This window comes from Ovis canadensis, chromosome 11 (genome assembly GCF_042477335.2).
Source record: "Ovis canadensis isolate MfBH-ARS-UI-01 breed Bighorn chromosome 11, ARS-UI_OviCan_v2, whole genome shotgun sequence".
In the NCBI taxonomy this organism is placed as follows: Eukaryota; Metazoa; Chordata; class Mammalia; order Artiodactyla; family Bovidae; genus Ovis; species Ovis canadensis.
In genome coordinates this window covers 11,419,481-11,491,569 of record NC_091255.1, presented here as the reverse complement: position 1 = coordinate 11,491,569, position 72,089 = coordinate 11,419,481, and positions in this window count along the sequence as shown.

Below are 72,089 nucleotides of genomic sequence, written 5' to 3'. Positions count from 1 at the left end.
AACATTCTTTGGCATCACCTGTCTTTGGGATTGGAATGAAAACTGACCCTTTCCAGTCCTGTGGCCACTGCTGGGTTTTCCAAATTTGCCGGCCTATTGAGTGCAAAATGTACAGAGCATCATCTTTTAGTATTTTAAATAGCTCAACTGGAATTCCATCACCTCCACTACCTTTGTCCATGAGTGATGCTTTTTCTAAGGCCTTCTTGACTTCACATTCCAGGATGTCTGGCTCTAGGTGGATGCTCACACTATAGTGGTCATCTGGGTCATGAAGATCTTTTTTGTATAGTTCTGTGTTTTCTTGCCACCTCTTCTCAATACTTTCTGCTTCTGTCAGGTCCATACTGTTTCTGTCCTTCATTGTGCCCATCTTTGCATGAAATATTCTCTTGGTATCTCTAATTTCCTTGAAGAGATCTCTAGTCATTCCCATTCTATTGTTGTATGCCATTTCTTTGCACTGATCCCTGAGAAAGGCTTACTTATCTCTCCCTGCTTTTCTTGGGAACTCTACATTTAAATTGGTGTATTTTTCCTTTTCTCTTTAGTGGTTGTTGCAAATTCTTAAAGATATGGGATTATCAGATTGCCTTAATTGTTTCAGATAAACCGATTTGCTAGTCAATAAGCAATAGTTCAGACTAAACGACAAAGTAGAACAAGTCTGTATGTTTTCACTCTGCTTATTTAACATATGCAGAGTAAATCATGCAAACTACTGTGCTGGATGAGTTACAAGCTGGAATAAAGATTGCTGAGAGAGATATCAACAACTTTAGATATGCAGATGATACCACTCTAAGCAAAGAGCCTCTTGATGAGGGTGAAAAACAAAAGTGAAAAAGCTGGCTTAAAATTCACCATTAAAAAAGTTAATATTATGATATCCAATTACCTCACCACATTGCAAATAGAAGGCAAAAATGTGGAAACAATTTAAGATTTTATTTTCTTGCACTCCAAAACTACTGTGGATGATGACTGTAGCCATTAATTTAAAAGACAGTTGCTCCTTGGAAGGAAAACTCTGACAAATCTAGACAGCATATTTAAAAACAGAGAGACACAGATGTATAGAACAGTTTTTTGGACTCTGTGGGAGAGTTTGAATAAGTGAAGGAACCAATGAAGTATATTAATTCATGCATTTTGACATTCTTGTAATTCTCTATGATTTTTCTCTTCTCTTGCCTCCCTTCAATTATATGAAAACTTGTGTTCTAGTTAGGTGATGTTTTCTAATTAGTTTTCCATATTGACTGATGCATAATGGATGTTTGTTAAATATTTGTTATTGGCGGTTTTGGTGACAAAGGGAATAGTAACATTCTTGCAAAAGATTCCTACCAGATGACTTGAAACTAACATAAAGTTGAGCTTATTTTCAGACTTAGAGCATGGATACGAATGAAGCAGTAGCACAGGAAGGTGGAAATGGCATAGCAGTTAGAGGCCAAAAAATAAAAAGAATTCCTGGTTGTGACTGTGACATTTACTCTCTGGTTATCATTAAGTGAGTAATTCATTAACACAGATATATTTAGTGGCTTCCTTTACAAAAATATTATGAATCTATGTTTGTACTATTTGTATACCAATAGTTATAAAAAATTAGGTCAATTTCCCATATACTAGTTTTCCTGTATGCATGCTTATTTGCTGCTGTTGTGTCCAACTCTTTGCAACACTATGGACTGTAACTCCTCAGTCCATGGGATACTCCAGGCAAGAATACTGGAATGAATTGTCATGTCCTTTTCCTGGGAATTTTCCTGACCCAAGGATTGAACCCACATCTCCTGCATTTCTTTAATTGCCGGTGGATTTTTTTTCTACCACTGAATTACCAATTATCTCTATTGCTTTATGATAATCACATCTTATCTCAATGTATTAATTATTTTTCTAAAGATAATTGATTCCCTTAATAAGCATTGTATATAATTAATGGAAATTTCTATAAATAAGCCTGAAATTGACTTCATTATATTTTAGGTAATGTAAGATTTTCTTATATCTATATGTATAAATAACTCATGTAAAAAAAAAACTTGCAATAATTTCTCATTTTTAAAGACTATACATGCTGGAAGATAAGTAGGATAAAAATCTAGTTTAACTACTTATTTTACATGTTGACTATATAGGTGAATTCACTTCTTATCAAAGTAGGAAGCCAGATAATTTTTAAAACATATCAAGGTTTTGTGAACACAAACATATTGTCAATTGTTTTGTGTGACCCATACACTGCATATTTAGGAAAATAAAGAGATTATGTCCGTGTATGTCTTCTCAACTGAAGTTATACTGTTTATCTTTACATCCTCAGAACATTTTGTTTTAACTCTTTGATACATAACATGGCTGCCTTATTAGAGCTTAATTTATATATATAAAATCAGTCACAAGTCTAAGGCTATTGATTGGGTAAATAAGCTAATATTTCCAATAATCACTAGCAAGGAGCTAGGAGGTAGCAGTATTTCTCATGGTAGAAAGTGGGTGAGAGATGCTTTTCTTTTATGGTGGAAGGTAGTAATTATAGTTCTTGCTCATAAAATTATCACTGTTTTCAAATATATTGAAAATTTTGGGGAGAACAGACTTTATTTTCTTGGGCTCCAAAATCACTGAAGATGGTGACTGAAGCCATGAAATTAAAATACCATTGCTCCTTGAAAGAAAAGCTATGACCAACCTAGATAGCATAGTAAAAAGCAGAGACATTACTTTGCCAACAAAAGTCCATCTAGTCAAAGCTATGGTTTTTCCAGTAGTCATGTACGGATGTGAGATTAGGACTATAAAGAAACCTGAGCACTGAAGAACTGATGCTTTTCAACTGCAGATTGGAGAAGACTCTTGAGAGTTCTTTGGACTGCAAGGAGATCAAAGCAGTCAATCCCAAAGAAAATCAGCCCTGGGTTTTCATTGGAAGGACTGAAGCTAAGCTTAAATGCCAATTCTTTGGCCACCTGATGCAAAGAGGCAAATCATTGGAAAGATCACGCTGCTGGGAAAATGAAGGCAGGAGGAGTAGGAAGCAACAGAGGACGAGATGGTTGGATGGCATCACCAACTGAATCTACACCAGTTTGTGCAAACCCCAGGAGACGGTGAAGGACAGGGAAGCCTGGAGTGCTGGAATCTATGGGATCGCAAAAAGTCGGACATGACTGAACAACTGGACAATTGGGGGGAATGTAAATTAACGTGTAGAGACCTGGTAAGTTTGATGAACCAATGAATATAGTAAGTTTGTTTCTTTGTACTTTTGTATGGTCATTATTTGTTCTGGTGTGAGTTAAAACAGTCACTGTTGAGTAGAAACTATATAATTATTAACAATCAATTGGATGTATGCAATAAAATACTTGGGAGCACAATACTTAAAATAAAAATAGGCAGCCCTACTAGTGTTACAGTAGTAATAGTTAAACCTAGGCTGTCCAGGGTAAGAAATACTGGAGGAGAGAAACTATCTTGCATATATTTTTTCCTCATTAAGTCCGGCACATTTTCTTACAGATAGAAGGGGCTCTACATAAACTTCATTTATCATCTAATGTTTCTCTAAGAAACAACATGACTTTCATAGAATAGAGTATTTAATATGTAAAAATATTTAATTATCAGATAAATGCAATCAATAATTTTACATTTGTTAGGTTAATGTTCTCAGTTTATTAACTCTGGGTCATCATTTAAATAATGTTCACAAAATATACCTGCAGTATTTAATCTGTAAAGTCATTTGCCAAAAGTTCATACTTATATTTCACATTTTTTAAATAAATGAACTTATGTAGGAACAGTTTAATCCTTGATGTCAAGCAATGCTGCATTTTTTCCTTAAATAATTTTAAATATAATTTCCCCTTGGATCTTAAAAGCACTGAGATGTGTCATATGAATAAAATTAACTCTGCTTTCAAAAATAATGATACACTTCATGTAGCCTGAGAATAATTTGCCACAGATTAATGCAGTTACTCTTAGAACACTCTCTTAGAACACTCTTATTCAGACATTATTTTAATAAAAATTCAACCAGTACAAGAAAAGTTTCAATCAATTCAAGAAAAAAAAATTTTTTCAGAGGAAAATTCAACCAATTCAAGGAAAAGATTCTAATTCTGAAGTTGATTCAGAAGACACAATCTACTCAAGGTAAAATTATTGCAATGGTATTTAGAAAGTGTTAAAATATTTTTAAGGTGAAATACGTGATGAAGAAAATCAAGAAACATGATTATCAGGATTTTGTTTTTAAAAATACTGTTTAATTGCCATATTAATATAATGATTTCCTATAAACATTGGAAGTCTGTCTATAACAGGACTCCATTGTTAGGAACAGGACTGCACAGCAGTATGTGAGTAGCGGGTGGTCAAGCAAGCATAGTTTCGTCTGCTGCTCTCAATTGCTCGTGATAACATCTCTACCACCCTCTCCATTGCTTGCCTTACCGTTTGAACCATCCCCACACCCCTCATTCATGGAAAAACTGCCATCCCCAAAATTGGACCTTGTTGCCAAAAAGATTGGAGATTACTGGTCTATAGGTATAATCGAACAATGTTACAAGATTATTTCTTTCAGATGTATATATATCACGTGCGTGCGTGTGTGACAGTCGCTCAGTCATGTCTGACTCTTTGCCACCTCATGGACTATAGCCTGCCAGGCTCCTCTGTCTATGGGATTCTCCAGGCAAGAATACTGAAGCGGGTTGCTATGCTCTTCTCCAGGGTATCTTTCTGACCCAGGGATCGAACCCCCGCCTCCTGCATTGCAGGCAGATTCTTTACCATCCAAGCCCCCATGGAAGCCCTATATATGTTGGATATGTACATAAATCAAACACAATTTCCACAATAGGATAATTATTATCATGTTTATACTTTTAGTTTATATTTTTCTAGCCTTTTACATTTCACAATGCTAAAGCATATGCAACTTCATACTGAAACATGTATATTATCATATGTGAAACAGATCGCCAGTTTAGGTTGGATGGATGAGACAGGGTGCTCAGGGCTGGTGCACTGGGACGACCCTGAGGGATGGGATGGAAAGGGAAGTGGGAGGGGGGTGCAGGAAGGGGAACACATGTACACCCATGGCAGATTCATGCCAATATATGGCAAAAATCACTACAGTATCGTATAGTAATTAGACTCCAATTAAAATAAATAAATTAAAAGAAAAAAAAAGAATCCTATGAGGTGTTCATGGTAATTACCAGTTTTTCCTTTTTAAAGTTAAGAAATGAAATTCCACGAAATGTAACTTTCAGCAGATTTCAGTCAGTGCATGTGCAATCGCTCAGTTCTCAGTCATGTCCAACTCTTTGTGACCCCTGAACTATCAGCCACCAGCCTCCTCTGTCCATGGAATTTTCCAGGTAAGAACACTGTAGTGGGTTACCATTTCCTACTCCAGAGGATCTTCCAAACCCAGGGATCAAGCTTATGTCTCTTGCATCTATTACATTGGCAAGCAATTTCTTTACCACTGCACCATCTGGAAAGCCCTGAATACTCAACTACAAAGAAAAGAACTAAAGTTACAAATTGGATCTTCTAGATTGCAGCCAGGTGCTCGTTTATACATTTGTTTTCCTTGAGCTATAACTGATTTACAATATTGTGCTAGCTTCATGTGTCCAGCTTAGAGATTAAGGCTTTTTGTTTTGTTTTGTTTTTTAGATTATACCCCATTATAGGCTATTATAAGACATTGAATATAATTCCATGTTCTAGAGAATAAATCCATGTTCCATATCTACTTTTTGGATAGTCATTTCTGTTAATACCATGCACCTAATTCCATCTCCCCCTTGGTAATTTAATTGTTTGCTATGTTTGTTTGTCTCTTTCTGCTTTGTATATATATTTACTTGTACTATTTTTTTTTTTTTTTTTTTTTTTAGATTTCACATATAAGTCATATCCTGGAATGGCAACCCACTCCAATATTCTTACCTGAAAAATCACATGGGCGGAGGAGCCTGGTAGGCTGCAGTCCATGGGGTCAGAAAGAGTCGGACACGACTGAGCGACTTCACTTTCACTTTTCACTTTCATGCATTGGAGAAGGCAATGACAACCCACTCCAGTGTTCTCGCCTGGAGAATTCCAGGGACGAGGGAGCCTGGTAGGCTGCTCTTTATGGGGTCGCACAGAGTTGGACACGACTGAAGTGACTTAGCAGCAGTAGTAGCAAGGATAATATTCTTTACCTCCATCCACATTGCTGAAAATGGCAATAATTCATTCTTCCTTATGGATGGTTAATATTTCATTCTATATGTATATATTGTCGTTGCTGTTCAATCTATAAGATCTATAATCTTTTGACACCATGGACTGCAGCACACCAGGCTCTTCTGCCTGAAGTTTACTCAGATTCATGTCCATGAATTGGTGATGCTATCTAACAAACTCCTCTGCCACCCCATTCTTCTTTTGCCTTCAGTCTTTCCCAGTGAGGCAGTTCTTTGCAGCTAGTGGACAAATTATTAGAGCTTCAACTTCAGCAGCAGTACTTCCAATGAATATTCAGGGTTGATTTCCTTTAGAATTGAGTGGTTGGATGTCCTTGTAGTCTAAGGGACTTTCAAGAATCTTCTCCAATACCACAGTTCAAATGCATCAGTTCTGGAAAAGATCAGTTTTCATTACAACCTCAAAGGCACTCAGCCTTCTTTATGGTTCAACTCTCACATCTATACATGACTACTGGAAGAAAACAAAACAAAACAAAACAAAACATATCTTTGACTATAACAACTTTAGTTGGCAAGATGGAGTCTCTCTCTCTCTCTCTCTCTCTTTTTTTTTTTTTTTTTTTAATATGCTGTCTAGGCTTATCATAGTTTTCCTTCCAAGGAGCAAGTGTCTTTTAATTTTGTGGCTGCAGTCACCATACACAGTGACTTTGGAGCCCAAGGTGGGGTGGGGAATCTATCACTGCTTCCACTTTTTCCCTTTATATTAAGCATGAAGTGAGGGGACTGGATGGTGAGGTGTTTTTGTTTGTTTGTTTGTTTGTTTGTTTCAAGCCAGCTTTTTCACTTTCTTCTTTAACCCTCACCAAGAAGCTCTTTAGTTCTTCATTTCTTCCATTAGAGAGATATTATCTAAATGTTGGAGGTTGCTGATATTTCTACCCGCATCTTGATTACATCTTCTGATTCATCCAGCCTGGCATTTCACATGATGTACTCTGCCTATAACTTAAATAAGCGGAATGACATTACACAGTCTTGCCATACTTCTTTCAAGTATTGAATCAGGCAGCAGTCCCATGTTCAGTTCTAACTATTGCTTCTTGACACATATATAGACTTCTCAGGAGACAAGTAAGGTAATCTTCTACTCCCCTTGCTTTAAGAATTTCCCATTTTTTGATTTTTGATGGCTCAGTTCAGTTCAGTTCAGTCGTGTCCGACTCTTTGCGACCCCATGAATCCCAGCACGACAGGACTCCCTGTCCATCACCAACTCTTGGAGTTCACTCAGACTCACGTCCATCGAGTCAGTGATGCCATCCAGCCATCTCATCCTCTGTAGTCCCTTTCTTCTGCCCCCAATCCCTCCCAGCATCAGAGTCTTTTCCAATGAGTCAACTCTTCGCATGAGGTGGCCAAAGTACTGGAGTTTCAGCTTTAGCATCATTCCCTCCAAAGAAATCCCAGGGCTGATCTCCTTCAGAATGGACTAGTTGGATCTCCTTGCAATCCAAGGGACTCTTAAGAGTCTTCTCCAACACCACATTTCAAAAGCGTCAATTATTTGGCACGCAGCCTTCTTCACAGTCCAACTCTCACATCCATACATGACCACTGGAAAACCATAGCCTTGACTAGACGGACCTTAGTCGGCAAGGTAATTTCTCTTCATTTTAATATGCTATGTAGGCTGGTTATAAATTTTCTTCCAAGGAGTAAGCGCCTGTTAATTTCATGGAGGCAGTCATAATCTGCAGTGAATACAGAGCCCCCCGCCCCCCCCCCCCCCCGCCAAAAAAAGTCTCACACTGTTTCCACTGTTTCCCCATCTATTTCCCATGAACTGATGGGACTAGATGCCATGATCTTCATTTTCTGAATGTTGAGCTTTAAACCAACTTTTTCACTCTCCTCTTTCAATTTCATCAAGAGGCTTTTTAGTTCCTCTTCATGTTCTGCCATAAGTGTGATGTCATCTGCATATCTGAGATTATTGATATTTCTCCCAGCAATCTTGATTCCAGATTGTTTTTCTTCCAGTCCAGCGTTTCTCATGATGTACTTTGCATATAAGTTAAATAAGCAGGGTGACAATATACAGCCTTGACGTACTCCTTTTCCTATTGGGAACCAGTCTGTTGTTCCATGTCCAGTTCTAACTGTTGCTTCCTAACCTGCATACAGATTTCTCAAGAGACAAGTCTCATGGTCTGGTATTCCCATCTCTTTCAGAATTCTCCACAGTTTATGGTGATCCACGCAGTCAAAGACTTTGACATAGTCAATAAAGCAGAAATAGATGTTTTTCTGCAACTCTCTTGCTTTTGCCATGATCCAGTGATTGTTGGCAACCTGATCTCTGGCTTCACTGCCTTTTCTAAAACCAGCTTGAACATCAGGAAGTTCACGGTTCATATATTGCTGAAGCCTGGCTTGGAGAATTTTGAGCATTACATTACTAGCATATGAGATGAGTGCAATTGTGTGGTAGTTTGAGCATTCTTTGGCATTGACTTTCTTTGGGACTGGAATGAAAACTGACATTTTCCAGTCATGTGGCCACTGCTGAGTTTTCCAAATTTGCTGGCATATTGAGTGCAGCACTTTCACAGCATCATCTTTCAGGATTTGAAATAGCTCAACTGGAATTCCATCACCTCCACTAGCTTTGTTCGTAGTGATCCTTTCTAAGGCCCACTTGACTTCACATTCCAGGATGTCTGGCTCTAGATGAGTGATCACACCATCGTGATTATCCGGGTCATGAAGATCTTTTTTGTACAGTTCTTCTCTGTATTCTTGTCATCTCTTCTTAATATATTCTGCTTTTGTTAGGTCCAGACCATTTCTGTCCTTTATCAAGGCCATCTTTGCATGAAATGTTCCCTTGATATCTCTAATTTTCTTGAAGAGATCTCTAGTCTTTCCCATTCTGTTCTTTATTTCTTTGCATTGATTGCTGAAGAAGGCTTTCTTATCTCTCCCTGCTATTTGTTGGAATTCTGCATTCAGATATTTATATCTTTCCTTTTCTCCTTAGATTACCCTTCTCTTCTTTTCACAGCTATTTGTAAGGCTTCCCCATTTTGCTTTTTTGCATTTCTTTTCCATGGGGATGGTCTTGATCCCTGTCTCCTGTACATTGTCATGAACCTCATTCCATAATTCATCAGGCACTCTATCTATCAGATCTAGGCCCTTAAATCTATTTCTCATTTCTACTGTATAATCATAAGGAATTTGATTTAGGTCATATCAGAATGGTCCAGCGGTTTTCCCTACTTTCTCCAATTTAACTCTGAATTTGGTAATAAGGAGTTCATGATCTGAGCCAGAGTCAGCTCCTGGTCTTGTTTTTGTTGACTGTATACAGCTTCTCCATCTTTGGCTGGAAATAATATAATCAATCTGATTTCGGTGTTGACCATCTGGTGATGTCCATGTGTAGAGTCTTCCCTTGAGTTGTTGGAAGACGGTGTTTGCTATGACCAGTGCATTTTCTTAGCAAAACTCTATTAGTCTTTGCCCTGCTTCATTCCTCATTCCAAGGCCAAATTTGTGTGTTACTCCAGGTGTTTCTTGAATTCCTACTTTTGCGTTCCATTCCCCTATAATGAAAAGGACATCTTTTTGGGGGTGTTAGTTCTAAAAGGTCTTGTAGGTCTTCATAGAACCATTCAACTTCAGCTTCTTCAGCGTTATTGGTTGGGGCATAGACTTGGATAACTGCGATATTGAATGGTTTGCCTTGGAGATGAACAGAGATCATTCTTTCGTTTATGAGATTGCATCCAGGTACTGCATTTCGGACTCTTTTGTTGACCATGATGGCTACTCCATTTCTTCTAAGGGATTCCTGCCTGCAGTAGTAGATATGATGGTCATCTGAGTTAAATTCACCCATTCCAGTCCATTTTAGTTCACTGATTCCTAGAATGTTGACATTCACTCTTGCCATCTCTTGTTTGATCACTTCCAATTTGCCTTGATTCATGGACCTGACATTCCAGGTTCCTATGCAATATAGCTCTTTAGAGCATTGGGTCTTCATTCTATCACCAGTCACCTCCACAGCTGGGTATTGTTTTTGCTTTGGCTCCATCTTTCTGAAGTCATTTCTCCACTGATCTCCAGTAGCGTGTGTGGCACCTACTGACCTGGTGAGTTCCTCTTTCAGTATCCTATCATTTTGCTTTGTCATACTGTTCACGGGGTTCTCAAGGCAAGAATCCTGAATTGATTTGCCATTCCCTTCTCCAGTGAACCACATTCTGTCAGACCTCTCCGCCATGACCTGCCCGTCTTGGGTTGCCCCACAGGCATGGCTTGGTTTCATTGAGTTAGACAAGGCTGTGGTCCTAGTGTGATTAGATTGTCTGGTTTTCTGTGAGTATGGTTTCAGTGTATCTGCCCTTTGATGCCCTCTTGCAACACCTACCATCTTATTTGATTTCTCTTACTTTGGGTGTGGGGTATCTCTTCATGGCTGCTCGAGCAAAGCTCAACCACTGCTCCTTACCTTGGATGAGGGGTATCTCCTCACCTCCGCCCTTCTTGACCTTCATCGTGGGATGGCTCCTCTAGGCCCTCCTGCGCCCGCACAGCCACAGCTCCTTGGAGGTGGAGTTGGTCTTCCCAGCCGCCGCCCCTGGCCTTGGGTGTGGGGTTGCTCCTCCGGGTCACTGCCCTGGCCTCTGGTGTGGGGTTGCTCCTCCTGGCCGCTGCCCTGGCCTCGGGCACTGCCCCTACCCTCCGACGCGGGGTGGCTCCTCCCGGCCACCATCCCTGGCCTTGGACTCGGGGTAACTCCTCTCAGCCGCTCCCCCTGACCTCGGAAGTGGGGTAGCTCCTCTCCGTCACGCTTAGTGCACCAGCCGCAGCCACCTGCACTTTCCTGGAACTCTACATTCAGTTGGGTACAGTTTTGCCTTTCCCGTTGCCTTTCACTGCTCTTCTTTCTTCAGCTACTCGTGAACTCCACCCCCACCCCAGAAAACCATTTTGCTTTCTTGCATTTCTTTGGGATGTTTTCAATCACTGCCTCCTGTAAAATGTTGTGAAACTCCATCCATATTTCCTCAGACACTCTATCTAACGGATGTAATCCCTTGAATCTATTTGTCCTCTCAACTTTATAACTGTGAGGGATTTGACTTACAGTGTATCTGAATGACTTAGTGGTTTTCCATACTTTTTTCAATTCAAGTCTGAATTGTGCAGTAAAAAGCTGAAGATCTGAGCCACAGTCATCTCCAGGTCACTTTTGCTGGTGGTATAGATTGTCTCCATCTTTGGCTGCAAAGAATATAATCAATATGGTCTTGGTATTGACCATCTGTTCATGTCCATGGGAAGGGTCATCTGTTGGGCTGTTGGGAAAGGATATCTTCTGACCATCTTGTTCTTTTGACAAACCTCTGCTTGCTTCTGTCCTTCATCATTTTGTTCTCCAATGCCAAACTTGCCTGTTATCCTGGGTATCTCTTGACTTCCTAATTTTGCATTCCATTCCCCTATGAAGAAAGGGACATCATTTTTGGTGTTAGTTCTAGAAGGTGTTGTAGATCTTCATAAACAAGTCATCTTCAGATTTTTCAGCATCAGTGGTTGGGGCACAAATTTGAATTATTGTGATGTTGAATGATTTGTCTTTGAAATGAATCTAGAACATTCTGTCCCTTTTGAGACTGAACCCAAGTACTGCATTTTCAAATATTTTGTTGGCTATGAGGACTACTCCATTTCTTCTAAGGGATTATTGTCCACTGTAGTAGATAGACTGGTCATCTGAATTAAATTTGCACATTCTCATCCATTCCAGTATACTGATTCCTTAGATATAGAAGTTCAATATTGCCATCTGCTTCTTTGTCATGGCCAATTTATCTTGATTCATGAACCTAACATTCTATGTTCTTATGTGGTATTGTTCTATACAGCACTGGACTTTACTTTCACCACCAGACATATCTACAGATGGATGTCATTTCTTCTTTGGCCCAGCCTCTTCATTCTTTCTGGAACTATTAGTAATTTCCCCTTGCTCTTCTCTAGTAGAATACTAGGCAGTTTCCAACATTGGGGGTTAGTTTCTGTTGTCATATCTTTTTGCATTTTTACACTGTTCATGGGGTTCTCATGGCAAGAACACTGGAGTGAGTGGCTATTTCCTCTTAATACATTTTGTCTGAAGTCTTCACTATTGCTAGCCCATCTTGGGTGGCCCTGCATAGAACGGCTTATAGCTTCATTGAGTTACACAAGCCCTTTCACCACAACAAGACTGTGATCCATGAAAGAAATACATATACCACATCTTAACCCAGTGATCTATTGATAGGTACTTGAGTTGCTTCCTTGCCCTGGCTATTATATATAGTGTTACAATGAACCCTAGGGTACATATATGCCTTTTAATTCAAGCCCCCCCGCCTTTTTTTTTTCAAATATATATTCTCAGGAATTGAATTGTTGGAGGATAGGGTAGTTCTAGTTTTATATTTTTTAAAGTAAACTCCATACTCTTTTTCCATGTTTGCTGCACCAGTTTACATTCCCACCAAAAGTGTAAGAGGTTTCCCTATTCTGCGAGTCCTTTCTAACTTTCATTATTTATAGACTTTTGATGATGGCTGTTCTGACTATTGTGAGATAATAACTTACTGCAGTTTTGAAATGCAATTCTTTAAATATTAGTGATGCTGAGCATCTTCACATGTGCCTGTTAGCTATCTGTACTTTTTTGGAGAAACGTCTATTTTGAAATCCCCAGTATGGATTAATTGGCATATTTTATATTAGCTCACAAATTTTGTGTGCTGCTGTTTCTGTATTTGTTTCTCTATCTGCTGCTCTGATTGGGTGATTTCCATTTTTCTAACTTCCAGATAACTTATACTCTTCTCTGTCATTTAGTCAGCTATCCATTGCTTCTAGATTGCTTTTTGTCTCAGAAATCAAGTTATCTGATAATAGTCTGCATTTATATCACTAATTTTTCTTAATTCAGTTAGCATTTTGTCATCTTTTGAATTCAAGGTCTTGTAAACTGATGATCTCCGTTTAATTGTTTATTCTTCCAGAGGATTTCTCTTGATTTTTTAAACTGGGAGTATTCCTTGTGCATTTTCACTTTACTTAACTTCCCTGTGCATCTCTAAATTTAGGAGAATCAGTTATTTTTGTTTTGAAGGGGTGTTTTTTATGTAGAAGCATTCCTATGTAAGAGCATCCCTATGTAGAATGTTTGGATTCTTTAGTACAAAGGCTGATTTTGATATGGATACAAGACACACCTTTCCTCAGGATGTGCTGGTCACTATCACCTTCATAGGAGATGTGATTGGTATTGTAGGATCTAAAACCTGTGCAGAATGTGTTTCATGGCTGTTGCTGCCCTATCAGGGGCAAGGTCTGCTCCTCCCTTGTAGTAATAGAAGTCCTGAGGTTTGGGTTTGATTAGGCTCTATTTCCTTGAATGCATGCCCTGCCTCAAAGGAGGGAAATGTTGAAGCGGTTGAGGCCTATGAGCTCACATAGGGCTAAAGCATCACCTGTGTAAGCATTAATGGTTCTGCCTAGATGCAGCCCTAGCTTACTTCCCTTCCCTGTTGTAGCTGTACTAAATCTAGCAGAAAATTTTGGCATGGAGTGGCTCAGGCTGGAGCAGACACTAGGCTGGAGCAGACACTAGGCTGGAGCTCAGGTTTGGGGAATATGTTTGCAGGAATTAAAGTGGTATCACTGCTGCCAGTGGCCTGGGCTACCTCTGTGGAAGTCTTCCAAGACCTGTCACCCCATATCTAGCACCAGCCTTTGGGTAGAGTAGGTGGGACTGGTTTGCTCACTAGGTTGGGAGACAGACCACAGAGTGCTGGTCATGATGGCTCCTGTGTCAGCACCCAAGTAAGTGCTGAGAGCAATTTTCTTCATTCTACAAAGATAACACCCCAGATCCCAAGGCTGTCTCTGTTAGCTAGACGGAATCTTCTAAGACTCACAATCCCCAGACACTCACATTCATAAATGACTACTGGAAAAACCATAGCTTTGACCATATGGACTTTGTCAGCAAAGTAATATTTCTGCTTTTTAATATTCTGTCTAGGTTTATCATAGCTTTTTTCCCAAGGAGCAAATGTCTTTTAATTTCATGGATTCAGTCATCATCTGTGGTGATTTTTTAGTTCAAGAAAAATAAAGTCCATCACTGTTTCTGTTGTTTGGCCATCCATTTGCCATGAAGGGGTGGGACCAGAAGCCATGATCTTAAGTTTTGAATATTGAGTTAGAATAAATATTTATCTTTCTCTTTCTGAATTACTTCACTCTGTACAATAGGCTCTAGGTTCATTTACCTCATTAGAAATGATTCAAATGCATTCCTTTTTATGACTGAGTAATTACAATAAACTGTGGAAAATTCTGAAAGAGATGGGGATACCAGACCACCTGACCTGCCTCTTAAGAAACCTATATGCAGGTCAGGAAGCAACAATTAGAACTGAACATGGAACAACAGACTGGTTCCAAATAGGAAAAGGAGTACGTCAAGGCTGTATATTGTCACCTTGCTTATTTAACTTATATGCAGAGTACATCATGAGAAACGCTGGGCTGGAAGAAGCACAGGCTGGAAAAGCACAAGCTGGAATCAAGATTGCCAGGAGAAATATCAATTACCTCAGATATGCAGATGACACCACCCTTATGGCAGAAAGTGAAGAGGAACTTAAAAGCCTCTTGATGAAAGTGATAAAGGAGAGTGAAAACGTTGGCTTAAAGCTCAACATTCAGAAAATGAAGATCATGGCATCTGGTCCCATCATTTCATGGGAAATAGATGGGGAAACAGTGGAAACAGTGTCAGATTTTTTTTTTTTTGACTACAAAATCACCGCAGATGGTGACTGCACCCATAAAATTAAAAGACACTTGCTCCTTGGAAGAAAAGTTATGGCCAACCTTGATAGCATATTCAAAAGCAGAGACATTACTTTTCCAACAAAGGTCTGTCTAATTAAGGCTGTGGTTTTTCCAGTGGTCACGTATGGATGTGAGAGTTGGACTGTGAAGAAACCTGAGTGCTGAAGAATTGATGCTTTTGAACTGTGGTGTTGGAGAAGACTCTTGAGAATCCCTTGGACTGCAAAGAGATCCAACCAGTCCATGCTGAAGATCAGCCCTGGGTGTTCTTTGGAAAGAACTGATGCTAAAGGTGAAACTCCAGTACTTTGGCCACCTCATGTGAAGAGTTGACTCATTGGAAAAGACTTTGATGCTGGGAGAGATTGGGGGCAGGAGGAGAACGGGACGACAGAGGATGAGATGGCTGGATAGCATCACTGATTCGATTGACATGAGTCTGAGTGACATCTGGGAGTTGGTGATGGACAGGGAGGCCTGGCGTGCTGCGATTCATGGGGTCGCAAAGAGTCGGACACGACTGAGCGAATGAAGTCAACTGAGCTGAATATTCCATTCTATATATATACCACCTTGCTTATACATTCATCTGCTGATGGACATCTTTCCATGTTCTAGGTATTGTAAATTGTGCTGCAATGAACTTTGGGGTATATGTGTCTTTTTCAGTTTTGGTTTCCTCAGAGTATATGCCTAGGTGTATATTCCTGGGTCATTTGGTGGTTTTGTTCTTAGTTTTTTGTTTGTTTGTTTTTTAAGGAATCTCCATACCATCTCCTATAGTGGCTGTACCAATTTACATTCCCACCAACAGTGCAAAAGTTTTCCCTTTTCTCCACACCTTCTCCAAAATTTACTGTTTGTATACTTTTTGGTGATGGTCAGTCTGACTGATGTGAGGTAATATCTCATTATAATTTTGATTTGCACTTCTCTAATAATGAACGATGTTGAGCATTTTTCATATGTTTGATAGCCATCTGTATGCTTTCTTTGGAGGAATATCAGTTTAGATAGCTTTGCAACTTTTGATTTTTTTTTCCTAGTATTGAGTTACATGTGCTGCTTGTATATTTTGTAGATTGATCCTTTATCGGATGTTTCTTTTGCTATTATTTTCTCCCATTCTGTCTTTTCATCTTGTTTATAGTTTCCTTTGATGTGCAAAATTTGTTTAATTAGGTCCCACTTGTTTATATTTATTTCCATCACACTAGGAGGGGAGTCATAGAGGATCTAGCCTTGATTTAAGTATTTGAGTGTTCTGCCTATGTTTTCCTCTAAGAGTTTTATAGTTTCTTTTCTTACCATTAGGTCTTTAATCCATTTTTAGTTTATCTTGGTGTATGGTGTTAAGAAGTGTTCTATTTTAATTCCTTTACATGCAGTTGTCCAATTTTCACAGCACCACTGATTGAAGAGGCTATCTTTGCCCTGTTGTATATTCTTGCCTCTTTTGTTGAAAATAAGGTACACAGAGATTCTTGAGCTTATCTTTGGGCTCTCTATCTTGTTCTGTTAGTCTGTATTTTCATTTTTGTGCCAGTACCATACTGTCTTGATGACTGTAGCTTTGTAGTATAATCTGAAGTCAGAAAAGTTTATTCCACCAGCTCCATTCTTCTTTCTAAAGACTGCTTTGCTAATTGGGGTCTTTTGTGTTTCCATAAGAATTGTGATTTTTTTTTTTGTTTTTGTTCTAGTTCTGTGAAAAAATGCCATTGGTAATTTGACAGTGATCACATTGTATCTGTAGATTGCACTTAGTAGTATAATTATTTTCACAATATTGATGCTTCCAACCCAAGAACATGGCATATCTCTCCATCTGTTTATGTAATCTTCAATTTCTTTCATCAGTGTCTTATAAGTTTCTATATACAGCTCATTTGTCTCCTTAGGTAGGTTTATAGCAAGATACTTTGTTAGTTTCTTACAGTGGTGAATGGGATTGATTACTCAATTCTCTTTCTGATTTTTCATTGTAATGATAAAATGTGTATTGCTCTGTATTGATTTTGCCAAATTCACTGATTATAGTTGTTCAGCCTCTCAAACTTGTCTGAGCCTTTGTAACCCCATGGACTGCAGCACTCCAGGCTTCCCTGTCTTTCATCATCTCCCTGAGATTTCTCAAACTCATGTCTATTGAGTCATTGTTGCCATCCAACCATCTCATTCTCTTTCATCCTTTTCTTCTGCCTTCAGTCTTTCTCAGGGTCAGGATCTTTTTTAATGGGTCAGCTCTTCACACCATTGACCAAAGAATTGGAGCTTCAGCATTAGTACTTCCAATGAGTATTCAGGACTGATTTCCTTTAGGATTGACAGGTTTGATCTTTTTGCAGTCCAAGGGACTCTCAAGAGTATTTTCCAACACCATAATTCAAAAGCATCAATTCTTCAGCCCACAGACTTCTTTATGGTTCAACTTTCATATCCATAAGTGCCTTTGTTGGCAAAGTGATATCTCTACTTTTAAATATGCTGTCTAGGTTGCCTGGGTTTGTTGATCTTTCAAAGAATCAGCTTTCAGTTCCATTATTCTTTATTATACTCTTCTTTATCTCTATTTCTTCTATTTTTGCTCTGATTTTTTTTTGTTTTCTTTCCTTCTAGTAACTTTTTCTTTAGTTATTTTATGTGTAACGTTAAGTTGTTTATTGCAGACTTGTCTTGTTTCTTGGAGTAAGATTGTATTACGGAACTGAATAATCTATAGTAAGACATCTGAAAAAGAAATATGTGCTGTGTGTGTTTAGTTTCTCATTCATGTCTGACTCTTTGTGTCCTCATTTACTGTAGTCAATCAGGGTCCTCTGTCCATGGAGATTCTCTAGGCAAGAACCCTGGAGTAAGTTGCCATGTCCATATATATACACACACATATGAATCACTTTGTTGTTTACATGAAATTACCACAATATTTTATATAAACCATACTACACTATATTACAATTAAAATTAAAAAGAATGAAAATACCAAATGTTAGCAAGGGTGTAAGGCAACTAAAAGTTTCTTACGTTTTATCCATTTGCACTTATGTGACTGCACAATGGTTCAGTTACTTTGTAAACCTTTGTCAGTTCTTTATAAATTAGTTAGGCATGTACTTACCATATGACATGAGAATACCACTCCTAAGTATTTATGTAAAAAATGTGAAAGAACATATCTATAAAAATATTTATTCACAAATATTTTAGTACTTTATTCATAATAACCTCAGATAGGGAACAATATTCAATCAATTTATTGCTGAATCAATAAACAAATTGTAATATAAGCCTTGTTGTTGTGCAGTCCCCAAGTCATGTCCGACTCTTCACAAATACATGGACTGCAGAACTCCAGGCTTCCCTGTCCCTCACCTTCTCCCAGAGTTTGCCCAAGTCCATTGAATTGCTGATATCATCCAGCCATCTCATCCTCTGTCACCCAGTTCTCCTTCTGCTTTTAATCTTTCCCAACATCAGGGCCTTTGCCAATAAGTCACTTTTCATCAGGTGGCCAAAGTATTGGAGTTTTAGCTTCAGTATCAGACCTACCAAAGAGTATTCAGGGTTGATTTCCCTTAAGATAGACAGATTTTATTTTCTTGCTTTTCTAGTGGTGATCAAGAGTCTTCTCCAGCACCACAGTTCGAAAGCATCAATTTTTTGGCCCTCCAGCTTCTTTATTGTGCAGTTTAAACATCCATACATGACTACTGGAAAGACCATAGCCTCCCTTATATGAACCTTTGTTGGCAAAATGATGTCTTAATTTGTCAAGAAGCAAGTGTCTTCTAATTTCATGGCAGGGGTCACCATCCACTGTTATTCTAGAACCCAAGAAAAGGAAATCTGAATAGTGGCATACTCTTTAGTAATAAAAATAATCAACTACTGATACATGAAGCAACATAAGTTCAGTTCAGTCACTCAGTGGTGTCCGACTCTTTGCGACCCCGTGAAGTGCAGCACGCCAGGCCTCCCTGTCCATCACCAACTCCCGGAGTTTACCCAAACTCATGTCCATTGAGTTGGTGGTTCCATCCAATCATTTCATCGTCTGTCATCCCCTTCTCCTGCCCCTAATCCCTACCAGAATCAGAGTATTTTCAAATGAGTCAGCTCTTCACATCAGGTGGCCAAAGTATTGGAGTTTCAGCTTCAACATCAGTACTTCCAGTGAACACCCAGGATTGATCTCCTTTAGGATGCACTCGTTGGATCTTGTCGCAGCCCAAGAGTCTCTCAAAAGTCTTCTCCAACACCACAGTTCAAAAGCATCAATTCTTTGGCACTCAGCTTTCTTCACAGTCAAACTCTCACATCTAAACATGACTACTGGAAAAACCATAGCCTTGACTAGATGAAACTTTGTTGACAAAATAATGTCTCTGCTTTTCAATATGCTATATAGGTTGGTAATAACTTTTCTTGCAAGGAGTAACGGTCTTAATTTCATGACTGAAATCACCATCTGCAGCGATTTTGGAGTCTCAATAAAAAAGTCAGTCACTGTTTCCACTGTTCCCCCATCTATTTGCCATGAAGTGATGGGACCAGATGCCATGATCTTCGTTTTCTGAATGTTGAGCTTTAAGCCAACTTTTTCACTATCCTCTTTCAATTTCATCAAGAGGCTTTTTAGTTCCTCTTCACTTTCTGCCATAAGTGTGGTGTCATCTGCATATCTGAGATTATTGATATTTCTCCTGGCAGTATTGATTCCAGCTTGTGTTTCATCCAGCCCAGCTTTTCTTATGATGTATTCTGCATAGAAGTTAAATAAGCAGGGTGACAATATACAGCCTTGAAGTACTCCTTTTCCTATTTGGAACCAGCCTATTGTTCCATGTCCAGTTCTAACTGTTGCTTCCTGACCAGCATACAGGTTTCTCAAGAGGCAGGTCAGGTGGTCTGGTATTCCCACTGTCAAAGGCTTTGGCATGAAATAGATGTTTTTGTGGAACTCTCTTGCTTTTTCAGTGTTCCAGCAGATGTTGGCAATTTGATTTCTGGTTCCTCTGTCTTTTCTAAAATCATCTTGAACATCTGGAAGTTCACAGTTGACAGGAATATTATGTTAAGCAACATAAATTATTTGAAGAGCTTGTTGAGCAAAACAAGCCAGATATAAAATATATTTATTACATGATTCAAGCAACTTGCATGAATCTAGAAAAGGCAAAAGTAATAAACAATAACAAGAAGTCAGTCATGATTCTTTGCTCAGAGGTGAAGAAAGTTTGCCTGGGAAGTGACATCAGATAATTTTGTACATGTCAAAATTTATGCACTTTATTTTTAGGGGTGTTTACATAGGTATATAAATTTGTCAAAACTCAGTAAACTGGATATTTTAAATGAATGAAACATTATGTCTGAATAAAGACCTTCTTTATTTAGACCTCCTTCCTTCACACTTATATGGTATATTCTTCATAATGAAGTGATTCTCTTAGGAGATGAGAGTCATTTATGTACTATGTCTAATTAAGCTTTTCCTTAATTGAGTGTGATGCAGGGGAAAAAATAAGTGTAATTTGATCGGCTGTAATAAAGTAATTTAGTCCACATGAAACATGAAGGCGTTAATGCTAGCATGACTTGTAATTAAGCTTTTACCTTTAAACTCAAGCTAGTACAATATAGGCTGTTAGTGTTATGTGAAGTCTTAGTGTTCAGACTAGAAGGCAGTCTATATGTTATTTGAAAAATATAACAATATAGTTAAAGATGGTAAACTTTTATAGATAAGTTTTCAAATTAAACAATCCTTAATAGAATAGGAGAGACCCAAGCAATGTGCAATTACTTGGAACAATATGCTGGCCGTGGAAAGCTTTCTGATAAGACTGACTGCAAGTGATTTATGATCAGTTGCCTTTTTCCAATTTTGCCTCCTCAAGATGGTACTTGCTCATTTCTTTCCTTTTGAAGTGTACTATAAAATAGAAGAAACAAGATATTCCTTTTGGTTTGTTTTTTAATATGTGTATAAGGTAGAGGCGGTTAAAGTAGAAATAATGATGTAAGTATAATAAAATTTATAGTATAACTATAATAATAAAGGCAATCAATACATCAAAATGGTAATAAACAATCTTGCAAAAATATTATAATGAGCTTTCATTGTTTGCTAAATTTTAAAATTTGGAGGAGTATGGTATGTTTATTCTGTTAATTATACATTTGCCTATTAATGAATCCAAGTTCTCACTTCTTACCATATGACAACACAATAAATCAAGAGACAAATTGTTGGGGCAATGAATAGTGACTCTATTTAGAAAGCTGGTAGACTGAGAAGATGGTGGACTCGTGTCCTAAAGAATCATCAGGCTTGGAGTTTGATGTTAGTTTTATTTCTAGGAAAAATATGGAGATGAGGACATAGAGTAAAAAGGAAAGAAGTTGTTGCAAATATTTCCTGGTTTGGGGTAGACTCCATAGGGAACGTGTTCACCTCTTTTCAGTGGTTCTGGTCAGGATATTCCGTGTGAGCTAAACAAAGGTATTTTAGCTTAACACTCAGGCATGGGATCCTAGGTATGGACTTTATGTATCTTTTAAGCTATATGAAACATCTTTTTAGTGATTAACTTATAAATGATGGAATACAAAGATTAAAGTAAAAGAAAGAGATCCAATATAGAGTCAGGTTTTTTCTTCCTTATTATAGGCCTATAAAATGTAGATACAGGAGAGGGAGGGAAAGATGGCGGAGGAATAGGACGGGAAGATCACGTTCTCCCTCACAAATTCCTCAAAAGAACATTTCAACGCCGAGCAAACTCCACAAAACAACTTCTGTAGGCTGGCAGAGGACATCAGGCAACCAGAAAAGCAGACCATTCTCTTCAAAACAGCATCCCCCCTCCCCACAGCGTGACTGAACTAGTGAGCCTAAAAACCAGCAAACAGAGGAAGTTAAACAGAGGAAACCACCTTGGAAGTGAGCCCACACGGCCCATAACATCAGAGAAGAGCCAGATATATTTTTAATTTTTTAATATTTTTAAAATCATTCTTTTTTTTTTTTTGCCTTTTGCTTTTTTTTTCTTTTTTTCCAAGCTTTTTTTTAATTGTTAAGTCTTCTATTTCTCCTCTAATTTTCATTTCTATAACCTAGTATTACTATTTTTTTTTTAAAAAAAGACTTTTTTTTTTTTTTTTTTTTTTTTAAGGCAAACACCATATATACTCTTTGGATGGTTGTTGGTGTTTTGGTTTTTTTGTTTGTTTGTTTGTTTGTTTTTTAATAATTCGTTTTTTTTCTTTCTTCCTTTTTCCTTCTGCTTTTCTTTAATATTGTATCTTTGAAAATACAACCTCTACTCCAGATTTTTAATCTTTGTTGTCAATTTTGTACATTTAAAAACCCAAACTTCACTACCCAAGTTTACCTGAGAGCGAGATTACTGGCTTGTCCACTCTCTCCTCCTCTGGCCTCTCCTTTTTCTCCACCAGGTGGCCTCTGTCTCTTTTCTCCCCCATCTCTTCTCTATCCAACTCTGTGAATCTCTGTGTGTTCCAGACGGTAGAGAACACCTAAGGAACTGGTTACTGGCAGGATTTGTCTCTCTCCTACTCATTCCTCTCTCTTATCCTCCTGGTCACCTCTGTCTACTTCCTCCCTCTCCTCTTCCCCGTATAACTCTGTAAATACCTCTGAGCAGTCCAGACTATAGAGCGCACATAAGGAAGAGACTACTGGCTAGCTTGCTCTCTCCTCTCTTGATCTCACCGCATCTCATTCCAGTTACCTCTAACTACCCCCTCCATCTTCTCTTCTCCTTGTAACTCAGTGAACCTCTCTGAGTGTCCCTCAAGGTGGAGAAACTTTTCATCTTTAACCTAGATGTTTTATCATCGGTGCTGTATAGATGGAGAAGTCTAGAGGCTACTGTAAAAATAAAACTGAAAACCAGAAGCAGGAAGCTTAAACCCAAAGCCTGAAAACATTAGAGAACTCTTGAATTCAGGGAACATTAAGCAATAGGAGCTCATCAAATGCCTTCATACCTACACCGAAACCAAGCTCCACCCAAGGGCCAACAAGTTCCAAAACAAGACATACCACGCAAAATCTCCAGCAACACAGGAACACTCCCCTGAGCCTCAATATACAGGCAGCTCAAAATTATCCCAAAACCTTTGATGTCTCATAACCCATTACTGGTCACTCCACTGCACTCCAGAGAGAAGAAACCCAGCTCCACCCACCAAAACTCCAACACAAGCCTCCCTAACCAGGAAACCTTGACAAGCCACTGATAGAACCCCACCCAAAGTGAGGAAGCTCCATAATAAAGAGAACTCCACAAATTATCAGAATATAAAAAGGCCACCCCAAACGCAGCAATATAACCAAGATGAAGAGACAGAGGAATACTCAGCAGGTAAAGGAACAGGAGAGTTGCCCAGCAAACCAAACAAAAGAGGAAGAAGTAGGGAATCTACCGGAGAAGGAATTCCGAATATTGATAGTGAAAATGATCCAAAATCTTGAAATCAAAATGGAAACACAGATAAATAGCCTAGAGACAAGGATTGAGAAGATGCAAGAAAGGTTTAACAAGGACCTAGAAGAAATAAAAAAGAGTCAAAATATAATGAATAACACAATAAATGAGATCAGAAACACTCTGGAGGCAACAAATAGTAGAATAACGGAGGCAGAAGATAGGATTAGTGAAATAGAAGATAGAATGGTAGAAATAAATGAATCAGAGAGGAAACAAGAAAAACGAATTAAAAGAAACGAGGACAATCTCAGAGACCTCCAGGACAATATGAAACGCTCCAACATTCGAATTATAGGAGTCCCAGAAGAAGAAGACAGAAAGAAAGATCATGAGAAAATCCTTGAGGAGATAATAGTTGAAAACTTCCCTAAAATGGGGAAGGAAATAATCACCCAAGTCCAAGAAACACAGAGAGTCCCAAATAGGATAAACCCAAGGCGAAACACCCCAAGACACATATTAATCAAATTAACAAAGATCAAACACAAAGAACAAATATTAAAAGCAGCAAGGGAAAAACAACAAATAACACACAAGGGGATTCCCATAAGGATAACAGCTGATCTGTCAATAGAAACTCTTCAGGCCAGGAGGGAATGGCAAGACATACTTAAAGTGATGAAAGACAATAACCTACAGCCCAGATTACTGTACCCAGCAAGGATCTCATTCAAATACGAAGGAGAAATCAAAAGCTTTACAGACAAGCAAAAGCTGAGAGAATTCAGCACCACCAAACCAGCTCTCCAACAAATTCTAAAGGATATCCTCTAGACAGGAAACACGAAAAGGGTGTATAAACCCGAACCCAAAACAATAAAGTAAATGGCAACGGGATCATACTTATCAATAATTACCTTAAACGTAAATGGGTTGAACGCCCCAACCAAAAGACAAAGACTGGCCGAATGGATACAAAAACAAGACCCCTCTATATGCTGCTTACAAGAGACCCACCTCAAAACAAGGGACACATACAGACTGAAAGTGAAGGGCTGGAAAAAGATATACCACGCGAATAGAGACCAAAAGAAAGCAGGAGTGGCAATACTCATATCCGATAAAATAGACTTTAAAACAAAGGCTGTGAAAAGAGACAAAGAAGGCCACTACATAATGATCAAAGGAACAATCCAAGAAGAAGATATAACAATTATAAATATATATGCACCCAATATAGGAGCACCACAATATGTAAGACAAATGCTAACAAGTATGAAAGGGGAAATCAACAATAACACAATAATAGTGGGAGACTTTAATACCCCACTCACACCTATGGACAGATCAACTAAACAGAAAATTAACAAAGAAACGCAAACTTTAAATGATACATTAGATCAGTTAGACCTAATTGATATCTATAGGACATTTCACCCCAAAACAACGAATTTCACCTTTTTTTCAAGTGCTCATGGAACCTTCTCCAGGATAGACCACATCCTGGGCCATAAATCTAAACTTGATAAATTCAAAAAAATTGAAATCATTCCAAGCATCTTTTCTGACCATAATGCATTAAGATTAGATCTCAATTACAGGAGAAAAACTATTAAAAATTCCAACATATGGAGGTTGAACAACACACTTCTGAATAACCAACAAATCACAGAAGAAATCAAAAAAGAAATCAAAATATGCATAGAAACTAATGAAAATGAAAACACAACAACCCAAAACCTGTGGGACACTATAAAAGCAGTGCTAAGAGGAAAGTTCATAGCAATACAGGCATACCTCAAGAAGCAAGAAAAAAGTCAAATAAACAACCTAACTCTACAACTAAAGCAACTAGAAAAGGAAGAGTTGGAGAACCCCAGAGTTAGTAGAAGGAAAGAAATCTTAAAAATTAGGGCAGAAATAAATGCAAAAGAGACAAAAGAGACCATAGCAAAAATCAACAAAGCCAAAAGCTGGCTCTTTGAAAGGATAAATAAAATTGACAAACCATTAGCCAGACTCATCAAGAAGCAAAGAGAGAAAAATCAAATCAATAAAATTAGAAATGAAAATGGAGAGATCACAACAGACAACACAGAAATACAAAGGATCAGAAGAGACTACTATCAGCAGTTGTATGCCAATAAAATGGACAACATGGAAGAAATGGACAAATTCTTAGAAAAGTACAATTTTCCAAAACTGAACCAGGAAGAAATAGAAAATCTTAACAGACCCATCACAAGCACGGAAATTGATACTGTAATCAGAAATCTTCCAGCAAACAAAAGCCCAGGTCCAGATGGCTTCACAGCTGAATTCTACCAAAAATTTCGAGAAGAGCTAACACCTATCCTACTCAAACTCTTCCAGAAAATTGCAGAGGAAGGTAAACTTCCAAACTCATTCTATGAGGCCACCATCACCCTAATACCAAAACCTGACAAAGATCTCACAAAAAAAGAAAACTACAGGCCAATATCTCTGATGAACATAGATGCAAAAATCCTCAACAAAATTCTAGCAATCAGAATCTAACAACACATTAAAAAGATCATACACCATGACCAAGTGGGCTTTATCCCAGGGATGCAAGGATTCTTCAATATCCGCAAATCAATCAATGTAATTCACCACATTAACAAATTGAAAAATAAAAACCATATGATTATCTCAATAGATGCAGAGAAGGCCTTTGACAAAATTCAACATCCATTTATGATAAAAACTCTCCAGAAAGCAGGAATAGAAGGAACATACCTCAACATAATAAAAGCTATCTATGACAAACCCACAGCAAACATTATCCTCAATGGTGAAAAATTGAAAGCATTTCCCCTAAAGTCAGGAACAAGACAAGGGTGTCCACTTTCACCGCTACTATTCAACATAGTTCTGGAAGTTTTGGCCACAGCAATCAGAGCAGAAAAAGAAATAAAAGGAATCCAAATTGGAAAAGAAGAAATAAATCTCTCACTGTTTGCAGATGACATGATCCTCTACATGGAAAACCCTAAAGACTCCACCAGAAAATTACTAGAGCTCATCAATGAATATAGTAAAGTTGCAGGATATAAAATCAACACACAGAAATCCCTTGCATTCCTATACACGAATAATGAGAAAGTAGAAAAAGAAATTAAGGAAACAATTCCATTCACCATTGCAACGAAAAGAATAAAATACTTAGGAATATATCTACCTAAAGAAACTAAAGACCTATATATAGAAAACTATAAAACACAGATGAAAGAAATCAAAGAGGACACTAATAGATGGAGAAATATACCATGTTCATGGATTGGAAGAATCAATATAGTGAAAATGAGTATACTACCCAAAGCAATTTACAAATTCAATGCAATCCCTATCAAGCTACCAGCCACATTTTTCACAGAACTAGAACAAATAATTTCAAGATTTGTATGGAAATACAAAAAACCTCGAATAGCCAAAGCAATCTTGAGAAAGAAGAATGGAACTGGAGGAATCAACTTGCCTGACTTCAGGCTCTACTACAAAGCCACAGTCATCAAGACAGTATGGTACTGGCACAAAGACAGACATATAGATCAATGGAACAAAATAGAAAGCCAGAGATAAATCCACACACATATGGACACCTTATCTTTGACAAAGGAGGCAAGAATATACAATGGAGTAAAGACAATCTCTTTAACAAGTGGTGCTGGGAAAACTGGTCAACCACTTGTAAAAGAATGAAACTAGATCACTTTCTAACACCGCACACAAAAATAAACTCAAAATGGATTAAAGATCTAAATGTAAGATCAGAAACTATAAAACTCCTAGAGGAGAACATAGGCAAAACACTCTCCGACATAAATCACAGCAGGATCCTCTATGATCCACCTCCCAGAATGCTGGAAATAAAAGCAAAAATAAACAAATGGGATCTAATTAAAATTAAAAGCTTCTGCACAACAAAGGAAAATATAAGCAAGGTGAAAAGACAGCCTTCTGAATGGGAGAAAATAATAGCTAATGAAGCAACTGACAAACAACTAATCTCAAAAATATACAAGCAACTTCTGCAGCTCAACTGCAGAAAAATAAACGACCCTATCAAAAAATGGGCCAAAGAACTAAATAGACATTTCTCTAAAGAAGACACACGGATGGCTAACAAACACATGAAAAGATGCTCAACATCACTCATTATTAGAGAAATGCAAATCAAAACCACAATGAGGTACCACTTCACACCAGTCAGAATGGCTGCGATCCAAAAATCTGCAAGCAATAAATGCTGGAGAGGGTGTGGAGAAAAGGGAACCCTCCTACACTGTTGGTGGGAATGCAAACTAGTACAGCCACTATGGAGAACAGTGTGGAGATTCCTTAAAAAATTGCAAATAGAACTACCTTATGACCCAGCAATCCCACTTCTGGGCATACACACCGAGGAAACCAGAATTGAAAGAGACACATGTACCCCAATGTTCATCGCAGCACTGTTTATAATAGCCAGGACATGGAAACAACCTAGATGTCCATCAGCAGATGAATGGATAAGAAAGCAGTGGTACATATACACAATGGAGTATTACTCAGCGGTTAAAAAGAATTCATTTGAATCAGTTCTGATGAGATGGATGAAACTGGAGCCGATTATACAGAGTGAAGTAAGCCAGAAAGAAAAACACCAATACAGTATACTAACACATATATATGGAATTTAGGAAGATGGCAATGACGACCCTGTATGCAAGACAGGGAAAGAGACACAGATGTGTATAACGGACTTTTGGACTCAGAGGGAGAGGGAGAGGGTGGGATGATTTGGGAGAATGACATTCTAACATGTATACTATCATGTGAATTGAATTGCCAGTCTATGTCTGACGCAGGATACAGCATGCTTGGGGCTGGTGCATGGGGATGACCCAGAAAGATGTTATGGGGAGGGAGGTGGGAGGGGGGTTCATGTTTGGGAATGCATGTAAGAATTAAAGATTTTAAAATGTAAAAAATAAAAAACTAAAAAAAAATGTAGATACATATTTTATCATTATATAAGTGGTTCAAGGTATAAGTAGAGAATTGGGGAAAGTCATGCGGTTATTATTTTTACATGATAACCATACCAAGCAGAGGAAATAATGATCAGCAGTGGAGGGTAGTAACACAAAACATGCAGATAAAAACAGGGCCCAGTAAAATTTGGCAGATGGTTTGGAATAAAGGTCTCAGGAGGAGATCCAATTGTACATTTCTGGAGAGAAATAAAACCCCTTAAGTGATATTAATAATTAGCCACAACAATGGCAATACTAAACTAATTTGGAAGTTTAGTGAACAATCATGACTAAGAAAGGAGGCACTGAGGAGGACGCAAAGAGCAGGAAAGTTGCTGAGAAAAGGCTTTTATTTTTTCTGTTTTTGTTCTCAAACTTCAGCATGTATAAGAATTTACTACTGGGTCTATTAAAACGGATTCTTGGACTTTAACCTCAGAGTAAGTCGCTCTGGTACGAGTGTTAAGAATGTGCATTTATAACCAATACCTAGGTAATATCGATAATGCTGGTATAAATAAAACATCTGAGAACAACTTTCCTGAATAAAATAGCAACATTGTCTTATTCAGTTTTTCTAGGCTAAACCTGGTATACCACTGACTGGACAACCTTAAATTGTCTTTTCTGATCACTGTCACTCCAGATACCACAACAGGAGAATGAGAGTCACAAAGTACAAAAACACAGTCACAAAGACAAGTTAAAAAAAATCTGTGAAGAAAAGATGAAAATGACATTTTAGAGAGAAAGTATAAAGAAGTTTCTCTTCTGTTGCTGTCTTTATAGTAAAGAATAATTGTCTCATTTGTGATATGTTTTAAAGCTACATCTCCTGGTAAGATATCTTCCCCCAGCTTCATGAATCTCTTTGTGGTTTTGACTGTTTTTCAAAGCACTCTTGGAGAAAACGTAGTGTATTTAAAATGACCTCCAGTTTTCTTTGGAGGAAAAAAAAAAGTGAGTAGCAGTGAGTAAAAATGCATATCATGAAGGTTGATACTGAAGAGTTTGACAAGTTTTGCTGGAAGATGAGTGAGTTAGTGTACTGATGCACACTAGGGAGAAACTCCAGCCTAACCCTCCACTTACTCACCAGGATGAAGTATGTATGAGCATGTCTAGAGTTCTGGTGTTATGGGTCTAAAACCAGTCTATTTTGAAAGAGGCAACAAGACATCCTCTGTAAGGAAAACAATTCTGGGGAAATAGGTATTTAGACTTGATTCCTTTTATTGAAGACAGAAGGTAATTTTGCAGTTTGTCTCTTAGATTGTTTTCTTCCCATGTACATACTCTGAGTATTTGGGAAATCAAACTCAAAAAGAAAATCCTGAAAATCTTCTTTTCAAAAAAAAATAACAAATAAAGTCATTGGGCACATGGGCCACATAAGCTTAGTACCCATATAATGGACAGTGATTCTAATGTGGAAAAGAGGGTCTTTTCCACCCAGTAGGGAATACTCCATGATGAAGCCATGTGAAGAGTGCCAACAGATGAAGGGGATGGCATGAGAATAACTTACAGCAGTTTGGCATAGAGGAATAACACTGGCCTCAAATAAGAAAAATATTCCATAATTGATATTCCTGTCATAGACAGGAGGTCAAATATATTTGCTTGTATAGTATTCACAAGAGTAGTCTATCTTATGCTTTCTACCCAAGCACAGTAGAATATTTATGGGTTTGAAATACATATGGGTTTTAAAACCAAGACATACATTTGTTTTATGTATGGACTGCTAACATAACATAGATAACTGTGTACTCTAATTGTTGTTTTTCACCACTAGATAGTGAACTTCTCAAGGATAGGGGCCAGATTTTGCATGAATGTATCATTTAGCAACTTGACACAGAGAGAATGTTGAAATACTTATTTGCATTAATGGAGAGAAATTAAATCTTGACTAACTCTGCATTCTATAAAATGAATCAGATTGATGATGTCCCCTTGTTATTTTGTCACAGAAAAATAGAAATCCCATGAAGTGTTGCTAGATGTTTAGAATTATTGGTTTTAAGTTTGTACCTCTCTCTGGAATATAAGCTCCTCTAAATCAAGAGCTTATGTTTTATTGACTATTGCAGGGCTGATGGTTATAACACTGGGTTAGCAACATATTTTTATTGTGAAGTATACAGAATTGAAAAGAATAGACCCCTTGCTATTTTCCTGAAGTAAGTGAAATCATATAAAAACTGCCATTCACTCATGGTAAAAGATGCAATGGATAATACAGTCATATGCCCTACTTGAATTCCTCCTCTCAATTTCTGAGGAGAATATTTATTTACTTTTAAAATTACAAGATACAGTCTGGAACAACAATTTGAACACAGTGATGAAGATTATGAAGATTTTTTTTTCTTCATGTATGCATGTGTGTGTGTGTGTGTGTGTGTGTGTGTTTATACACGTGTGAAATCTATTACATTTGTCTTTACCCATAATTGTCTATAGGGAAACAATAGAGATGTTATTGTGTGAAATTTACAGACAATTAGCTGTTGTTTTACATTTCTGGCAATGACATAATGACTAACTTGGAAACTACTCTTTAAAAAATATTTATCTAGATATTGTATAGAAATAAACAAAAGTATACGGGGGCACTTAAAAATTAATACTCCTGAGCCCTACTTCAATTTACTCCACCTAGACCAGAAGCCTCATTCACTTCAGCAATTATTTCAAATACATTTATACATTCCAAAGGTTGGTAATTGATAATCTATTACATAAAATACAAATCAAATTTGATTTTCAAATAAAACCAGTATATATTTTGTATTAGTCTTATTGTTTTGGAAGAACTGACAGAAAGAAACAGATGACTGATAAGGAGGAACTAAAATATTAACATTTGCTATAATTTCAATACTAGGCTAGATTATTCCATTTTCTTAAACTTATTTTTTAATTAATGGATGATTGCTTTATACCTCAACACTAAACAGCCATAGGTATACATATGCCCCCTCTCCTTTGAAATTCCCTTCCATTTCCTTCCCAATCCCACTCCTCTAGTTTGATACAGAGCCCCTGTTTGAGTTCCCTAATACATAAAGCAAATTCCATTGGCTATCTATTTTACATATGATAATGTGTTTTCAAGTTACCCTCTCCATACATCTCACCTATCCTCTCCTCTGCCCATGCCCATGAATCTGTTTTCTGTCTGTTTCTCCATTGCTGTCCTGCAAATAAATAATTCTCTACCATTTTCTAGATTTCTTATGCATGCATTAGTATGCAATATTTATCTTTCTCTTTCTGACTTTCTTAACTCCGCAAAATAGGCTTTAGGTTCATGCATCTCATTAGAATTCACTCAAACGCATTCCTTTTTATGACTGAGTATTATTCCATTGTGTATATGTACCACAACTTTTTTATTCATTCATCTGTCAATGGACATCTAGGTTGAGTCCATGTTCTAGCTATTGTAAATAGTATGGCAATGAACGTAGGGGTGTATGTGTCTTTTTCAGTTTTCATTTCCTCAGGTTATATGCCTAGGAGTGAGATTTGCTGGGTCATAGATGGTGATTGCAGCAATGAAATTAAAAGATACTTACCCCTTGGAAGGAAAGTTATGATCAACTTAGACAGCATATTAAAAAAGCAGAGACATTACTTTGCCAACAAAGGTCTGTCTAGTCAAGACTATGCTTTCTCCAGTAGTCATGTGTGGATGTGAGAGTTGGACTATAAAGAAAGCTGAGCACAGAAGAATTGATGCTTTCGAACTGTGGTGTTGGAGAAGACTCTTGAGAGTCCCTTGGACTGCAAGGATATCCAACCAGTCCATTCTAAAGGAGACTAGTCCTGAATATTCATTGAAAAAACTTATTTTGAAGCTGAAATTCCAATACTTTGGCCACCTGATGTGAAGAGCTGACTCATTTGAAAAGACCACGATGCTGGGAAAGATTGAGGGCAGGAGAAGAAGGGGACAACAGAGGATGAGATGGTTGGATGGCATCTGACTCAATGGACATGAGCTTGGATGGACCCCAGGAGTTCGTGTTGGACAGGGAGGCCTGGCCTGCTGTGTGAGGTTCATGGGGTCAGAAAGAGTCGGACGCGGCTGAGTAACTGAACTGAACTGATGGTGGTTTTATTACTAGTTTTTTTTAAGGAATCTCCATATGGTCTGCCATAGTGGCTGTATGAATTTACATTCCCGCTAAGAATGTAAGACATTAACTTTTCTTCACACCCTCTCCAGCATTTATTGTTTGTAGACATTTAGATGATGGCCATTCTGACCTGTATAAGGTGATATCTCATTGTAAATTTGATTTTCATTTATCTAATAATGAGTGATATTGAGCATCTTTTCATGTGTTTTATAGGCATCTGTATGTCTTTTTTAGAGAAATGCATCATTTAAGTCTTTTCCCTGCCTTTTGATTGGGCTGTTTGTTTTTTGTTTTTGTTTTTTTGTATTGAGTTGTATGAGCTGTATGTATATTTTAGAAATGAATCCTTTATCAGTGGTTTCATTTTCTATTATTTTCTCATATACTGAAGGTTGTTTTTTTGCCTTGGCAAAAAGTTTCTTGGCAAAACTCTATAGTCTTTGCCCTGCTTCATTCCGCATTCCAAGGCCAAATTTGCCTGTTACCCCAGGTGTTTCTTGATTTCCTACTTTTGCATTCAAGTCCCCTATCATGAAAAGGACATCTCTTTTGGATGTTAGTTCTAAAAGGTCTTGTAGGTCTTCATAAAACCGTTCAACTTCAGTTACTTCAGCGTTACTGGTTGGGGCATTGACTTGGATAACTGTGATATTGAATGGTTTGCCTTGGAGATGAACAGAGAATATTCTGTCATTTTTGAGATTGCATCCAAGTACTGCATTTCGGACTCTTTTGTTCACCAGGATGGCTACTCCATTTCTTCTGAGGGATTCCTGCCCGCAGTAGAGGTAACAATGGTCATCTGAGTTAAATTCACCCATTCCAGTCCATTTTAGTTCGCTGATACCTAGAATGAAGACATTCACCCTTGCCATTTCTTGTTTGACCACTTCCAATTTGTCTTGATTCATGGACCTGACATTCCAGGTTCCTATGCAATATTGCTCTTTACAGCATCAAATTTTGCTTCTATCACCAGTCACATCCACAGCTGGGTATTGTTTTTGCTTTAGCTCCATCGCTTCATTCTTACTGGAGTTATTTCTCCACTGATCTCCAGTAGCATATTGGGCACCTACTGACCTGGAGAGTTCCTCTTTTGTTATCCTATCATTTTGCCTTTTCATACTGTTCATGGGGTTCTCAAGGCAAGAATACTGAAGTGGCTTGCCATTCCGTTCTCCAGTGGACCACATTCTGTCAGACCTCTCCACCATGACCCGCCCGTCTTAGGTTGCCCCGCAGGCATGGCTTGGTTTCATTGAGTTAGACAAGGCTGTGGTCCTAGTGTGATTAGATTGACTAGTTTTCTGTGAGTATGGTTTCAGTGTGTCTGCTCTCTGATGCCCTCTTGCAACACCTATCATCTTACTTTGGTTTCTCTTACCTTGGGCGTGGGGTATCTCTTCATGGCTACTCGAGCAAAGCACAGCTGCTGCTCCTTACCTTGGACAAGGGATATCTCCTTACCGCCGCCATTCCTGACCTTCAACATGGGATAGCTCCCCTAGGCCCTCCTGTGCCTGCACAGCCACCGCTCCGCTCCTCGGGTTGCTCCTCCTGGCCACTGGCCCTGGCCTCAGGCGTGAGGTGGGTTCTCCCGGCAGCCCCTGACCTCGGACAAGAGGTGTTTCCTCCCAGCCGCCACTGACCTAGGACGCAGGGTAACTTCTCTCGGCCACTACCTCTGACCTTGACACGGGGTGTCTCCTCCTGGCCGCCGCCCTGACCTCGGACACAGGGTGTCTCCTCCTGGCTGCCACTGACCTCGGATGCAGGGTAGCTCCTCTTCCAACAACACAAGAAAAGACTCTACACATGGACATCACCAGATGGTCAACACTGAAATCAGATTGATTATATTCTTTCCAGCCAAAAATGGAGAAGCTCTATACAGTCAACAAAAACAAGACCAGGAGCTGACTGTGGCTCAGATCATGAACTCCTTATTATCAAATTTAGGCTCAAATTGAAGAAACTAGGGAAAACAGCTAGACCATTCAGGTATGACCTAAGTCAAATCCCTTATGATTATACAGTGGAAATGAGAAATAGATTTAAGGGCCTAGATCTGATAGATAGAGTGCCTGATGAACTATGGAATGAGGTTCATGACATTGTACAGGAGACAGGGATCAAGACAATCCCCATGGAAAAGAAATGCAAAAAAAGCAAAATGGCTGTCTGGGGAAGCCTTACAAATAGCTGTGAAAAGAAAAGAGGTGAAAAGCAAAGAAGAAAAGGAAAGATATAAGCATCTGAATGCAGAGTTCCAAAGACGAGCAGAAATAAATAAGAAAACCTTCCTCAGCGATCAATGCAAAGAAATAGAGGAGAACAACAGAATGGGAAAGACTAGAGATCTCTTCAAGAAAATTAGAGATACCAAGGGAACATTTCATGCAAAGATGGGCTCAATAAAGGACAGGTGTTAGGAACCTAACAGAAGCAGAAGATATTAAGAAGAGGTGGCAAGAATACATGGAAGAATTGTACAAAAAGATCTTCATGACCCAGGTAATCATGATGATGTGATCACTAATCTAGAGCCTGACATCTTCGAATGTGAAGTCAAGTGAGCCTTAGAAAGCATCATTACGAACAAAGCTAGTGGAGGTGATGGAATTCCAGTTGAGCTGTTTCAAATCCTGAAAGATGATGCTGTGAAAGTGCTGCACTCAATATGCCAGCAAATTTGGAAAACTCAGCAGTGGCCACAGGACTGGAAAAGGTCAATTTTCATTCCAGTCCCAAAGAAAGGCAATGCCAAAGAATGCTCAAACTACCGCACAATTGCACTCATCTCACCCGCTAGTAAAGTAATGCTCAAAATTCTCCAAGCCAGGCTTCAGCAATATGTGAACCGTGAACTTTCAGATATTCAAGCTGGTTTCAGAAAAGGCAGAGGAAGCAGAGTTCAATTGCCAACAATCGCAGGATCATGGAAAAAGCAAGAGAGTTCCAGAAAAACATCTGCTTCTGCTTTATTGACTATGCCAAAGTCTTTGACTGTGTGGATTACAATAAACTGTGGAAAATTCTGAAAGAGATGGGAATACCAGGCCACCTGACCTGGCTCTTGAGAAATCTGTATGCAGGTTAGGAAGCAACAGTTAGAACTGGACATGGAACAACAGACTGGTTCCAAATAGGAAAAAGAGTATGCCAAGGCTGTATATTATCACCCTGCTTATCTAACTTCTATGCAGAGTACATCATGAGAAACCCTGGACTGGAAGAAACAAGCTGGAATCAAGATTGCCGGGAGAAATATCAGTAACCTCAGATATGCAGATGACACCACCCTTATGGCAGAAAGTGAAGAAGAGCTAAAAAGTCTCTTGATGAAAGTGAAAGAGGCCAGCGAAAAAGTTGGCTTAAAGCTCAACAGTCAGAAAACAAAGATCATGGCATCCGGTCCCATCACTTCGTGGGAAGTAGACGGGGAAATAGTAGAAACAGTGTCAGACTTTATTTTTTGGGGCTCCAAAGTCACTGCAGATGGTGACTGCGACCATGAAATTAAAAGATGCTTACTCCTTGGAAGAAAAGTTATGACCAACCTAGATAGTATATTCAAAAGCAGAGACATTACTTTGCCGACTAAGGTCCGTCTAGTCAAGGCTATAGTTTTGTTTGTTCTTTTTTTTTTTTTTTTCTGGTCATTTATGGATGTGAGAGATGGACTATCAAGAAGGCTGAGTACTGAAGAATTGGTCCTTTTGAACTGTGGTGTTGGAGAATACTCTTGAGAGTCCCTTGGAATACAAGGAGATCCAACCAGTCCATTCTGAAGGAGATCAACCCTGGGATTTCTTTGAAAGGAATGATGCTGAAGCTGAAGCTCCAGTACTTTGGCCACCTCACGCGAATAATTGACTCATTGGAAAAGACTCTGATGCCGGGAGGGTTTGGGGGCAGGAGGAGAAGGGGACGACCGAGGATGAGATGGCTGAATGACATCACGGAATTGATGGATGTGTCTGAGTGAACTCTGAAAGAAGGTGATGGACAGGGAGGCTTGGTGTGCTGCGATTCATCGGGTCACAAAGAGTTGGACACGGCTGAGGGACTGCACTGAACTGAACTAATAGTTTCCTTTGCTGTGCGAAAGTTTAACTTTTATTTTATTTTTTTTTTTTAATTTTTAGTTTTTTATTTTTTAAATTTTAAAATCTTTAATTCTTACATGCATTCCCAAACATGAACCCCCCTCCCACCTCCCTCCCCAGAACATCTTTCTGGGTCATCCCCATGCACCAGCCCCAAGCATGCTGCATCCTGCGTCAGACATAGACTGGCGATTCAATTCACATGATAGTATAGATGTTAGAATGTCATTCTCCCAAATCATCCCACCCTCTCCCTCTCCCTCTGAGTCCAAAAGTCCGTTATACACATCTGTGTCTCTTTCCCTGTCTTGCATACAGGGTCGTCATTGCCATCTTCCTAAATTCCATATATATGTGTTAGTATACTGTATTGGTGTTTTTCTTTCTGGCTTACTTCACTCTGTATAATCGGCTCCAGTTTCATCCATCTCATCAGAACTGATTCAAATGAATTCTTTTTAACGGCTGAGTAATACTCCATTGTGTATATGTACCACAGCTTTCTTATCCATTCATCTGCTGATGGACATCTAGGTTGTTTCCATGTCCTGGCTATTATAAACAGTGCTGCAATGAACATTGGGGTACATGTGTCTCTTTCAATTCTGGTTTCCTCGGTGTGTATGCCCAGAAGTGGGATTGCTGGGTCATAAGGTAGTTCTATTTGCAATTTTTTAAGGAATCTCCACACTGTTCTCCATAGTGGCTGTACTAGTTTGCATTCCCACCAACAGTGTAGGAGGGTTCCCTTTTCTCCACACCCTCTCCAGCATTTATTGCTTGCAGATTTTTGGATCGCAGCCATTCTGACTGGTGTGAAGTGGTACCTCATTGTGGTTTTGATTTGCATTTCTCTAATAATGAGTGATGTTGAGCATCTTTTCATGTGTTTGTTAGCCATCCGTATGTCTTCTTTGGAGAAATGTCTATTTAGTTCTTTGGCCCATTTTTTGATTGGGTCGTTTATTTTTCTGGAGTTGAGCTGCATAAGTTGCTTGTATATTTTTGAGATTAGTTGTTTGTCAGTTGCTTCATTTGCTATTATTTTCTCCCATTCAGAAGGCTGTCTTTTCACCTTGCTTATATTTTCCTTTGTTGTGCAGAAGCTTTTAATTTTAATTAGATCCCATTTGTTTATTTTTGCTTTTATTTCCAGATGGAAGAAATGGACAAATTCTTAGAAAAGTACAATTTTCCAAAACTGAACCAGGAAGAAATAGAAAATCTTAACAGACCCATCACAAGCACGGAAATTGATACTGTAATCAGAAATCTTCCAGCAAACAAAAGCCCAGGTCCAGATGGCTTCACAGCTGAATTCTACCAAAAATTTCGAGAAGAGCTAACACCTATCCTCCTCAAACTCTTCCAGAAAATTGCAGAGGAAGGTAAACTTCCAAACTCATTCTATGAGGCCACCATCACCCTAATACCAAAACCTGACAAAGATGTCACAAAAAAAGAAAACTACAGGCCAATATCTCTGATGAACATAGATGCAAAAATCCTCAACAAAATTCTAGCAATCAGAATCCAACAACACATTAAAAAGATCATACATCATGACCAAGTGGGCTTTATCCCAGGGATGCAAGGATTCTTCAATATCCGCAAATCAATCAATGTAATTCACCACATTAACAAATTGAAAAATAAAAACCATATGATTATCTCAATAGATGCAGAGAAGGCCTTTGACAAAATTCAACATCCATTTATGATAAAAACTCTCCAGAAATCAGGAATAGAAGGAACATATCTCAACATAATAAAAGCTATTTATGACAAACCCACAGCAAACATTATCCTCAATGGTGAAAAATTGAAAGCATTTCCCCTAAAGTCAGGAACAAGACAAGGGTGTCCACTTTCACCGCTACTATTCAACATAGTTCTGGAAGTTTTGGCCACAGCAATCAGAGCAGAAAAAGAAATAAAAGGAATCCAAATTGGAAAAGAAGAAGTAAAACTCTCACTGTTTGCAGATGACATGATCCTCTACATGGAAAACCCTAAAGACTCCACCAGAAAATTACTAGAGCTAATCAATGAATATAGTAAAGTTGCAGGATATAAAATCAACACACAGAAATCCCTTGCATTCCTATACACGAATAATGAGAAAGTAGAAAAAGAAATTAAGGAAACAATTCCATTCACCATTGCAACGAAAAGAATAAAATACTTAGGAATATATCTACCTAAAGAAACTAAAGACCTATATATAGAAAACTATAAAACACTGATGAAAGAAATCAAAGAGGACACTAATAGATGGAGAAATATACCATGTTCATGGATTGGAAGAATCAATATAGTGAAAATGAGTATACTACCCAAAGCAATTTACAAATTCAATGCAATCCCTATCAAGCTACCAGCCACATTTTTCACAGAACTAGAACAAATAATTTCAAGCTTTGTATGGAAATACAAAACACCTCGAATAGCCAAAGCAATCTTGAGAAAGAAGAATGGAACTGGAGGAATCAACTTGCCTGACTTCAGGCTCTACTACAAAGCCACAGTCATCAAGACAGTATGGTACTGGCACAAAGACAGACATATAGATCAATGGAACAAAATAGAAAGCCCAGAGATAAATCCACACACATATGGACACCTTATCTTTGACAAAGGAGGCAAGAATATACAATGGAGTAAAGACAATCTCTTTAACAAGTGGTGCTGGGAAAACTGGTCAACCACTTGTAAAAGAATGAAACTAGATCACTTTCTAACACCGCACACAAAAATAAACTCAAAATGGATTAAAGATCTAAATGTAAGATCAGAAACTATAAAACTCCTAGAGGAGAACATAGGCAAAACACTCTCAGACATAAATCACAGCAGGATCCTCTATGATCCACCTCCCAGAAAGTTTAACTTTTAATTAGGTCCTACTTGTTTACTTTTGTTTCTATTTCCATTACTCCAGGAGGTTTTTCTAGAGGATCTTGCTTTGATTTATCTCATTGAATATTCTGCTCTAAGAGTTTTCCTCTAAGAGTTTTATAGTTACTGGTCTTACATTTAGGTCTTTCATCCATTTTAACTTTATCTTTGTGTATGGTGTTAGGAAGTCTTCTAATTTCACATTTTAACCTGTAGCTGTCTAGTTTTCCCAGCACCACTTACAAAGAGGCTGCCTTTGCCCCTCTGTATATTCTTGCCTCCTTTATAATAAGGTACCCATAAGTGCATGGGTTTATTTCTGGGCTTTTTATCTTGTTCCATTGGTCTCAGTTCAGTTCAGTCACTCAGTCATGTCCAACTCTTTTCGACTCCATGAATCACAGCATGGCAGGCCTCCCTGTCCATCACCAACTCCCAGAGTTCACTCAGACTCGTGTCCATCGAGTCAGTGATGCCATTCAGCCATCCCAGCCTCTGTCGTCCCCTCTCCTCCTGCCCCTAATCCCTCCCAGCATCAAAGTCTTTTCCAATGAGTCAACTCTTTGCATGAAGTGGTCAAAGTACTGGAGTTTCAGCTTTAGCATCATTTCTTCCAAAGAAATCCCAGGGTTTATCTCCTTCAGAATGGACTAGTTGGATCTCCTTGCAGTCCAAGGGACTCTCAAGCGTCTTCTCCAACACCACAGTTCAAAAGCATAAATTCTTCGGTGCTCAGCCTTATTCATAGTCCAACTCACACATCCATACATGACCATTGGTCTATATTTCTGTTTTTGTGCCATTAATAGACTGTCTTGATTGTTTAGCTTTGCAATATAATCTAAAGACAGGAACATTGATTCCTCCAACTCCATTCTTTCTCAAGATTGCTCTGGGGTCTTTTGTGCTTCTATATGAATTGTGGATTTGTTGTTGTTGTTCTAGTTCTGTGAAAAACACCACTGGTAATTTCATAGAGATTACACTGAATCTGTAGATTGCATTTGGTAGTATAGTCATTTTCACAATATTGATTCTTCCTTCCAGGAACATGGAATATATCTCCATCTGTTTATGTCATATTTGATTTCTTAAATCAGTGTCTTATAATTTTTCTATACAGTTATTTTGTCTCCTTAGGTAGATTTTTCCTAGACATTTTGTTGCTGTTGTTGTTGCAGTGGTGAATGGGATTGATATCTTAATTTCTCTTTCTGATTTTTCATCGTTAGTATATAGGAATGCAAGTGATTTATGTGTATTGATTTTGTATTCTGAGATATTGCTAAATTCACTGATTAGCTCTAGTAATTTTCTGATTGTATCTTTAAGGTTTTCTATGTATAGTATCATTTCATCTGCAAACAATGAGAGCTTTACTTCTTCGTTTTCAATCTGGATTCATTTTATTCATTTTTCTTCTCTGATTGCTATAGGTAAAACTTACAAGATTGGGTTGAAAAATAGTGGTAAGACTGGACACCCTTATCTTGTACCTGATTTTAGAAGGAATGCATTCAGTTTTTCACTATTGAGAACAATGTTTTCTGTGGGCTTATCATATATGGCCTGGCCTTTACTATTCTGAGATAGGTTCCTTCTATGTCCATTTTTTTTTTTTGAAGAATTTAAATCATAAATGGGTGATGGATTTTGTCAAAGGATTTCTGCATCTATTGATATGATCATATAGTTTTTGTCTCTCAACTTGCTCATATGTCATATCATATTGATTGATTTGCATATTGAAGAACCCTTGTATTCCTGGAATCAACCCAACTTGATCCTGGTGTATGAGCTCTTTAACACGTTGTTGGATTCTGTTTGCTAGAATTCTGCTGAGGATTTTTGCATCTATACTCATCAGGGATAATTCCGTGTAGTTTTCTTTTAAGTGTTGTCTTTGGTTTTGATATCAGGGTGATTTTGGTCTTGTAGAATGAGTTTGGAAGCATTCCTTCCTCTGAAATTTTTGAAGGAGTTTTAGAATAGGCATTAGCTTTTCTCTGAATGTTTGATAGAATTCACAAGTGAAGCCATCTGGTCCTGGGCTTTTTTTTTTTTTTTTTTTTGGTAGAATTTTGATCACAGTTTTAATTTCAATGCTTGTAATTGGGTTGTTTATAATTTTTATTTCTTCCTGGTTCAGTCTTGAAACATTGAATTTTTCTAACAATCTCTATTTTTTCCAGGTAATCCATTTTACTGTCATATAGTTGTTCATAATAGTCTCTTATAATCCTTTGTATTTCTACATTGTCTGTTGTAAGCTCTCCTTTTTCATTCCTAATTTTGTTGATTTGATTCTTCTCTTTTTTTTTCAATTGATAAATCTGGCTAAAAGTCTGTCATTTTATTAAATTATCTTCTCAAAGAGCCAGCATTTAGTTTTATCAATTCTTACTATTGTTTCTTTCATTTCTCTTTCATTTATTTCTGCTCAGATCTTTATGATTTCTTTCCTTCAGCTTTTATTTATTTATTGTTTTTAATTCCTCTGTTTTCAAGTTGTTTCAGGTGTAAAAATATGTTGTCTATTCGATGTTTTTCCTGTTTCTTGAGGTAAGATTGTATTCCTCTCAACTTTCCTTTTAGAACTGCATTTGTTGCATCCCATAGGTTTTAAGTTGTCCTGATTTCATTGTCATTTGTTTCCAGGATTTTTTTTTTAATATCCCTTCTTATTTCTTCAGGAACCTGTTCATTATTTAGAAATGTATTGTTTAATCTCCATGAGTTTTTTTTTTTTTTTTTCCTCTTGCTTTCTTGTAATTGATATCTAGTCTCATAGAATTTGGTCAGAGAAGATGCCTGATAAGGTTTCAATTTTCTTAAACTTATTGATGTTTGATTTGTGACCCAAATGTGATCTATCCTGGAGAATGTTCCATGTGCACTTGAGAAGAAGGCATATTCTTCTACATTTGGATAGAATGTTCTGAAGATATCGATGAAATCCATCTCGTCTAATGCATCATTTAAGACTTGTGTTTCCTTATCAATTTTCTGTTTTGTTAATATCTCTGTTGGTCTGAATGGAGTGTTAAAAAGTCTCCTACTATTTTTGTGTTACTGTCAACAACTTTTTTTATGTCTGTCGGTGTTTGTCTTAAATATTTAGGTGCACCTATGTTGGGTGCATACACATTTACAATTGTTATATTTTCCCCTTGAATTTTTCCCTTGATCACTATGTAGGTTCTTTAATTATCTCTTGTAATATTGTTTATTTTCAGGTCTATTTTCTCTGATATGAAGTTTGCTACTCCAGCTTTCTGTTGTTTTCCATGTGCATGGAATATGTTTTTCCATCCTCTCACTTTCAGTCTATATGCGTCTTTAGGTCTGAAGTGGGTGTCTTGTAGACAGCATATATATGAGCATTATTTTTGTATCTATTCAGCCAGTCTGTGTCTTTTGGTTGGAGCATTTAATCCATTTACATTTAAAGTAATTATTGATATATATGTTCCTTTTGCCATTTTCTTAATTTTGGGGATTCCTTTGTAGATCTTTTCCTTCTCTTGTATTTCCTGATTACATAAGTCCCTTTAACATTTGTTGTAAAAGCTGGTTTGGTGGTACTGAGTTCTCTTAACTTTTGCTTGCCTGAAAAGCATTTGCTTTTCCCATCAATTTTGAATGAGATCCTTGGCAGGCAGAGTAATCTTGGTTGCAGATTTTTTCCCTTTCAGTACTTTAAATATATCCTGCCATTTCCTTCTGGCTTGCAGAGATTCTGTTGAAAGATCATGTTTTAAACATATGGGGTTTCCCTTGTAAGTTACTTGTGACTTTTCCCTTGCTACTTTAAATGTTGTTTCTTTGCATTTAATCTTTGTCAGTTTGGTTAACATGTGTCTTTGGTGTGTTTCTCCTTTAGTTTATCCTGTGTGGGGCTCTTTTCAGCTCTTGAACTTAATTGACTTTATTTTTCGATGTTGAGGAAATTTTCATCTGTAATCTCTTCAAAAATGTTCTCATACCCTTTCTCTTACTCTTCTTCTTCTGGGACCCCTATAATTTGAATGTGGGCACGTTTAATTTGCCCCATAAATCTCTGAGACTATCCTCAGTCCTTTTCATTCTTTGAACTTTATGCTGCTCCTCAGCAGTTATTTCCAACATTTTATATTCCAACTCACTATTCATTTTTTGCTTCAGACATTCTGTCATTGATTTCTTCTAGAGTATTTTTAATTTCATTAATTGTGTTGTTCATCTCTGTATGTTCATTCTTTAATTCTTTTAGGTTTTTGTCAATTAATTCTTACATTTTCTCCATTCTATTTTTAAGTTTTGATCATCTTTACTAACCTTATTTTAAATTATTTTTCAGGTAGTTTTCCTATTTCCTCTTCAATTATTTGGACGCCTGTGTTTCTAGCTTGTTCCTTTTTTTTGCGCAGTATTTATCTGCCTCTTCATTATTTTTTTTTTAAACTTATTGTGTTTGAAGTCTCATTTTCCCATGCTTCAAGATTGAATTCTTTCTTCCTTTTATTTTCTACCCTCTTAAGGTTGGCGAAGTGTAAGCTTCATATACAATGAGATTTGTGCTGAGGTTTTTTGTTTTTTTTTTTTTTTTTTTTCCTCTAATGGGCAGGGCTGAGTGAGGCGGTAATCCTGTCTGCTGATGATTAAGTTTGTATATATTTGCTTTGTTTGTTGTTTGGCTGAGGCATCCTGCATAGGGTGCTACTGGTGGTTGGGTGATACTGGGGCTTGTATTCAAGTGGTTTCCTTTGTGGGAGTTCTCACTATTTGATACTCCCTAGGATTAGGAGTTCTCTGGTATTCTACAGTCTTGGAGTCAATGCTCCCACTCCAAAGGCTCAGAGTTTGATCTCTGGCTAGGAACAGAGATTCATAGGTGACATGTTGTGGTATTAAGTGAGGTTAAAACAAATACCCAAAAATAAAAAAAATTAAAAAAAACAAAGTTGAAGCCCATACAAATGGCAGCTACAAAATCAGACAAATAATAAAATAATGGAATATACACAGATACGTATGCACCCATAAGCAAAATCAAAACAGTCCAACAAAAATAAAGTACATTGATAGACCTGGCCAACAAAGAAAACCAGATATTATATCCATCAGTTAAGAATAAAACTAACTAAAGCACAAACTGGACAACAAATCTGAAGCAAGTTGGCAATTGGGGAATAAAGCAATGAATTCAAAGTAACAAACATGGTGAAAAAAAGAGAAAGAAGAGAAAGAAAAGAAAAAAAAAACAGATATGCAAAGTTAAATAGAGGTAAAGAAGATTCATATATATTAAAGATTAACTGCAAGGGGAAAACAACAGTAGGGAAAGCAAATAAAGGAATATATGTAGAAAAATAATAATAGGTTTAAAAAATTTGAAAATTAAAATTATAAAAGGAAACACACACACATACAGAAGAAGAATAAAAACTAAAACGAAGAAGAAGAAAGAAAATTCCACAGAACTGCAGAAGGCCAATGTAGAGGCAGAGGTTATAACAGCAATAAAAAAAAGTATGATAAAAAAGTTTAATTAGATTTCATAGTGCTAGTAAAGTCAACTACTACAACAAAGGGGCGGGGGAGAAGAAGAAAGAAAAAATTCCAAAAGAAAACACAGAACATGTCAAAATAAAACAATAATAAATGTTTTTCTTGTGTCTCTGCTGTCAGTGTCACTCCCTTTGCTGGAAGTCATAGTCCACCTCCCCTCCCTAGGACGACCTCCAACACAGCACTGAGCTCTGCACCTGCTGTGGGGGCAGGTCAGACTAATCGTGTCCTAATCCTGTGTGTTCTTGCCTCCAATCTATCAAAACTAGTGCATTTTCTTTTGTGGAAGCTCTCAATGTCTTCTCATATTTTCTATGGACACAGAGCCTACCTAGTTGATGGTATGGATTTAATCTGCAGCTTGTACAGTTGGTGGGAAGTTTTGGGTCTTCTTCCTTTGTCACACTGCCCTTGGGTTTCAATTATGGTTTTATTTCCAACTCTGCTGGGTTTTGCTCCTGAGGCTGCCCTGGAGGACTTGGGTTTGCCCCAGTGATGCCAGGTGTGGAGGGAATGCAGTTGCTTGGATCACAGGGACTCTGACAGCACCAGGTACCCAGGGGAATTGGCAGCTAGGGCAGCAGGAAATATAGTGCTCTAGAAGGTTATGACAACCAGTATTGGCCAATACATTCCAGTATTTTTGCCTGGAAAATCCCACTGACAGAGAAGCCTGGCAGGCCACAGTACAGAGAGCCACAAAGAGTTGGATATGACTGAAGCGACCCCGTATGTTTAGACACAAAACTTTTTTTTTTTTTTGCCTGTGGCACCTATGACCCAATGAGAGTTGGGTGTGAAGGTGGAACAGCTGCTTGGGTCTTGGGAACCCTGACACCACCAAATGTGCAGGGACACAGACTGCCTCAGCCAAAGGAGTTATGGCCTATCAGAGTCTTTTTTCAAGCTTCTACTAGCTGGTGATAAGAAAGCCTCTTATCTTTCTTGATAGTTCTGCTCGTTCAGGCACTTAGAGGGCTCCCTTGCCTGGGGTCTTTCTCTGTTGTTCAGCACATCAGGCACTTAAAGGGGCACCCTGGGTGGAGTCCTACTCTGTTGTTCCTCACATCATGTGCTTGATGGCCCAGCCTCTCTATTGTTCAGCTCCACGATGTAGACATGTGGGAAAGGAGAGTCTATGGTGATGGCTCCACCCCCTATGCGTGACTCAGCAGTATCACCTTGCTTTCATGGCTGCCTGGCTTTCCTCCACAGGCATTTCCACTATAATCTTCTCCCTCATGTCACCTTCATCCATGTTTCTGCACTCAACAGCAACGCTCATCCTGGGATTGTTTAACAATCCCTATGCTTCAGCTTCCACCCACTGTGTCTTCTAGGGGACTTATATCCCTGTTTGTGGTATGTATAGCTGTGGCAAGGACTGCCTGATTCTCATTCCATTTTGGCTACCACAGATTAGCTGCTTCACTTTCAGCCTTAAAATGTTTCTCCTTTGACCCAGACAATTGCCCCAATGTGGGGATCAGATCCTTGCTTCAGTTTCCCCACGTGTCAAGGGCAGGTCCAGTCCTAATAACACTCCATTTTCCCCATACTTCCTATGTCTTACTGAGTTTTGTGTGGCTCTATATATTATTTTCTGGTGGTCAGGTACTCCTGTCTGCTCTCAGCTTCTCCATATTTATTAAAAACAAAACAAAACAAAAACCTGTACTAATATGTTATTATCTACAGATGAGAAAATTGACACTAGGAAGATTCTTGTATTTTTGGCTCCTTTGTCATAAATTAATCGATCATAAAATGGTTTATTTCTAGACTCGATTCTATTCCATTGACCCATGTGTCTCTTTTCATGATAATTACATACTGCTTTGATTACTGGGACATTTTTTCTCTTTCCTGCAATTATGAATGTGATAATTTTACCAGATAGAGAATTCTGTGTTGCAATTTTTTTTTCCTTTAAATATTTTAGGCATATCATGCCATTCCCTTCTGGATGGCAAAGTGTCTACTGAAAAAACAAACAAATTAAAAAAAAAAAAAATCCGATAGTCTGATGGGGATTCTGTTGTATGTGATTAGTTGTTTTACTCCTTTTTGCTTTTAAAATATTTCTTTAACTTTTGTCATTTTAATTATTATTGGTATATATATTGATGTAGATATCTTGGTGTTCTTGTTTGGGACTTTCTGTGCTTCCTGGACCTGGATCTTTGTTTACTTCTGTAAGTGAGGGATGTTTTCACCCACTATTTTGTAAAACAATTTTTCTGCCTCTTTATCTCTTTTCTATATAGGACCCAAATATGTGAATGTTAGTACGCTTGACATTGTTCTAGAAATCCCTTAAACTCACTCGTTTTTATTTATTCATTCATTTACTATTCTAATTGATGTCCACTATTTTGTCTTCCAGCTTGTTCATATATTCTGTATCATCCAATTTGTCATAATTTCCCTCTAGTGTATTTTTCATTTCAGTTATTGTATCTTTCAGCTTTGGTTGGTTCTTTCTCATATATTTTAAGGAATGGTGAGTTAAAGCTTTCACTGAGTTCCTCTATTCTTGTCCCAAGGTCATTAGCATACCAATGATCATTGTTTTTAACCCTATCAGGTAAATTACTTATCTCTCTTTCACTAGAATTTATTGCTGGATTTTTATCTGGTTCTTTCATTTGGAACATGTTCCTCTTTCTCCTCATTCTCTTTGACTTTTTTTTTTTCTATGAATTAAGCTAAGCAGTTACCTGCCTTGCTCTTGAAAGCCAAGATATTCATATGTAAGAGTGTTCCCTGTGTAGACTGCCATATGCCAGGTAGCTTTCTCAGGTCAGCTAGGGCTTAATCAGACCTGGGCCAAGATGGGGAGAAGACTGGTGGTGCACTGGGCTGGAATCACTGTCAGGATGACTGAAGCTGGAGTGGGCAGTTTTCCCAGAGTGCACCAGACCAGGCTTAGGTTACATTAATGGGATAGCTAGAGTGAGCTTGGGTCATGCTGGCTTAGACTTGGCATACTGGCTAGCTAGACCACCAGGCCCTTGTCAAGCTGCTGCCTCTGTTCTGGGACTTGGAATGAATGAATTTATCTATGAATCCTTTAAAAACACAGTCTTGATTTCCCATGCTGCTGCTGCAGCTAAGTCACTTCAGTCGTGTCCGACTCTGTGTGACCCCATAGATGGCAGCCCATCAGGCTCACCTGTCCCTGGGATTCTCGAAACAAGAACACTGGAGTGGGTTGACATTTCCTTTTCCAATGCGTGAAAGTGAAGTCGCTCAGTTGTGTCTGACTCTTAGCGACCCCATGGACTGCAACCTACCAAGCTCCTCCTCCCATGGGATTGTCCAGGCAAGAGTACTGGAGTAGGGTGCCATTGCCTTCTCCCCTCAGCTATTCTGGACATATACACCATTGATTGTCAAAGTCAGCTTTGATGAGGAATATCTGATGTGGGGGTCAAACTCATCACTTCTTAGAGAAGACTTCCACCTTTGTGATATGCCATTCATTTGTGGGTCACTGTTCTGGAGTTGTGTGTCTTGACTTGATAGCTTGTCTGCCCCTACTATCTAACTCAATGTGGCTTTATGTTTATATATTATTTGAAGAGCTATTCTGCTAGTCTTCAGATCATTCTCAGAAAGAGTTGCCCTATATGTAGTTGTAGTTTTGGTGTGTCTATTAGAGATGAACTCTGGATCTTCTTACTCTACCATCTTGATCCCACCCCACTACTCATAGGATTTCAACTCAGATTTTCTATTTCATTCAGACTTATACCTTTTGGACTTCCCAGATGGCTCAGTGGTAAAGAAGTAGCCAGCCAATGCAAGAGACACAGGAGATGTGGGTTGAATTTCTGGGTTGGGAAGATCCCATGGAGGAGGAAATTGCAAACTATTCCAGTAGTCTTGCCTGGGAAATCCCACAGATGGAAGTGCCTGGTGGCCTGCAGTCCATAGTATCACAAAATGTCAGCCATGATTGAGCATGCATGTTATAACCTTTCATGATATCTTTCAGACCAGAATATAAAAGTCAAGATGAATTCATGAGAAACAACAGCGCATTTCATGGGAATTCTAAAGAAGCAAAGATCAATGAGGCATGGAGAGATGAGATTCAAATTGGGTCTTGAAAATGGGTAGGGACTTGAGAGAGTTGTTAATAGCAAAGCATATTAATAGTAAAAGAAATGATTGATGGGGTGAATGTATGCATGAATAGATAAAAATTAAGCATAATCTGGGACTAAATTCTCCTTCATACTAATTATATCAATTAAATATGGACTCAGAAACAGATTAAAAGAGTTATGCATTATTTCATTGCAAGGGTTTCCTACATGGTGCAAGTAGTAAAGAACATGCTTGCCAAAGCAGGAGACATAAGACTTGCTGGTTGGATCCTAGGTTTAGGAAGATCACTTTGAGGAGGGCATGGAAAGCCATTCCAGTATTCTTGCCTGGAGAATCCTATGGACTGAGGAGCCTGGTACAAGGGCTCCAGTCCAGAGAGTCATGAAGAGTCAGACACAACTGAATCCACTTAGCATCAGTTCAGTCACTCAGTCATGTCCGACTCTTTGCAACCCCTAGGACTGGAGCATGCTAGACTTCCTCGTCATCACCAGCTCCCAGAGTTTTCTCAAAGTCATGTCCATCAAGTTGGTGATGCCATCTAACCATCTCATCCTCTGTCATCCCCTTCCACTCCTGTTTTCAATATTTCCCAGAATCAGGGTCTTTTCTAAGGAGTCAATACTTTGCATCAGGTGGCCAAAGTATTGGAGCATCAGCATCAGTCCTTCTAATGAATATCCGGGGCTGATTTCCTTTAGGATTGACTAGTTGAATCTTCTTGCATTCCAAGGGGCTGCCAAGAGTCTTTTCCAACACCACAGTTCAAAAACACCAATGCTACAGTGTTCAGCCTTCTATAAAGTCTAACACTCACATTCATGTATGACTACTGGAAAAATGATAGCTTTAACTAGACAGACAATTGCTGGCAATGTAATGTCTCTGCTTTTTGAAATGCTGTCTAGTTTTGTCACAGCTTTTCTTCCAAGGGGCAAGCTTCTTTTAATTTCATGGCTGGAGTCACAATATGCAGTGATTTTGGACCCCAAGAAAATAAAGTCTCTCACTTGTTCCATTGTTTCTCCAACTATTTGCCATGAAGTGATAGGATTTCATGGAGGTTTTAGAACGCTGAGTTTTAAGCCAGATTTTTCACTCTCCTCTTTCATTTTCATCAAGAGTCTCTTTAGTTCCTCTTCACTTTCTGCCGTAAGTGTGCTGTTATCTGCATATTTGAGGTTCTTGATATTTCTTACAGCAATATTGATTCTGGCTTGTGCTTTATCCAGCCTGGCATTTCACATGATGTATCTGCACAGAGGTTAAATAAACAGAGTGACAATATACAGCCTTGACCTATTCCTTTCTCAATTTGGAACCAGTCCATTGTTACATGTCTGCTCCTAACTGTAGCTTCTTGACCTGCATACAGATTTCTCAGGAGGCAGGTAGGGTGGTCTGGTATTCCCATCTTTTTAAGAATTTTCCAGTTTCTTGTGATTCACACACTGAAAGTCTTTGGCGCAGTCAATAAAGCAGAAATAGATACTTTATTTGTAATTCTCTTTCTTTTCCCATGATCCAATGGATGTTGGCAATTTGATCTCTGGTTCCTCTGCCTTTTCTAAATCCAACTTGAACATCTGGAAGATCTTACTTCACGTACTTTTGAAGCCTAGTTAGGAGAATTTTGAGCATTATTTTGCTATCATGTCAGATGAGTGCAATTGTGTGGTAATTGGAATACTCTTTAGCATTGCCTTTTTTTGAAATTGGAATGAAAACTGATTTTTTTCAGTCTTGTGACCAGTTATTTTGCAAAATTGCTGGCATACTGAGTGTAGTACTTTAACAGCATCATCTTTTAAGATTTGAAATGACTCAGCTGGAATTCCATCACCCTCACTATCCTTTTTCTTAGTGATGCTTCCTAAGTCCCACTTCACTTCACATTCCAGGATGTCTGACTCTAGGTAAGTAATCACATCATTGTTGCGTGGAATTAGAGCTAAGATGATGGAGTAGAAGGACATGTACTTATTTTCTTTTGTGGGAATTTGAAAATTACAACTCATTCCTGAACGACTATCGACAGAAGAATGCTTGATCCCACTAAAAAAAGATACCACCACATCCAATGGCAAAGGGGAAAACCCAAAACGTTATAGGATGAGCAAAATCCTATAGCATCAAACCCCACACCACTAGAGATGCTTGGAGAACTCAAACAAAACCCTGTGCACAATAGGACACAGAGAACCTACAGAGACTGAGTTAGACCTGCCTTTGAGTGCTTGGATATCTCCTTCAGAGGCAAGGGTCAGCAGTGGCCACCAGAGGGGACAGTTGCAACAGACTTGGGAAACAGGGTGTGGCATAACTCCTCTTGGAGGAGGTCGGCACTAGCCCCACCACAGAGTCACTGAGCAGATGATCTACATACCCCAGAACAATTATTTCAAAGAAATTCTCACACTGTTATGAGGGTTCTAGAATGCACAATAGGTTTCCAAATATAGGGTCCTGACAAAGGGACTGAGGATGCCCAGGGTCCTTGACTTTGGAGGCCAGTGGGATTTGATTATAGAACTTGCAAAGGACTGGGGAAGCAGACCCTTGTGTGCACCAGTATCCAGGAGAAATGAGCAGCGACCTCATAAGTCTTACTGAGCCAGACTTGCCTGTGAGTGTCCAGAAGTCTCTGGCATAGGTGTGGGTTGACAGCGGCCTGCTGTGGGGTCAGGTGCACTGGATACAACAGCACTGGGATAAGTTATTTTGAAGGATGTAGCCATCACTGCCATTACAGCTATCATAGTTTGGCCACAATTCAACCCATAAACAGAAAATCAGATTAAAGAATTACTGAGCATGACCCCTCTCATCAGAACAAGACCAAGATTCAGCTACAGCCAGTCCCTCCTATCAAGACTTCCCTAGTGGCTCAGACAGTAAAGCGTCTGCCTGCAATGGGGAGACCCGGGTCAATCCCTGGGTCGGGAAGATCCCTGGAGAAGGAAATGGCAACCCACTCCAGTATCCTTGCCTGGAGAATCCCATGGACAGAGGAGCCTGGTAGGCTACAGTTCACAAGATTGCGAAGAGTCAGACACGACTGAGTGACTTCACTCACTCACTCAGTCCCTCTTATCAGGAAGTTTCCACAAGCTTCTTATCTTTACCCATAAGAGGGCAGACAGAATAAAAACCACAGCTACATTAGACTAACCAAACTGATCACATGGATCACAGTCTTGTCTGACTCAGTGAAAATATGAGTCATGCCATGGATTGTTCTGACAAACTGTGGCCCACTGGAGAAGGGAATGGCAAACCAATTCAGCGTTCTTGCCTTGAGAACCCCATGAATAGTATGAAAAGGCAAAAAGATGTGACACTGAAAGATGAACTCCCCAGGTTGGTAGATACTCAATATGCTACTGGAGAAGAGTAGAGAAATAACTCCTGAAAGATTGAAGAGATAGAGCCAGAGTGAAAACAACACCCAGTTGTGGATGTGGCTGGTGATTCAGGTAAAGTCCGGTGCTGTGAAGAACAATATTGCATAGGAACCTGGAATGTTAGGTCCATGAATCAAGGTAAATAGGAAATGGTCAAACAGGAGATGGCAAGGGTGAACACTGACATTTTAGGAATCAGTGAAATAAAATGGATTGGAATAGGTGAATTTAATTCAGATGACCATTGCATCTACTACTATGGGCAGGGATCTCTTAGAATAAAGGGAGTAGCCCTCAGAGTTAACAAAAGAGTCTGAAATAAAGTACTTGGATGCAATCTCAAAAATGATGGAATGATCTCTGTTTATTTCTAAGGTAAAACATTCAATATCACAATAGTCCAAGTCTATGCTCCAGCCACTAATGCTGAAAAAGCTGAAGTTGAATGATTCTATGATAATATACAAAACCTTCTAGAACTTACATCCAAAAAAGATGTCCTTTTCATTACAGGAGACTGGAATGCAAAAGTAGGAAGTCATGGGATACCTGGAGTAACAGGCAAGTTTGGCCTTGGAGTACAGAATGAAGCAGGGCAAAGGCTAACAGAGTTTTCCAAGAGAATGCACTGGTCATAGCAAACATCCTCTTCCAACATTATAGGAGATGACTCTTCACGTAGAAATTAACAGACGGTCAATACCAAAATCAGATTGATTCTGTTTTATACAGCTGAAGATGGAGAAGCTCTAGAAGAAAATAGGGAAAACTACTAGACTATTCAAGTATGACCTAAATCAGATCCCTTAGAATTATACAGTGGGCATGACAAATAGATTCAAGGAATTAGATCTGATATAGTGCCTGAAGAACTATGGATGGAGGTTCCTAACATTGTACAGGAGGTGGTATCAGAACTATCCCCAAGAAAAAGAAATGCAAAAAGACAGAATTATTGTCTGAAGCAGCATTACAAATAGTTTAGAAAAGTAGAGAAGTGAAAAGCAAAGAAGGAAAGGAAAGATATAGCCGTCTCAATGCAGAATTCCAAAGAATAGCAAGGAGAGATAAGAAAGCCTTCCTCAGTGATCAATGCAAAGAAATAGAGGAAGAAAATAGAATGGAAAAATCTAGGTATATCTTTAAGAAAATTAGAGATATCAAGGGACCATTTCATGAACAGATGAACACAATAAAGTACTGAAACAATATGAACCTAAAAGATGCTGATGATAACAAGAGATGACAAGAATACACAGAGGAACTACACAAAAAGCTCTTAATGACTTAGCATGCACACATGCATTTTATTGCAAATTTGAAAACAGTTCTTTTTATGACAAATTTGTGAGATCCATAATATGAATCCACGAGAATTGAAACTCTTTCTTACTTAAGAGTATATATTCAGTGACAAAAATATTGTTTGGACCATGGAACAAAAATCCCAATGAAATACAAATAGAAGTAAGTGAAAGAAATGGAATGAATGATAGCAGAACAATAGGAGTGAGAGCAACCTTAAATCAGATCAGAAAAGTTACTAGCTTAAACCAAGATGTTTGGGAGAGTGGTAGTAACACCTATTTCTAACATATCTATGATTATAAAGTATTTTAATGTCCTTAATAATTTGACCCTCACAAAAGTATTATGAGTTATTAATTATTGCTCTATTTTTAAATTGAGAAAGCATTTTACTTAAATCTGTATATCCTGTAAAAATTAGAACTTGGACCCCATCATATCTTGTTTACTTCTGATTAGTTTTATTTATTTGTTTGTTTTTTTCATTTATAGTATGGATACTCTATATTTGCATAGAGAATAGACTCAAGTTATGACAACCATCTTGTCCTCTTCTTCTCCTGACTTCAATCTTTCCAAACATCAGGGTATTTTCTAATGAGTTGGCTCCTCACATAAGGAGGCCAGAATATTGGAGCTTGAGCTCCAGCATTAGTCCTTCAAAGAATATCCAGGACTCCTTTCCTTTAGGATTGACAAGTTTGATCTTGCAGTTCAAGGGACTCTTAAGAGTCTTCTCCAACCCCACAGTTCAAAAGCATCAATTACTGGGCACTCACCCTTCTTTATGGTTCAACTCTCACATCCACACATGACTACTGGAAAAACAATAGCTTTGGATATATGGACCGTTGTCAGCAAAGTAATGTCTCTGCTATTGAATAATTATCTAGGATTGTCATAGCTTTTCTTCTAAGGAGCAAGCTTCTTTTAATTTCATGGCAGCAGTCACTCTCTATAGTGATTTTGGAGCTTAACAAAATAAAGTCTGTCACTGTTTCCCTGTTTCCCCATCTATTTGCCATGAAGTGATGGGACTGGACGCCATGATCTTAGTTTTCTGAGTGTTAAGTATAAGCCAATTTTTTCACTCTCCTCCTTCACTTTCATCAAGAGGCTCTTTAGTTATTCTTCACTTTCTGCCATAAGGGTAGTGTCATCTGCATATCTGAGGTTATTGATATTTCTCCTGGCAATCTTGATTCTGGCTTTTGCTTCATCCAGCCTGGGACTTCACATGATGTACTCTGCATATAAGTTAAATAAACAAGGTTAAATATATTGCCTTAACACACCCCTTTCTCAATTTGGAACCAGGCCATTGTTCCATGTCAGGTCCTAACTGTTGCTTCTTGACCTGCATACAAATTTCTCAGGAAGCAAGGAATGTTATCTGGTATTTCCATCTCTTTAAGCATTTTCCAGTTTGTTGTGATACACAGAGTCAAGGGATTTGACAAAGTCGATGAAGCAGAACTAGATATATTTCTAGAATTCTGTTGCTTTTTTTCTATGATACAACAAATGTTCACAATTTAATCTCTGGTTCTCTGCCTTTTCTAAATCCAACTTGAACATCTGGAAGTTTTCAGTACACGTACTGTTGAAGCCTAGCTTGAAAATTCTGAGTATTCTTTGCTAGCATGTGACATAAATGCAACTGTGTGGTAGTCTGAACAGTCTTTGACATTAACTTTCTTTGGGATTGGAGTGAAAACTGACCTTTTCCAGTCTTGTGGCCACTGCTAAGTTTTCCAAATTTGCTGGCACATTGAGTGTAGCACTTTATATATAGTTTGTACTAAATTTTGTCTTTTGAAAAGAACTGAGGGCTATTACCATGAACTTTATGAAAAACAGTAGGCTTGTGCTGAAGTAGTGGAAAGTAGCCAGATTCCCTAGTTTTTTCTTCACATTTTAAAACTAGCCCTTTAAACTCACTCCCCAAAGTCTCCTCCTTTTCTTGTTCTGCAGTCAATGTTCTTAACTCAAAGATTTTTAACTGATAACGTTGATTATGCCCTTTTGTCACCTGCATTCATATTGGATGTATATACAGTTGTTGGGGTTTGTGCAGTTGCTACAACTATTTAAGACAAATTGCTATTGAGACTTTTTTAATGGACATTTCAGAAAATGTAATAGATTTCTTACTGTCACAGCAGTATTGCATCTAATTCAATCAAGTCCTCAGTCATTCTAGAGTGAACAATGAGTAGTTCAGTTCAATTGAGTTTAGTCACTCAGTCGTGTCTGACTCTTTGGGACCCCATGAATCGCAGCACGCCACGCCTCCTTGTCCATCACGAACACCTAGAGTTCACTCAGATTCACGTCCATCGAGTCAGTGATGCCATACAGCCATCTCATCCTTTGTCCTCCCCTTCTCCTCCTACCACCAATCCCTCCAAGCATCAGAGTCTTTTCCAATGAGTCAACTCTTCGCAAGAGGTGGTCAAAGTACTGGAGTTTCAGCTTTAGCATCAGTCCTTCCAAAGAAATCCCAGGGTTGATCTCCTTCAGAATGGACTGGTTGGATCTCCTTGAAGTCCAAGGGACTCTCAAGAGTCTTCTCTAACACCACAGTTCAAAAGCATCAATTCTTCGGTGCTCAGCTTTCTTCACAGTCCAACTGTAACATCCATACATGACCACTGAAAAAAACATAGCCTTGACTAGATGGACCTTTGTTGGCAAAGTAATGTTTTTGGTTTATAATATACTATCTAGGTTGATCATAATTTTTCTTCCAAGGAGTAAGGTCCTTTTAATTTCATGGCCGCAGTCACCATCTACAGTGATTTTGGAACCCCCCAAAATAAAGTCTGACACTTTTTCCACTGTTTCCTCATCTTTTTCCCATGAAGTGATGGGACTGGATGCCATGATCTTCATTTTCTGAATGTTGAACTTCAAGTCAACTTTTTCACTCTCCTCTTTGACTTTCATCAAGAGGCTTTTCAGTTCCTCTTCACTTTCTGCCATAAGGATGGTGTCATCTGAATATCTGAGGTTATTGAGATTTCTCCTGGCAATCTTGATTCCAGCTTGTGTTACTTCCAGTCCAGCGTTTCTCATGATGTACTCCGCATGTAAGTTAAATAAGCACACTGACAATATACAGCCTTGATGTATTCCTTTTCCTATTTGGAACCAGTCTGTTGTTCCATGTCCAGTTCTAACTGTTGCTTCCTGACCTGCATACAGGTTTCTCAAGAGGTAGGTCAAGTGGTCTGGTATTCCCATCTTTTTCAGAATTTTCCACAGTTTATTGTGATCCACAAAGTCAAAGGCTTTGGCATAGTCAATAAAGCAGAAATAGATGTTTTTCTGGAACTCGCTTGCTTTTTCCATGATCCAGCAGATGTTGTCAATTTGATCTCTGTTTCCTCTGCCTTTTTTAAAACCAACTTGAACATCTCGAAGTTCATGGTTCATGTATTGCTGAAGCCTGGCTTGGAGAATTTTGAGCATTTCTTTATTAACGTGTGAGCTGAGTGCAATTGTGCGGTAGTTTGAGCATTCTTTGGCATTCATTGTCTTTCTTTGAGATTGGAATGAAAGCTGACCTTTTCCAGTCAAATCCTGAAAGATGATGCTGTGAAAGTACTGCACTCAACATGCCAACAATGAGTAGTTAGTATGTACTAAAGTGATCCACTGAGGTCTGACAAGATATATGGTAAGAAAGAGATGATGACTACTTCAGAAATTTTATAAAAAGTTAGGATAGTTTTTTTTTTTAATTGATAACAAAGGGGAAGAAAAAAAGACACACCAAAAAGGGGGAAATTCTATGAATAAAAATATGGAACTAAGATATGTGGTGTATTTGGAAAGAAAGAAGTATTTAAAAAAAAAAATATCCAACTGCCAGAAAGCTTGATATGTGGCCATATTCAAAGCACAGAACTATGCATTTGATATCTTGTATTAAACTGAGAGTTATTGACATGAGTACCCATATCCATAACTCACAGTATTATGATCATCCCTTATAATGCTTTGTAAGGGAGAACACTGTAAATGAATCACTAAAGACATAATCCTTTCAAGAGGAAATCACTTTTTAATATTTGACGTTCAAAAAAATATTGCTCAAATTAGGAATTCTAAACTAATGTTTTGTCTTAAAAACTCCTGTTTGACTAAATTTATAATATTCTGTATTACAAACACTTCCCAGGCTAATAGAAAGTTCAGATAAATTTTATATTTATAGAAAACTTTCACTGAGTGTTTCACATATGAGTGTATGATTTATGTAAAGTCATCCTCTTCTGAAAGCCAGTAGACTACAAATAACAGGGAACTGTTTTACCCACAAATTAGGAAGCTGCACTCTCAAAAGCAAGCAGCACAAAATGCACTTCATGGAGGAAAAAAATGCAAAAATAAGGTTTTCCTATCATATTTTGTTTTCTAATATTAGCTTACAAAATTAAATGTTATTATAATAAATGTGGATGATACCATTGTGAGCTGCATGGGACTCTATTAAATAGGAGGAATGATCAATCAATTAGTCAGATCTCTTTGTGACAGGAATCAGTTTATTCAGCCCTTTTGCATTACATTTAAAAAAATAGAAAATCCAATCAAATAGCTGAAAATGAAGTAATTTAGAATCTGGGTGGGTACAAACACCCAAGATACATAGGAAATAGGAGACCAAGGCTTTGGAAAGTTCACAGAACAACAAAAGATCTGCAAGAAGATCAAAAGGATTAAAATAAATAAATAAATAAATAACCTTAGATGAAATAACAATGTTTAACTCAATGATCCTAACATCTATTATGGGATCAAATTCTATTACATTCATAAAGAATCAAACACCTTTTGAATTTTATAACCCAATATTCAATACATGGTTTTCACCTCACAGTGAGTTGACTGATTGGACAATTTTTGATTAGATATTATAAAGGGAAATTGTTCCTAGAAAGGAGCATTATGAAATAAATAATCTGGAGGGAAATAATGTCTCTTGAATCCCACTGTGACCTGGATGAGAACTGGTTAATGTGTAAAATACACAGAAGTGCCTTTAATGTAAATAAAATTGAGGAGCAGTGACACAATTGCCATCCCATTAATATCATTAAAGTTAGGGAGAATTAAGGTTTGGAAGTTAGAAAATAAAACCATAAGAATTGTTGGTAGATGTAAAGAGTAGACAGGGTTTGGAATAATGTAAATAAGTTGAAAAGTATGATGTAAATGAGGAATTTCATCAATAAAGGTGGTAAATATCAAATTATTTTATTGGATAGCATCTGTTAGATATCATGCTAGATTGGAAAGTAGGTTAAAAATGTACAAATGATTCTCAGAGGAGAATATTTCAAGAGGAGAAAAGGAGACATCAATTATTCATACAACTAATTTGAAACACAGTCTTTGAGTAGAAGATGATATAGGCAAAGTGAATAACTAATGTAGAGTTAGAGAGTGAACAATGAACTTCCAGATGTTCAAGGTAGATTTAGGAAAGTCATAGGAACCAGAGGCAGAGGAATCAAATTGCCAACATCCACTAAATCATTTAAAAAGTGAGAGTTCCAGAAAAAAAAAAAATCTCCTTCTGCTTTAACAACTATGCCAAAGTCTTTGACTGTGTAGATCACAAACGAACTGTGGAAAAATCTTAAATAGATAGGAGTACCAGACCTCCTGACCTGCCTCCTGAGAAATACATATGCAGGGCAAGAAGCAACAGTAAGAACTAGGCATGGAACAGCAGACTGGTTCCAAATCCGGAAAGGAGTATGTCAAGGCTGTATATTGTCACCCTGCTTATTTAACTTATGTGCAGAGTACATCATGAGAAATACTGGACTGGATAAAGCACAAGGGGGAACCAAAATTGCCCGGAGAAATATCAATAACCACAAATATACAAATAACATCACACTTACGACAGAAAGCAAAGAAGAGCTAAAGAGACTCTTCATGAAAATGAAAGAAAAGAGTGAAAAAGTTGGCTTAAATTTCAGGATTCAGAAAGTAAGATCATGGCATCTGGTCCCATCACTTCATGGCAAATAGATGGGGAAATAATGGAAACAGTGACAGACTTTTTTTTTTAACTCTAAAATCACTGCAGATGGTGACTGCAGCCATGACATTAAAGGACACTTGCTCCTTGGAAGAAAAGTTATGACCAATCTAGACAGCTTATTAAAAAGCAGAGAAATTACTTTGCCAACAAAGTCCATCTAGTCAAAACTATCGTTTCTCCAGTAGTTATGTACGGATGTGAAACCTGGACTACAAAGAAAGCTGAGTGCTGAAAAATTGATGCTTTTGAACTGTGGTGTTTGAGAAGAGTTTTGAAAGTCCCTTGGACTTCAAGGAGATCCAATCAGTTCAAACTAAAGGAAATCAGTCCTGAATATTCACTGGAAGGACTGATGCTGAAGCTGAAACTCTGATACTTTGGCCATCTGATGTGAAGAACTGACTCATTGAAAACAACCCTGATGCTGGGAAAGATTGAAGGTGGGAGGCGAAGGGGATGACAAAGGATGAAATGGTTAAATGACATCACCGACTCAATGGACATGAGTTTGAGCAAGCTCTGAGAGTTGGTGATGGACAGGGAAGCAGGGTATGCTGCAGTCCATGGGGTCGCAAAGAATCGGACATGACTGAATTACTGGACTAAACTGAAAATAAAAAGTGAAAATTTGGTCTAACAGAAAGAGCATTTTAACAGGCAGAGTCAGACACAGAAGAAGGCAAGAAAGTCATGCTGCTCCCATAAACGGAAGGAGCTGTTGCATTTTCACTCGGAAATGGAAATCAGAAGAGAAGAACTGTGGTTGGGCAACTGCAAAAGTGACTTTCTCACTTGCAGGCAAGTAATTGCAAAAAAAAAAAAAAAGTAATTTAATTTTTGACAGGTTTTTTTTTTTTTCTACCTTAATAATATATAGTTGTTTTAAGTGAAGTAATATTTGAAAAATATAAAACTTTTGCCAAGTTAAAGTTATATTTATAAAATATAAAGAAAAATGTAGAGAGAGGTGCTATATTAAAAAAAAAGAAAGACAAAAGAAAAGCAGTTTTCTGAGAGAAAATAACAAAAATAAATTAACAAGGGATACTATTTGAAATCTCAAAGAGAAAAACTAATGGAATTAAAGTAATTATTTTATTTTACCTTTAAATATATATTGGCATTCTATATATTTATATAATGTATTTGAACCTTTGATTATATTCTTATTTGGGAGGAACTTAATGCCACACATTAATTATTGTGAAAACAAATGAATTGCCACACCTAGGCGGTAGGTCTGGGAAAGCAAGTGTTTTTTGTCTTACCAGATTTTATTACTACAATTAAGTTATTATGGCTCTCTAATGTAACTTTTCAGAGAAAGCAATGGCACCCCTCTCCAGTACTCCTGCCTGGAAAGTCCCATGGATGGAGGAGCCTAGTAGGCTGCAGTCCATGGGGTCGATAAGAGTGGCACGACTGAGCGCCTTCACTTTCGCTTTTCACTTTCATGTATTGGAGAAGGCAATGGCACCTCACTCCAGTATTCTTGCCTGGAGAATCCCAGAGACAGAGGAGCCTAGTGGGCGGCCGTCTATGGGGTCGCACAGAGTCGGACACGACTGAAGCAACTTAGCAGTATTGTAACTTTTAATTACAGTATCCTTAATCATAAGCATCAAGAAAATCTTCTCTTCCATGCATGGAGCTACAACCAAATGAGTAGTTTTAGCTGAATTTGCCTTTTAGTGATATCATAAAACAGAATTGACTGGCTTTAGATTTGACTGGTAAGATTACATAAACTTTCTGGTGTGTGGTGGGGCCATGTGAGATAACTTATAGGGAGAAGGGAGACCTGATCTGGAGTGAGTGAAGAAGTAGACGTTTTAACTTTGGATAATCACTTGTGCTTAATTTTCTAATCCTTAAAATAATATGAGTGATATTAAATGAAGTTTTTAATTTTATAAAATACTAAACTAATATTGCATTTTTTTTCTTGATAGGTAAATACAAACAATATTGTCTTGTATCATGCTTTGAAAATAGTTAACCTTGGTGAAAAATCTGACCTCTGAAGTTTTAATCTCCAAATTAACTTGCTGACGAAAATCACACAGATGCACGTGATAGATACCCACACACACACATGTACACATACAGATATGTATGTATCTGTACAGTTCAGTCTGTCAATCACATTCAATTGTTTGTGTCTTCATGAACTGCAGCACACCAAGCCTCCATGTCCATCACCAACTCCCGGAGTTGACCCAATCTCATGTTTATTGAGTTGGTGATGGCATCCAATCATCTCATCCTCCATCGTTCCCTTCTCCTGTCACCTTCCATCTTTCTACAGGTCTTTTCCAATGAGTCAGTTCTTTGCATCAGGAGGCCAAAGTATCAGAGTTTCAGCTTCAGCATGAGTCTTTCAAATGAATATTCAGAACTGATTTCCTTTACGATGGACTGGTTGGATCTCCTTGCAGTCCAAGGGACTCTCAAGAGTCTTCTTCAACACCACAGTTCAAAAGCATCAATTCTTTGGCACTCAGCTTTCTTTATAGTCCAACTCTCACATCCATGAATGATTATGAGGAAAACCATAGCTTTGACTAAACAGAACTTTGTTGGCCAAACAATGCCTCTGCTTTTATTTATTTATTTATTTATTTATTTATTTATTTATTTTGTCTCTGCTTTTTAATATACTGTCTAGTTTGGACATAGCTTTTCTTTCAAGAAGCAAACATCTTTTAATTTCATGGCTGTAATCACCATCTGCAGTGATTTTGGACCCCCCCCCCAAAAAAAAAATTATATCACTGTTTCCACTGTTTCCCCATCAATTTGCCATGAAGTGATGGGACCAGATGCCATGCCATGATTTCCTGAATGTTGAGGTTTAAGCCAATATTTTCACTCTCCTCTTTCACTTTCATCAAGAGTCTCTTTAGTTCTCTGCTTTCTGCCACAAGTGCCCTGTCATCTGCACATTTGGGGTTATTGATATTTCTCCTGGAAATCTTGAGTCCAGTTTGTGCTTCATCCAGTCCAGCGTTTCTCATGATGTACTTTGCATATAAGTTAAATAAGCAGAATGACAATATACAGCCTTGTACTCCTTTCCCAATTTGGAACCAGTCTGCTCTTCCATATCCAGTTCTAATTGTTGCTTCTTGACCTGCATACATATTTCTCAGGAGGAAGGCCATGTGGTCTGGTTTTCCCATCTCTTGAAGATTGTTTGACAGTTTTTTGATCCATTCAGTCAAAGGCTTTGTCATTATCATTAAAGCAGAAGTAGATTTTTCTGGAACTCTCTTGATTTTTCAAAGATACAATTAATGTTGGCAGTTTGATCTCTGGTTCCTCTGCCTTTTCTAAATCCAACTTGAACATGTGAAAGTTTACGGTTCACGTACTGTTGAATTCTGCCTTGGAGAATTTTGAGCACTACTTTGCTAGCATGTGAGATGAGTGAAACTGGGCAGCAGTTTGAGCATTCTTTGGCATTGCATTTCTTTGGGATTGGAGTGAAAACCAATCTTTTCCAGTACTGTGGTCACTGCTGGGTTTTCCAAATTTGCTGGCATATTGAGTTCAGCACTTTCACACCATTATCTTTTAGGATTTGAAATAGCTCAACTGGAATCCCATCACCTCCCCTAGCTTTGTTCGAAATGATGGTTCCTAAGGGCCAGTTGTGGAGAAGGCAATGGCAACCCACTCTAGTACTCTTGCCTGGAGAATTCCATGGGTGGAGGAGCCTGGTAGGCTGTAGTCCATGGGGTCGTTAAGAGTCATACACGACTGATTGACTTGACTTTCACTTTTCACTTTCATGCATTGGAGAAGGAAATGGCCACCCACTGCAGTGTTCTTGCCTGGAGAATCCCAGGGACAGGGGAGAGTGGTGGGCTGCCGTCTATGGGGTCACACAGAGTTGGACGCGACTGAAGTGCCTTAGCAGCAGCAGCGAGCCCCAGCTGACTTTGCATTCCAGAATGTCTAGCTCTAGGTGAGTGATCATGCCATCTTTATTATTTGTGTTGTGAAGATATTTTTGTGTAGTTCTTCTGTGTATTCTTGCCATCTCCTCTTAATATCTTCTGCTTCTGTTACGTCCATACCATTTCTGTCCTTTACTGTGCCCATCTTTGAATGACGTTTCCCTTGGTATCTGTAATTTTCATGAAGAGACCTCTGGTCTTTTCCATTCTATTGTTTTCCTCTTTGTCTTTGTATTGATCACTGAGGAAGTCTTTCTTATCTCTCCTTAGTATTCTTTGGAACTCTGCGTTCAAATGGATATATATTTCCTTTTCTACTTTACCTTGCACTTCTCTTCTTTTCATAGCTGTTTGTAAGGCGTCCTCAGACAACCATTTTGCCTTTTTGCACATCTTTATCTTGGGGATGGTCTTGATCATTGCCTCCTGTGCAATGTCACGAACTTCTGTCCACAGTTCTTCAGGCACTCTCTCCATCAGATCTAGCCTCTTGAATCTATTTGTCACTTCCACTGTATAGTTGTAATGGATTTGATTTAGGTCATATATGAATGGTCTGTTGGTTTTCCCTTCTTTCTTCAATTTAAGTCTGAATTTGGCAATAAGGAGTTCATGATCTGAGCCATTGTCAGCTCCCGGTCTTGTTTTGGCTAAATGAATAGAGCTTCTCCCATCTTTGGCTGTGAGGAATATAATCAATCTGATTTTGGTATTGACAGTCTGGTTGTGTCCTTGTGTAGAGTCTTCTCTTGTGTTGTTGGAAGAGGGTGTTTGCTATGGCCAGTGCCTTCTTTTGGCAAACTCTGTTAGCTTTTGCTGTGCTTCATTCTGTACTCCAAGAACAAATTTGCCTGTTACTCCAGGTATTTCTTGACTTCCTCCTTTTACATTCCACTCCCCTATAATGAAAAAGACATCTTTTTGGGGTGCTGCTTCTGGAAGGTCTTGTAGGTCTTCATAGAACCCTTCAATTTCAGCTTCTTCAGCATTACTGGTTGGGGCATAGACTTGGATTATCATGATATTGAATGGTTTGCCTTGGAATGACCAGAGATCCTTCTATTGTTTTCTGAGGTTGCATCCAAGTACTGCATTTTGGACTCTTTTGTTGACCATGATAGCTATTCTATTTCTTCTAAGGGATTCTTGTCACACTAATAGATATAATGGTCATCTGGGTTAAGTTCACCCATTCAAGTTAATTTTAGTTTGTTTATTCCTAAAATGTCAGTGTTCATTCTTGCTATCTCCTGTTTGACCACTTCCAATTTGCCTTGATTTATGGATGTAACGTTCCAGGTTCCAATGCAATATTACTTTTTAGAGTATCAGAACTTGCTTCCATCACCAGTCACATCCACAACTGGGTGGTGTTGGTTTTTATATTTATTTTTTTTTTTTTTTGCTTGAGCTCCTTCTTTTCATTCTTTCTGGAGTTATTTCTCCACTGATCTCCAGTAGCATATTGGGCACCACTGACCTGGAGAGTTCATCTTTCAGTGTCCTCTCTGTTTGCCTTTTCATACTGCCCATGGAGTTCTCAAGGCAAGAATACTGAAGTGGCATGCCGTTCCCTTCTCCACTGAGCCACGTTTTGTTCAGCACTCTCCACCATGACCCATGCATCTTCAGTTGCCCTACATGACATGGCTCATAGTTTCATTGAGTTAGACAAGGTTGTGATCCATGTGGTCAGATTGGTTAGTTCTCTGTGATTGTGGTTTTCAGTTTGTCTGTCCTCTATTGGATAAGGATAAGAGGGTTATGGAAGCTTCCTGATGGGAGAAACTGAGGGGGAAACTGTGTTTTGTCCTGATGTGTTGGGCCATGTTCAGTAAACCTTTAATCCAATTTTATGTTGAATGGCTGGTTGTGTTCGCTCCCTGTTATTTGACCTGAGTCCAAACTATGGTGGAGGTAGTGAAGATAATGGCGACCTCCTTCAAAAGGTCCCATGCACGTACTGCTATACTCAGTGCCCCCAACCCTGCAGCATGTATTTATATATACTATATATTTATATATAAATTTTATTATTCTAAGATGGGTAAGATAAGGTTATCATTCAAACTGAGAAATTATGTAACTCTTTGTGCTTCCAGCTGACTTTTCATAATGATAGGATACTGTTTATATACACTGTGATTATACTAGATAGCTCAGTACTGACCCTTTTCAAATATGTCTTTCTATTGTAAAACCATATGCCATGTAGTCTGACAGAATGTGGCCCACTGGAGAAGGGAATGACAAACCACTTCAGTATTTTTGCCTTGAGAACTATATATACAGTATGAAAGGCAAAAAGAGAGGACACTGAAAGATGAACTCCCCGGGTCGGTAGGTGCCCAATATGCTACAGGAGATCAGTGGAGAAATAACTCTAGAAAGAATGAAGAGATGGAGCCAAAGCAAAACAAAACTCAGCTGTGGATGTGACTGGTGATAGAAGCAAGGTTCAATGCTATAAAGAACAAAGTTGCATAGGAACCTGGAATGTTAGGCCCATGAATCAAGGCAAACGGAAGTGGTCAAACAGGAGATTGTAAGAGTGAAAGTTGACATTCTAGGAATCAGTGAACTAAGATGGAGGGTAATGGGTGAATTTAGCTTAGATTACCATTATATCTACTACTGTGGGCAGGATGCCTTAGAAGAAATGGAATAGCTATAATAGACAACAAAAGAGTCCGAAATGCAGTACTTGGATGCAATCTCAAAAATGACAGAATGAACTCTGTTCGTTTCCAAGGCAAATCATTCAATATCCTGTTAATCCAAGTCTATAACCTAACCAGTAATGCTGAAGAAGCTGAAGTTGAATGGTTCTATGAAGATGTACAAGACCGTTTAGAACTAACACTCAAAAAAGATGTCCTTTTCATTATAGGGGACTGCAATTCAAACATAGAAAGTCAAGAAACAACTGGAGTAACAGGAAAATTTGGCCTTGGAGTATAGAATGAAACAGGGAAAAGGCTACTAGAGTTTGCCAAGAGAACACTGATCATAGCAAACACCCTCTTCCAACAACACAAGAAAAGACTGAACATCACCAGATGGTCAACACCAAAATCAGACTGACAATATTCTTTGCAGCCAAAGATGGAGAAGCTCTATGCAATAAACAAAAACAAGACCAAGAGCTGATAGTGGCTAAGATCATGAACTCCTTATTGCCAAATTCAGACTTACATTGAAGAAAGTGGGGAAAACCACTAGAACATTCAGGTGTGACCTAAATCAAATCCCTTATGATTATATAGTGGAAGTGAGAAATAGATTTAAGGGACTAGATCTGATAGACAGAGTGCCTGATGAACTATGGACGGAGGTTCCTGACATTATATAGGAGACAGAGACCAAGACTATCCCTAAGGAAAAAGAAATGCAAAACAGGAAAATGGCTCTCTGAGGAAGCCTTGCAAATAGCTGGGAAGTTAAGAGAAGTGCAAGGCACAGGAAAAAAGGAAAGATATATGCATTTGAAAGAAGAGTTCCAAAGAATAACAAGGAGAGAAAAGAAAGCCTTCCTTAGCAGATCAATGGAAAGAAATAGAGGAAAACAATACAATAGGAAAGACTAGAGATCTCTTAAAGAAAATTAGAGAAACCAAGGGAACATTTCATGCAAAGTTGGGCTCAATTAAGGACAGAAATAGTATGGTCCTAACAGAAGCAGAAGATATTAAGAAGAGGTGGCAAGAATACACAGAAGAACTACACATAAAATATATTCATGAACCAGATAATCACAATGGTGTGATCACTCACCTAAAGCCAGATATTCTGGAATATGAAGTCAGGTGATCCTTAGGAAGTATCACTAGGAACAAAGCTAGTGGAGACGATAGAATTCCAACTGAGCTATTTCAAATCCTGAAAGATTATGCTTTGAAAGTGCTGCACTCAATATGCCAGCAAATTTGGAAAACTCAGCAGTGGCCACAGGACTGGAAAAGGTCAGTTGTCATTCCAATCCCAAAGAAAGGCAATGGCAAAGAATGTTCAAACGACTGCACAATTGCACTCAACTCACATGCTAGTAAAGTAATGTTCAAAATTCTCCAAGCCAGACTTCAGCAATATGTGAACCATGAACTTCCAGATGTTCAAGCTGGTTTTAGAAAAGGCAGAGGAACCAGAGATCAAATTGCTGACAATCGCTGGATCATCAAAAAAACAAGGAAGTTCCAGAAAAAGATCTATTTCTGCTTTATTGACTATGCCAAAGCCTTTAACTCTGTGAATCACAATAAACTATGGAAAATTCTTAAAGAGATGGGAATACCAGACCACCTAACCTGCCTCTTGAGAAATCTGTATACAGGTCAGGAAGCAACAGTTAGAACTGGACATAGAACAGCAGAATGGTTACAAATGTGTAATGGAGTATGTCAAGGCTGTATATTGTCACCCTGCTTATTTAACTTCTATGCAGAGTACATCATGAGAAACGCTGGACTGGAAGAAGCACAAGCTGGAATCAAGATTGCCGGGGGAAATATCAATAACCTCAGATATGAAGCTAAAACTACCCTTATGGCAGAAAGTAAAGAAAAACTAAAGAGCCTCTTGATGAAAGTGAAAGAGGAGAGGGAAAAATTTGGCTTAAAACTCAACATTCAGAAAATTAAGATCATGGCATCTGGTCCCATGACTTCATGGCAAAAAAAAATGGGAAAACAGTGGAAACAGTGACAGACTTTATTTTGGGGGGCTCCAAAATCACTGCAGATGGTGATTGCAGCCATGAAATTAAAAGATGTTTACTTCTTGGAAGGAAAGTTATGACCAACCTAGACAGCATATTAAAAAGCAGAGACATTACTTTGTCCATAAAGGTCTGTCTAGGCAAGGCTATGGTTTTTCCAGTAGTCATCTATGGATGTGAGAATTGGACTATAAGTAAAGCTGAGCACTGAAGAATTGATGCTTTTGAACCGTGGTGTTGGAGAAGACTCTTGAGAGTCCCTTGGACTGCAAGGATATCCAACTAGTCCATCCTAATGGAAATCAGTCCCGGGTGTTCTTTGGAAGGGCTGATGTTGAAGCTGATGCTCCAATATTTCAGCCACCTAATGTGAAGGGCTGACTCATTTGAAACGACCTTGATGTTGGGAAAGATTGAAGGTAGGAAGAAAACAGGAAGACAGAGGATGAGGTTGTTAGATGGCATCACTGACTCAATGGACATGAGTTTCATAAATTCTGGGAGTTAATGATGGACAGAGAGGCCTGGCGTGCTGCGGTTCATGGATTCATAAAGAGTCAGACACGACTAAGCAACTGAATTGAACTGATGCCATGTAGCATTTCCACACACAATGACTGACTTAAGCAATCTGACCATTATATTTCCACCACATCTAAATCTACCTTTTATTCTCTTAAGGCAGCTATTTAGGTTGGTCCAAATGTTACTGTGGTTTTGCACCATGAATTTTAATTCATTATAACTAGACTCAGCCAAATTTTTATTAATCAAAATAGGAACAATTATAATAAACACAATTCTACCAATACAAAATAAGTTGATTTATTTCTGTAACATAAAAATCCATGCTTAGGTATTTGGTGAAATCTTGGAAAGCATTTTCTGCATCCTGTTGGTTGTGGAAGCATTTTCCCTGCAAATAGTTTTCAAGATGCCTGAAGAAGCGGTAGTCAGTTGGTGAGAGATCAGGCGGTGAATATGGCAGATGAGGCAAAACTCCATAGCCCAAATCATTCCACTTTCGAAGCATTGGTTATGTGATGTGCAGTCAGGCATTGTCGTGGAGAAAGGAGTCTTTCCTGTTGACTAATACTGGCTCCAGGCATTACAGTTTCTGGTGCATTTCAGCGATTTGCTGAGCATACTTGTCAGATGTAATGGTTTCACTGGTATTAAAAAAGCTGTAGTAGATCAGATGGGTGACAGTCTGTCAAATAGTGATCATGAACTTTTTTGATGAACGTTTGCCTTTGGAAAGTGCTTTGGATCTTCTTCTCAGAGCAACTACTGAGCTGTTCATTGCTGGTTGTCATATAAAATCCACTTTTCAAAACATATCAAAATGTGATTGAGAATGATTTGTTGTTGCACAGAATAAGAGAACACTTCAAAAGGACAACTTTTTTTTTTTCAATCAGCTCATGAAGTACCCACTTACTGAGCTTTCTTATCTTTCCAATTTGTTTCATGTCAAACTACCTTAGAATGGTCAATGTTGAGTTCTTCAGTAACTTCTTGTGCAGTTGTAGAGGACCAGCTATGATGATGGCTGTCAGTTGGTTAGCAAATTCTAATGGTTGGTCATTACACCCACATCTTCAAGGCTCATGGCTTCTTTGCAAAATTTCTTGAACCACCACTGAACTGTATTCTTGCTAGCAGTTCATGGGCAAAATGTGTTGTTGATGTTATGAGTTGTCTCCACTGCTTCATGACCCATTTTGAACACAAATAAGAAAATTACTCAAACATGCTTTTTGTCTAACCTCATTTCCCTGGTCTAAAATAAATATAAAATAAACAACAAGTAATGTCATCCCCCCCCCCCCAAAAAAAAAGAAGGGAGAAATGTGCATTAAAACGATATATGGCATAACCACATTTATTAAGAATGGTGGCTCAGAAGGCAAAGTAACTGCCTGCAATGCAGGAGACCTGACTTAGATCCCTGGGTTGGGATGAGTCCTTGGAGAAGGAAATGACAACCCACTTCACTATTGTTGCCTGGAGAATTCCATGGACAGAAGAATTTCACAGACTACTGTCCATGGGGTCACAAACACTTTCAGTTTCACTTTTTCATTCCATTATCAAACAGCAAATTTCAACAGTGCAAAAACTGAAATTAGCTTTGTACCTATCTAGCAATTGCTAGAAGTGAGAAGCATGCTGACTACATTCTCAATATGCTCTGAAAAGCGTATTCTGGGTAAATAATTTTCTGTTTATTTTATTATAAATTATGATAAAAGTCAATGTTTGAAATCTTTCTGAGAGTTAAGTATGTTATATATTTGAGATTATTTAAAAAGTCTAGTCCTAACACATAAATTAGTAAATATTAAAAATAAATTTCAATCTTCCTTTATGATTGTGTCAAACAAACAGAAACATTAATTTGGGATAATTTTATTATATATGACTTAGAAGAAAAAATAATAAAAAAAGGACAAAGCTTTAAGTGCTTTACAAAAATGTAACTTTGATAATAAAGTAAATAAATTAAAGGCTACAAATGTGTTTCAAAATATTTCTAGCAGTTTAAATTCTTTGTCACTAAGTTCATTCACTAATAAATTCTAAAATATTGTTGTTTAATCATTAAAGAAAATATTGAGTGTGGACAGATATACCTATCTAATAGCACTCTTGTTTCTTACTTTGAGATTTCTTTTTTAATAATAAATAGCAGCCCAGGGAAGGGGGAGCCTGGTGGGCTGCCGTCTATGGGGTCACACAGAGTAGGACACGACTGAGGTGACTTAGCAGCAGCAGAAGGAGCAGCAGCAGCAGCATGCCATGTAACAATAAAGCAAAAACATAGAACAAAAAGTGTATTTCTGTATAGTACTTCAAAGTAATTTGGAACGTCATAGGTTCATCATATAAATAATGGCTTCTGAAATTTGATTTTTCAGTTCACTTCAGTTCAGTCGCTCAGTCATGACCAACTCCTTGTGACCCCATGAATCACAGCACACCAGGACTCCCTGTTCATCACCATCTCCAGGAGTTCACTCAGACTCACGTCCATCAAGTCCGTGATGCCATCCAGCCATCTCATCCTCGGTCGTCCCCTTCTCCTCCTGCCCCCATTCCCTCCCAGCATCAGAGTCTTTTCCAATGAGTCAACTCTTTT